Raw genomic sequence first — 72,089 nt, 5'->3', positions numbered from 1 at the left:
CTTTGGAGTATGACGTGTAGGAATGGGACATCCAGCTTTCACCACATTTTTGGAGGCAGGTCTCCCGTTTTCTCCTGTCTTCCTCTCAGTGGTCAGTGCTGTTGGAATTACAACATCTGAAGCTATTAGATCTGTGGGTGTTGATCAGCACAACACCAGCTGAAGGAAGTTAAATCAAAGTGTTTGGATCCTCAGAGACTAATGTAAAAGGTACACTGAAATAACAGCAGGTATGTATCAGAAGTCCAAGATTAAGGAAAACAAAAGAAATTTGTATCTCACTACATTTTGTGATTTGGTTTCTTGCTGAAGTTGGGGCTGGATTCTTTCTCATTCATTCAGCAAGATTTTCTCCATTGCTTAGGTGGTCCTGCTTATTTACTTTTCATCAGCTACCAGACCCTCATTCAGAGAAGAGTTACTTCCCTGATGCTGTGGCCTTACTGTCAAAGTGGTGTTCAGTTTCCAGAGTTACCAAAAGAAGACAGTCCATTAATTACCTTGCAGCCTTATTATAGCATTAAACAGGTTTTAGAACTTGGATGCTGGTTTTGGTCAGTTCAGTTAGTGAAGTTGAAGGTATATAATTTTTTTCTCTGAACTCTGCAGCCCCACATGAGAGTTGACCCAAATGTTCCAGTACCTTGCACATGTGGCACAGGGACTACCCATGGCATGAGAGAACGACAGGAACATTTTTAATACAAACCTAAAGTCTTAGCACCATTAGTCTGGGTGCTAATCAAGATGCATATATTGTGCTGCACAAGCCTAAGGCAAACCCTTTTTTTCCCCTTAAAAAGCATAGCTAATTTACTAGCAGTCTCAGTAAATGTCTGAAAAAAGATCAATTGATTACATCTGAGCACCTTTGAGAGGATTCTCAATAAACAAGGGCAGAAAAATGAAGTTAAAAGAAAGAAGGAAGTTGATTCCAGTTAAAATCATTAGCAAAACAAGAAACTTATTTTCTCTCCTAAACCTCACCTCCTTTTTGTATAACTTTTCTCATACAACTAGAAACAATGAACTCCAGCCGCTAACAAATTCCATATCTGCACTTGGCTATGACCAAGACCTGCAGAAATCTCTAGACTTCATTTGCAAATTCTGACTGGTTAACTTTTGTGTTGATTTTAATGCTCATATGATGAAGTTTACTTCTTGGAATTTGAACAGGTACTACCCTTCTCATCCCCTTTGACTATGGTGTTATTTGCCTAGATTAATTACTCGGTAATTAACTGGGTAATAGAGATTTTAACATGCCTCTGAAGAAAGATAGTAATAAATGTCCATCTAGGTCAAAGAGAATTCAACAGTACAACAGCATAACTATCTCTTATGCTCTAAAAAGTTTCCTTAAATAACGGAAATGTCAAGGGTTAATTCTGGCCTGAGAGGATTAATTTGCTAGCACACAAGACTAGTGGCACTCCACATAGTCTGCGTGGGTAAAAAATGCAACAAGTATTCAGTTCTACAGTAGGAGCTGGTAAACAACATTTCTCATGCTTTCCAGGGTAATGGATAGAGAGGAAACTGTTGGATGGACATGAAATTCATCTTCTGGAGCAGGTTCTCTGAGACCTCTCTTCACATAGGCTTCCTTCTCTTACAGTACCCTGTGGTTGCCATGGAAAAAGATACCAAAGCTTATTTTAAAAAAAAAAAACCCAAAGTGTGATGGTTCATCTGCATATCTTTCATTGATCAGAAGGGCTAAGAAGCCAGGCAGGTACTTAGAAATGTTTATAAATATTAGCTTATAGAAAGTATTAAAGCCCCAGTCTTGCAAACTTCTCCCAAGCACGTATATACGTACAGGAATTCTTGAAAGGTCAAGATCCACATGTGCTTTATTTCACTTTGTTCCCATTTCTACTTCTTATACATTCAGACATTTCTATGCCTAGTTTAGGAAATATCTTTCAAGGGGGCTTATTAAAACATCTGATGTTACAGAATATTCATAGAAGAAAAATTTTAACTCCTATGCACAGCGTGACACTGATTGTAAAGTTTGTGCCGTTTTAGTCAGAGAGCAAAACCAGTACCAAGTTACTCATGCAAACAACAAAATCCAGTAAGTATGTAATGTGTCGGAGAGAAAGACTTCACTGTCAGGTTCAAATTAACAATTTATTTGAACTTCACTCACAGGTCCAATATACCACTATTGCTGGTTTTTATGGATACAATGGAGGAATGCACTACTGCATTTAAATACACAATTCACAAGCACGCTAGATATTAATACCTTAAAAAGAGTGCACCAATCACGAAAAGCATGCCAAATACCATACGTATGTTTCTTAATCACTTACCCTCTCTCTCAGGTAAGGCCTCTCAATCCCTGGGAAGTTACCTTGTACAGAGTCCTGGACAAGGGGGAAAGAATCTCCTACAGGCCAGCTGTATCCTTGGAAAAAGACTCCCCCCTTTTCTGCCCAAACCTTAAGGTTTTTATTCCCTTTTTGATGGGTGGGGGCAGGACTATGCACTAATGTTTATCTCTGGTGCCTTGATGGCTCCTTAGTCTATATGGTAATTTAGTGATGTCTAGCACACAAAGTTACTGCATAGTGGCGGGATGGTACTCAGGGCATTTTGTCTGTTAAGGGATTATTCACGGCTCCATTTGGGTTTCGGCAGTGTTCAGGCAACCCCCGGGCTGAGCTGTTTGCGCAGCTCCCCCTAAGTCACCTCTGCATAGATAAGGATTTGTCAAGGTGAGACAAAGCTGAGTGGAATCACAACTCCCTGCATCTTGCCTTTGTGCTCTGAAACCTGTTTTGCTGGGTGATCCCATACAGTATGTCTCCCATTCCAGCGGAAGGCTGTTAGAAATTGAATTATGGGCCATGATTTACACAATGCATGAGCTGAATCTTTTTGAACAACTACCAACAATGAGAAAGAAAGTAAGTATAAATAAATCAAGAATTGCAGCATATTTTAGAACAGTGACAAATGTGCATAAATACAAGTTTCACCCAGTATTCAGAATATAGAATATAAAATATAGAATCCAGTCTCAGAAAGGAGACCCTTCCATCAACTCTTGTGTGACGCTGACCCTCTGCTTGTGAAATGTAGGTAACGGCATTTCCTCACCTCAGGGGTGTGAAAATACTTACGGTCAAGTTCGTTACCCTTCAGAACCCATAGTCATGGAGGTTGACCAGGTATCAAAGAGAGTTAGGTGGTGGGAAAAAAGTTTCAGTTTTAAAAATATGATAGTTTGGGTTGGTTTTTTTTAATGTCAGGTAATTAAAATAAAATGGGCAGAATCAGATGATCTACGAATTTGGATAAGAATGCTTTGCGTACAAGAAAGCACAGTAGTATATGAGTAGTTCCACCGAAGTCGACCAAGTGTTGAGTAGGACACAAGTTGACCTGTCAGATGTTAGGTCTTAACTGTGAGCGGTCCAGGAAGTCATTTCACCCTGTCCTTTCCACAAAGCATGAGTGCAGTTCAGGGGAAGAGGTATCAGAATTACCAACATAAATTCTTCTGAACTGCAGTTTCAAGTGATTTCGGAGAAGAGTCTGCAGCAGCTGGGAATACAGCAATACTGCAGGAGAGAAGTAATGATTTTCTGTGGGTTTTCCTGCATCATTTGCACAGCGTATTAGGGAGGGGGATCTTGAATCTGTCTTCCATTTCCCCTTTGCTGATCTTTTTTATTCTCTACAGTCAACAAAATGCAATTATCCGCTAAAGCTTAGGTGCGGATGTGAGCAAAGTTTAAAGGTGGGAAGAATATCCCATGTTATTGTTTTGTTTATGCAAAATTTTGCATAGAGGCATTCCCATGCTTTCAGAGGTTTTTACAAAACAACAGTGAGTTTTCTCTGTGTCAGGGTCTGATTAAAAACAATTCCGGAAGCTAAGATACTGTCTCAGAAAAAGTCACTGATACTGACCTGAGGTTCCCAGAAGTAATTTCCTTGTATGCTCCCTCTAACCATGCCATTTTAGAAGGAGCATATCAGAGTAAATGAATCATGTTACACTATGTGTCACTATTTATTTATCTTTCTGAAGTCAACCTGCACAGCCGAGATACCTGCTGTCATCTGTCATACGGTTACTATCTCTACCAGTATAGTCTACTTAGCAGAAGAGTGGGTGACAACTGGACTTTGTGTGGAAAATGCAGAGTAGGAAAGCATTTTATGTTGCTGCTTTTAATGATTTGAATTGGAAATCTATGTCTTTCTCACAATTTAAATGAGGAAAGAGCACAAGTCTTTCTAGAAGATGAGGGGTTTTTTAAATTGGTGAAATATATGGTGTCTAATATTCCTTTCATCGGTAACTTACATCCCTGCACAATCTCTTCGCTGTGTTAACTAATGGCTCTTGTATTATCACAGTAAGTAATTTATACATTTAAGTCATTTTATATTCTATTTACAATTTTTGTGCTTCATTTCTCTTACTGAAATTAGAACGTACCTTTCTCTTCTTGTTCAGTGTTAAATTTCACTTGCAGTATTAACATAATGCTGTTATGTTTGGATTGCAGTTTCCAACAGTGTGGGTGGAGGGGACTGTTTAAATGTCATCTTAAATTAAACCATTTCCATTGAAATGTGAGCAATTACATTTAAACTTTTCTATTACCACTGGTTTTCTTTGTTTGTTTGCTTGCTTTTAATCTTTCTTCCACATTTCAATAAAACTCACTCACATATTTAAAGCTACCTAACAAAAATTTTAAGCTATATGTAATTTCTCTTCCAAAAAATATCCTATTTTTCTCTCTTTTTTTTTTTTCTTTTTTTCCCCTCTTCTAATCTTATCCACAGCTATTAGTTTTTAAGTCAGATACTGGAAGATATAGAAACAGTAGTTGCTTTGCTTGCTAGTAAACTTGTACATCTGTTCTGGTACAGAAGATGAATTTTGTAACAGTTCTGTACACACAGTCCACTCAGGTACAGTGAAGCATTGCAAGCAAGGAGTCTAGCAACATGTAATTACATTTCCTCATCCCTTCAGAAGAAATATTCTTGAGAACACGCTGTTAGGATTTTGATGGGTCAGTTGTTTTAAATTAAGGCCCCTAATTGGTTTTTATTGTTTCAATGACAAATGAACAGGGCACAGAGGTTAACAGCTTCTTCAGTTCATGTTACTTTCTCTTAGCTGGTTTGCTGAGTGGAGGGAAGTCATGGTGGGGAGGGTATTGATATTGAGGGAGGCAATGTAAATGGGAGACCGTGCTCTTACTAGCAAAGTTTTGCATCTAGTTAGCCTTCAGTATGCATCCCACATTTCCACTACTGGAAGCGGGAAAAAGTTCAATAAGCTACCAAGGAAATTATATGTGCAGATGGTCACAAGCTAGCATATATGATGAGGCCCCTACTCAGCTCTTACTGGCTACATTGGATTAGTGGACCACAAGTATTTCACAGCCCACCTCATGATTTTGGCTTTCTTGTGTCGAGACTAGAAGACCTTACTGGACATCACTTCACCAGACCTCACTGCATTGAAGCCAGGCTAATGACTCCACAGGACTTGGGACACTAGTCCTTCAGGAGCCCATATGACGACCTGAGGTCATATCCACCCTGGAATAATGGTGCAAATCATGTCGCAGTTCTCACCACCCAGCAGGACTCCTGTTTGGTTGAAGACTTGCTCCCTGGTTCTGGGAAGCACTTGCTTTGGTTTCAGGAGGAGACCCTCAAAAATGGTGATGTCAGATACTCCCTGAAGTCCTCCTGACTCACCTGCTTCATACCATCTTGGCTGCAAGCAATCCTGAGTGCAGAGGGAGAGTTCCCCTGTGCCAGGCGAAAGGGGATTCATCCTTTTGCAAATGTAATTGAAGTCTTAACAACTGATGATCAAACTGTATGACATTCACTCATGGAGTACATTCAGGAACATTCCAACTATTCAACCAGCAAACTGTGTTAGCCATAGAGCAGGCTAAAGACCAAGAAAATAAATTAAAGCCAAATCCTTTATACACTGTTCCCTAGAAGCTGACATAACAGTCACATATAAATAAAGAATTGCAAAAGCATTTCCTCACTTAAAAGGAAGATTAAGCCTGTGTGATGCAAAGCATCAAAACTTCCATTTGTGCTGAAAATCATACCTTTGGGAGGAAAGAAGTGCAAGTCTTAATTACTCTGTGAAAAATAAAATCCATCACTCATGGGGTGAATGCAGAGAGAAAATGAAGTGATCAAGAGTTGCTTAATGGACTGATGAATAGAAACAGAAGAGTTAAATATTTGAGAGGTGGAAGTCAAAGTTGCGGGAGAGTTGGTAGTTTATGCATGCAGTTCTGGGGGGTTACTCTGCCTTACCTGTGTGTGGTGGGTTGACCCTGGCTGGATGCCAGGTGCCAACCAAAGCTGCTCTATCACTTCCTTTTCAGCTGGACAGGGGTGCGAAAATATAACGAAAGGCACATGGGTCGAGATAAGGACAGGGAGATCACTCATCAATTACTGTCACAGACAAAACAGACTCGACTTGGGGAAAAATTAGTTTAATTTATTTATCAACAGTCCTGGTTAACGGGGGAGGTCCCGGATGACTGGAGGATTGCCAATGTGACGCCCATCTACAAGAAGGGCTGGAAGGAGGATCCGGGGAACTACAGGCCTGTCAGCCTGACCTCGGTGCCGGGGAAGATTATGGAGAGGCTCATCTTGAGGGCACTCCCAGGACACGTACAGGACAACCAAGGGATCAGGCCCAGCCAGCACGGGTTCATGAAAGGCAGGTCCTGCTTGACCAACCTGATCTCCTTCTATGACCAGGTGACCCGCCTAGTGGGTGAGGGAAAGGCTGTTGTTGTTGTCTACCTGGACTTCAGCAAAGCCTTTGACACTGTCTCCCACAGCATTCTCCTGGAGAAACTGACTGCCTCTGGCTTGGACATGTGCACTCTTCACGGGTTAAAAAACTGGCTGGTTGGCCGGGCCCAAAGGGTTGTGATGAATGGAGTTAAATCCAGTTGGTGGCTGGTCACAAGTGGTGTTCCTCAGGGCTCAGTTTTGGGGCCGGTCTTGTTTAATATCTTCATCACTGATCTGGATGAGGGGATCTAGTGCTCCCTCAGTAAATTTGCACATGACACCAACCTGGGCGGGAGTGTTGATGTGCTTGAGGGTAGGAGGGCTCTGCAGAGGGATCTGGACAGGCTGGATCAATGGGCCGAGGCCAGTTGTATGAGGTTCAACAAGACCAAGTGCCAGGTCCTGCACTTGAGTCGCAACAACCCCATGCAACGCTACAGGCTTGGGAACGAGTGGCTGGAAAGCTGCCCCACAGAAAAGGACCTGGGGGTGTTGGTCGACAGCCGGCTGTATATGAGCCAGCAGTGTGCCCAGGTGGCCAAGAAGGCCAACGGCATCCTGGCCTGTATCAGAAATAGTGTGGCCATCAGGAGTAGGGAGGTGATCGTGCCCCTGTACTCGGCGCTGGTGAGGCTGCACCTCAAATGCTGTGTTCAGTTTTGGGCCCCTCACTACAGGAAAGACATTGAGGTGCTGGAGCGTGTCCAGAGAAGGGCGACGAAGCTGGTGAGGGGTCTGGAGCACAAGTCTGATGAGGAGCGGCTGAGGGAACTGGGGTTGTTCAGTCTGGAGAAGAGGAGGCTGAGGGGAGACCTCATCGCTCTCTACAATTACCTGAAAGGGGGTTGCAGAGAGGTGGGTGTTGGTCTCTTCTCCCATGTGACAAGGGACAGGACTAGAGGAAATGGCCTCAAGTTGCACCAGGGGAGGTTCAGGCTGGATATTAGGAAAAATTTCTTCACTGAGAGAGTGGTGAAACACTGGAACAGGCTGCCCAGGGAGGTAGTGGAGTCACCCTCCCTGGAAGTATTCAAGGAGTGTGTGGATATGGCATTGTGGGATGTGGCTTGATGGGCATGGTGCTGTGTGGTGTGGGTGAGTTGTTTTGGTGTGGTTTGTGGTGTGTTTTGTGGTTTGTGGGTGGTGGGTTTTGTTTTTTTTTTTTTAATGGTTGGACTTGATGATCTTACAGGTCTTTTTCAACCTTAGTGATTCTGTGATTCTGTGATTCTGTAATTTATTACCAAATCAGAGTAGGACAATGAGAAATAAAACCAAATCTTAAAACCACCTTTCCCTCACCCCTCCTTTCTTCCCGGGCTCAACTTCACTCCCCCCTTTTCTCTATCTCCTCCCCCAGTCTCCTCTGCAGACATTGGTGTCTGCAGAGTTGTTTCTCTCACATATTCTCACTCCTCTCTTCTCCAGCTGCTGTTGTGCAGTTGGTTTTGCCTTTCTTAAATATGTTATCACAGAGGTGCTACCACCGTCACTGATGGACTCGCCCTTGGCCAGTGGCAGGTCCATCTTGGAGCCGGCTGGCATTGGCTTTGTCAGACATAGGAGAAGCTTCTAGCAGCTTCCCACAGAAGCCACCCCTGTAGCCCCCCTGCTATCTTACCACGCAAACCCAATACACTGTGACAAGCCTAAGAAAAGAAAAATCAGCAAGTCTCACCTCATGGGGTTATTTTAAGAAAAGACCATTTGCATGAGAGAGTTCAAAGCTCAAGGAAATCTGAATGGCTATCACGTCTTGTAGGTATAGAAACCAAGGCACAATCAGGAAACGGACTGGCTTGCAGATGCCCAGCGGGACAAGACCAGTCCCGACCAGGACCACTGCAGCTCAGAGAGGAAGCAGTTTCAAAAGGGAAATACTGCTTTCTGGTTTTAGGCAGGTCTATGCTTCAGATACTGGAGCCAGGGGTGCAGAAGACTGGGAAAGATATGACTACTCTGGCTGCAAGCAGACCAGCTCTAGTGTGGTTGTAGGATCACTGGGTTCACACGGCAGTGCTCGGCACCCACACTGATGTGCCCTGCTAGATTGCTAGACTGGGGCAAAATGTCACCCCAAAAGAGTCTCCATGCAGATGTGCCACCAGCAATGATCTGATGGTGAATAATTCATGTCAATTGACTTGTTAGACAAATTGCATCATTTTCTGAATCTGCAAAGACAGCATAATTATCTCAAATGTTCCTATTATTCTAAATTGTTCAATGACTTTTTCTCCTTATGAGACATACTTTTCCTTATCATTTATAAATCCCTGCTAGGATTGTGATGCGGATGAGTAGCAGGTGCGATTGCTTGCAGTCCAGCCCTTGCTCTTTTTCTGGAGGTAAATTTAAACAGCCAGCATACAAGGTACCTAATATTCTTAATTATTTTTTCTCAACTAAGAGTATTTTCTCCCCGATACAGGCATTAGCACTGAAACTTTTTTCCCTGTTATTACAAGGTGTATTAATTATTCACTTTTTCTTAAATTTCATTTTAACATTTCTGTACTGTTGTAATGACAGACATCTCCAATGTTCATAAAAATACATTAACATCTACTTTTATGATAAAGTTTTGGAGGCTTAAGTAAATTTTTAGTCTTTCATGCTCTTACAACTCCTTCTCAAGTCTTATTTTGGCCCTTATGCATAAGAACAGCATACCTAAGGAGCAGGGAAAGGGGATGTTTTGCTCAGTGTAATAAGCTCAGTTCCAAAGGATTCCCTCAGCATAAAGACCTAATTTATTTCAGCAATTATAGGGCACCATCCAAAAAGAAAAGACATACTTTATTAAATCAGCTGTGAAATATATAATGTATGTATATTGAACAGATAATTAAACCCCTTCAATTCACATTTTATTTTTTGTTACACAAACTCTTTTTAAATTATTATTTTGGGCAAGTTTTGTCCATTTTGTGCATTGTCTCCATCACTCTGGAAGCAAATCCCTTTGTCAATGAATGTATGTCCCAGCTAATTCATGTCAGCCATGTATCTTGCATGTGTATCACTTAAGGTAAGGATTTGTTGATCTTGTTACACTGCCCAGTTCTTTATCCATATTGCTTCACGCCAACCAGCTGGACAGATCATAAAAAGGACAGGAGTCCTTTGGTCCCATAGCAAAACCCAAGAGGTGTAGTAATTTATTTTCTTTCTATGAGTACAGAACATTTCTTTTTTTCCTCTGGCTTGCTGCCAAAACTGATGATGGCAGCCGTGTTCAGCAGTGCAGGTTTGCCCCTTTCTCCCACTCTGAAAAGTCACATGGAGTATTTTTGTGATGACTAACAGGATCTCTGCTGTTCCCTGCTTTTTTTGATGGGCTTACTGCTGCTGCACTACTTGCTTTCATAGCTGTTATCCCAAACCTTCTTTCCACAAGGAGACCCCTGGATTTGCTTCTTGTGTGATCCTCCCAGATCCTGAAAATCTGTCCTGTGTTTGCCTCACACAGAGGCAGTCCAGCCAGAGGCAGCAGCCTCTAAACAACACCCCAGTGGTTTCTTTCTCCCATCTCCTGTCCTTACCTTCAGCAGGTCCCCCCTTTTCAGAATGGGTATTTCTATAGCATAGTACTGAACATAGGCAGCTCAGTCCCTTCCTTCAGATTAAAATATTAATCCGTTCAGCCCTGATACTCTGGGAGACTTACAGTGGACACAGTCATGCAAACATTTTCTTAGATTCCTCATACACAAAAGCAGCCCAAAGTGAGATTTCAGTGGATGTCAAGCCCCTAAATACAAAACTATGAACAAGATAATTGATATTCACATGCTGTTTCTCGCATTCAAGGTACTTAAATTCAGACAGCTGAAGATACTTGTCCTGTTTCACATATCTTAGGTGTGACATCTAACCATGACTCTATTTCTGAAAAATAAATTCCTGTACTGCTCTTCTTCTCTGTCCCTAAGTGTCCTCCTCAGAGCATTGGTTCCTTGGGTCCCAGTGTGGTCACTGCTCCCCCTGGGCTACGCAAGGAGTAGTCTAGTTGGGACCCATAAATCATGAGTTTATGTTCTAAGTCCCTATTTAGAAGTAGCATTAAAAATTTACTGAGGCAAACGACAGACCTTGAGCATTTATGAAAAATGGTATCACTTTATGTAAATAAAATGCCCTAAATGTCTTAATGTCACTGTCTTTCAAATTGCAGTAATAATCCTTTCCTCCCTTTCAGAAACACTGAGAAGCCTTTAAAGTCTACACCAGGGCTCTATTATTACACTAATATACACAGAAAAAAACTTTCTGAAATTGGAACCAAAATTACTCTTCTGATCTTAAGCCTAACAAATCCAGGAGTAACTTGAAATCAAATAAATGACCGTGATTTACCCAGCTGGTGATCCAAGCTGATATTTTCTTATCATGAGCATGTGCCCACATAGCTGGCTACCCAAAGTGAACTCTGATAGTTCTTAGTACACACTTGCTAGCTCTTTTTGCTGAATACACCAATATTATGGCAAGAAAAATTTCACTGAAAGAAGCTGCCTGGACATCTTCTCTGATCTTCTCATAATAACAGTGAAGCACTTTCAAATTTCTTCTAATGCTGTGCTTGAAAGGAACTGAAAAATAATCCTAGTAAGTAAATTCTCTGGGTCTTTAGTCCTAATAGGAGTTTCTTACACACTTAGAATTAAAAATACCCTAAGAGCACAGCTGGTTGGAAAATGTTTATGCCCCCCCCCAAAAAAAAAAAATTGTGCTTTAAAAGCCAAATTTGTTTCACTTGGCAGTGCACTGTCAAATGTGCTAAGCTAATTGTTGAACCATAAATTGTTTATACTGTTAGCACTGTCACTTGAATTGTTAGAGATGTTTTTATATGGAGGAGATAGTCTTCCAGTAATCACAGACCAAGTAATTCAGTCTTGCAGTCGTACAAATGGTGAGGGTTTGTCTAATTGTGAAAATAGGTCTTTTAACGGCATAGCACAGTGGCAACAAGTCAATGCTGCAGTTGCAATTTTTGTTTTTGAGAGAAAGCATTGAGTGTCAAAACAATTTCTTGGCTGTTATCAAACTGATTAAGCTGGGCGGTTGGGATAAGGCTGCTAATAAGGCATGGGTGATCTCAGGTGGAGGTAAAGGAGCAGAACAGACTTACAAGGGGCTCGCTCAGAAACCATTGAAAGTGCTGCAGAAAACCTTTTTATTCATTTCTCAGGCCTTATCTCTGGAATATGATGTGTTTCAACTCTGCTAAACACTGTACAGAAATTCTCAAAGGGAAAAATTTTTCCATCAGAGAATGAAGTTTCACAGAATCACAGAATCACAGAATCAGTACGGTTGGAAGAGACCTGTAAGATCATCGAGTCCAACCTGGGGAAAAAAAAAAAAAAAAAAAAAAAGAAAAAAAACACACAACATCAAAAAACCCACAAAAGAAAAAAAAAAAAACAAAACAAAACACAAAATCCACGCCACACAACAACAATAACAAGCCACAACCCACCCAACACCACACAGCACCATGTCCATCAAGCTACATCCCACAATGCCACATCCACACGCTCCTTGAATACCTCCAGGGAGGGTGACTCTACCACCTCCCTGGGCAGCCTATTCCAGTGTTTCACCACTCTCTCAGTGAAGAACTTTTTCCTAATGTCTAGCCTGAACCTCCCCTGTCGCAACTTGAGGCCATTTCCTCTAGTCCTGTCACTAGTCACTTGGGAGAAGAGACCAACACCCACCTCTCTGCAAACCCCCTTTCAGGTAATTGTAGAGAGCGATAAGGTCTCCCCTCAGCCTCCTCTTCTCCAGGCTAAACAACCCCAGCTCCCTCAGCCGCTCCTCATAAGACTTGTGTTCCAGACCCCTCACCAGCTTCGTCGCCCTTCTCTGGACACGCTCCAGCACCTCAATATCCTTCTTGTAGTGAGGGGCCCAAAACTGAACACAGTATTCGAGGTGCGGCCTCACCAGAGCCGAGTACAGAGGCACAATCACCTCCCTGCTCCTGCTGGCCACACCATTTCTGATACAAGCCAGGATGCCGTTGGCCTTCTTGGCCACCTGGGCACACTGCTGGCTCATATTCAGCCGGCTGTCGATCAACACCCCCAGGTCCTTTTCTGCAGGGGAACTTTCCAGCCACTCATCCCCAAGCCTGTAGCGTTGCCTGGGGTTGTTGTGGCCGAAGTGTAGAACCCGGCACTTGGCCTTATTGAACTTCATCCGGTTGGCCTCAGCCCATCGATCCAGCCTGTCCAGATCCCTCTGCAGAGCCTTCCTACCCTCCAGCAGATCAACACTCCCTCCCAGCTTGGTGTCGTCTGCAAACTTGCTGAGGGAGCACTCTATCCCCTCATCCAGATCATCAATGAAGACATTAAACAAGACCGGTCCCAAAACTGAGCCCTGGGGGACTCCGCTTGTGACCGGCCGCCAGCTGGATTTCACCCCATTCACCACAACCCTCTGGGCTCGGCCATCCAGCCAGTTTTTTACCCAGCGAAGAGTGTACCTGTCTAAACCACAGGCCGCCAGCTTCTCTAGGAGAATACTGTGGGGAACAGTGTCAAAGGCTTTGCTGAAGTCCAGGTAGACAACATCAACAGCCTTCCCCTCACCCACTAGACGGGTCACCTGGTCATAGAAGGAGATCAGGTTGGTCAAGCAGGACCTGCCTTTCCTGAACCCATGCTGGCTGGGCCTGATCCCTTGGGTAACCTGCACGTGTCCCGTGAGCGCCCTCAAGATGAGCCTCTCCATAACCTTCCCCGGCACCGAGGTCAGGCTGACAGGCCTGGAGTTCCCCGGATCCTCCTTCCGACCCTTCTTGTAGATGGGCGTCACGTTGGCAAGCCTCCAGTCATCCGGGACCTCCCCCGTTGACCAGGACTGTTGATAAATGATGGAGAGCGGCTTGGCAAGCTCCTCCGCCAGCTCCCTCAGCACCCTTGGGTGGATGCCATCAGGCCCCATAGACTTATGAGTGTCCAGGTGGCATAGCAGGTCGTTAACTGCTTCCTCCTGGATCATGGGGAGCCTATTTTGCCCTCCATCCCTGTCATCCAGCTCAGGGGGACGGATACCCTGAGGATACCCGGTGTGGCTGTTAAAGACTGAGGCGAAGAAGGCATTAAGTACCTCAGCCTTTTCCTCATCCTTCGTGACAATGTTCCCCGCCGCATCCAGTAGAGGATGGAGATCCTCCTTGGCCCTCTTTTTGCTGTTAATGTATTTATAGAAGCTTTTTTTGTTGTCCCTCACGACCGTGGCCAGGTTGACCTCTAGCTGGGCTTTCGCCTTCCTAATTCCCTCCCTGCATGACCGAACGAGGTCCTTGTACTCTTCTTCACTTGCCTGCCCCTTTTTCCAGAGGTGGTAAGTTCTTTTTTTTCCCCAAGCCTCAGCATAAGCTCCTTGTTGAGCCAGGCCGGCCGTCTTCCCCGCCGGCTCTTCTTACGGCACAGGGGCACTGCCTGCTCCTGCGCCTTCAGGATTTCCTTCTTGAAGAGGGTCCAGCCTTCCTGGGCCCCTTTGCCCTTCAGGACCGTCTCCCAAGGGACCCTCCCGACCAGTGTCCTGAACAGGGCAAAGTCTGCCCTCCGGAAGTCCATGGTAGCGGTATTGCTCACCCGCCTCCTTACTTGGCTAAAAATTGCAAACTCTATCATATCATGGTCGCTACGCCCAAGACGGCCTCCGACCTTCAGTTCTCCCACCAGACCCTCACTGTTCGTAAACAGTAGGTCAAGCAGGGCACCTTCCCTTGTAGGCTCGCTTACCAGCTGCGTCAGGAAGTTATCTTCGACACACTCGAGGAACCTCTGGGACTGTTTTCTCTTAGCTGTGTTGTACTTCCAGCAGACATCCGGTAAGTTGAAGTCCCCCACAAGAGCAAGGGCTTGCGACTGAGAGACTTCTGCCAGTCGCTTGAAGAACACTTCATCAGCTTCTACGCCCTGGTCGGGTGGTCTATAACAGACCCCCAGCAGGATATCCGGCTTGTTGGCCTTCCCCCTCATCCTTGTCCATAAGCATTCAACCCCGTCGTGACAATCATCCAGCTCTATACAATCAAAGCACTCCTTGACGTACAGAGCCACCCCACCGCCTCTCCTTCCTTGCCTGTCTCTCCTGAAGAGCTTATAGCCCTCCATCGCAGCACTCCAGCCATGCGAGTCATCCCACCATGTTTCTGTGATGGCGACCACGTCATAGCTGCCCCGCCGCACGATGGCTTCCAGCTCCTCCTGTTTGCCGCCCATGCTGCGTGCATTGGAGTAGATGCACTTGAGCTGGGCTATCGGTCTTGCCCCCGGCAATGGCATGCCACCCCTAGGCTCACCTCTGGGTAGCCTGGCTTCATCCCCTTCCCCCTTCGAGTCTAGTTTAAAGCCCTCCTGATGAGGTTTGCCAACTTACGGGCAAGGATTCTTTTCCCCCTTGGGGACAGCTGGACACCGCCTGCACTCAGCAGGCCCGGTGCCACGGAGACCACCCCATGGTCAAAGAATCCAAAATTCCTCTGGTGGCACCAGTCTCTGAGCCACGCATTGACCATGTTTGCTTTCTTATTCCTTTCAGTGTTCCTCCCCGCCACTGAAGGGATTGCAGAAAACACCACCTGCGCACCCGATCCATCAATCAGTCTCCCCAGCGCCTTAAAGTCCTTCTTCACCCCTTTCACGCTTCTTTGCTCTATCTCCTCGCTGCCAACCTGCAAAACTACCAGCGGGTAGTAATCGGTGGGCCGTACCAGACTGGGGAGTTTCCTCATGACCTCCCTCACCCGGGCCCCAGGGAGGCAGCAGACCTCCCTGTGGGTCGGGTCAGGCCGGCATATTGGGCCCTCCGTTCCCCTCAGGAGGGAATCACCTACAACAACCACCCTCCTTTTTGCCTTGGTAGAGGTGGTTGTGATGCGTGGGGCAGGCTGTCTCACCCTAGGCAGCCCCGCAGATGGACTTTCGTCCACGTCCTCGTTAGCCTGGCCCTCAAGTTCCAGAGCTCCATATCTGTTATGTAGGGGCAGCTGAGAAGGTGAGGGTGAGGGAGGCCGGGAGGGGATTCGCCTGCGCCCCGAGCAGGGACCTTTTTCCATTCCCCTTTGCCTCCTAGGTCCCCTCCTTCTGCCCGGCGGCAAGAGGGTAAGGGGGCCTCTGCTTCTCGTGGAGCCTCCGTCCTCTGCCTTTGCCTCAGGGACGGTAGGGCATGGCTCCACCAGTCTATCTCCCTCTCACACTCCCTGATGCTCCTCAGCCTCTCCACCTCCTCCTTCAGCTCTGCCACCAGGCTGAGCAGATCGTTCACCTGGTCGCACCGCACGCAGGCGTTGTCTCTCTGGTCCTCCGGCGCCAGCAACAGGCTCAGGCACTCCTGGCAGCCGGAGACCTGGACAGCCGCGTGCCTGGGCGGGAGCTCCGTCTGGGTCGCCACATTCCTTCTGGCGATGGCTTTCGGCCGAGTGGAGACCATGGCTGGGCCTCTTCTGGGGGGGCAGTGACCACTCGTCAAGAGAGCCTTCAGAGCCAGGAGGGCAGGACTGCACCCTGCCCGCACGCCTACCCTGCTCGCCCTGCCTGCGCGAACTGACGCGCCACGCCCTGTTCGCCGCGCTCCGGGTCGCTCGCGCTCCCTGGGGGCTGCTCTTGTACCCGAGGGCCTTGGAATGCCGCCTCTCTAGTCCCCGCCCACGCTGAGTCAGAGCTCCCGCTCGTCAGCAGCTCGTCAGCAGCTCGCGCTGCCGGCTCGGGGGGGCGGTGTGGGGGCGGGCTGGGGCACCCACTCTCTCCCTGAGCTTTCGCCTTCGCCGTTAGCCGCCCTAGGAAGGGTCCCCCGTCGCGATCCTCTGCTCCGGAGCCCTTCGCCTCGGTGGCTTTCGTCAAGTTTAAAATGTTTTCAGAGATATTTTGATTTCTGTGAGGGTGTGGTAGGCTAGGCAGGGTTTTGAAATGTGCCAACAACTCTTTCTAACATCTCTTTAGCTTACCTGCCTGCTGGCGATTAAATAGCTTTCAGACTCTTCAGTTCCTGGCTCAAATGGGAATTGTAGGTTTTTCGGGATTTTGAGGTTTCAATTATGACTGTAGCTGCCAGTCATAAGAAGGACCTGGGAGACAAGACCTGTAATCTAAAGGCTCAGAGCATGGAAACTAGCACTTCTAGGGTTTCCAGACTCCAGATGTTAATAAAGACCCAGTTTTCCCTCACACCACCAAGCTCCCCTAGAATCCTTTAAAAATCACATTTTGACATTTCCAAGAGTTAATTTTTACAGTGAAAATTCACAACTTCAAAATTATATCGAATTTCAGAATTCCTAAATCCTCTTCAGAATTAAATTATTTTATCTGCTCACTTATTTTAATCACTTTGCAGTTATTTTCAATATATTTAATTTATATTCTATTAGATTTTCTGATTAAATCTCCCAGTTCACCCTGCCCTTTTTTTTCTAGTCATTGTGTCTAACTGCTGATGTTAATACTTTTTTTTTTAAGTTGTGAAATTGGTATTTTTAAGTGCTTAGTTCTCCTGTTTTTTCTGGCCGTTGTTCCTTTTTTTCGTAATGAAACTTGGCCCTTAATACCCTCAGGGTAATCAACATGATACTGAGACTCAAGGAGAGATGTGCTTGGTGTTGCTTCTGCTTTTTGTTCATTATCTTATTCCTAGACTCCCTATAATTCAACAGGCTTGGGTTAGTGTACCTCCCTTTCCTTTCTAAATCCTCTTGCATCAGACTTCCAGAGCTATTTGCAGTCTTTGCAAGCTACAAAAATGTCTATCATTAGCCTTTGGTTTATCAGGCCGGTTTCATAGATTTGTTGTTTGTGAATATGAAAGTCTATATTTTCCGGTTCTGTTCCAGCTGCAGAAGATAGACTCTCTCTGCTCATACAGAATCAGTCAAGCACATTTCCAGCAAAACTGACATACCCATAGCAGATCATTGTATTGGAAAAGGTGGTTGTTTCCCATTGGCTGGGTAATTATCGATATTTGGGGAAATGTGGAGTGCATTCTTTTTGGATGAAAATCTATAGCATGCTATCTGGGCATTATCGTTACCATTATTTGCTCTTAGAAACCATACCCCACTGACTTCTCCCAGCAGTGCAGGGAAGGCTTTCATCTGCACTCTCCTTTGTCTGCCTCTGGCTTATTTCCCCTTCCTCTCTGGTTTCTCCTTCTGCCCTTCTTACCTTCTTTTCTATTCCCACCCCGTACATCCTTAAGAGAACTTCTGCAAAGCTCACTCTCTGCTAATTGTTCACATAACAGTTTTGACTCAACCCCTGATTTTGAAACGTAAGAAAACCCATTAACTGTAACCGCGCCCCACCGCCCCCCTGCACTAGTCTTGGTGTTCCTGCTAGATGACTCAAAGCATCAACCATCTGCTTTGTCTGGAGCTATTTTTAACTGCACAAAAGAACTTCTTGTGAATGCTTAACATATCTATTCACTCAAACAAATTCTATCTTTTTTTTTCTTTTTTTTTCATCAGGACTCTTAATGGTGGGCCATTAGTACCTCTTTCTTGATAGAAGCAAGGGCAAAAAATAGAAACTCTTTAAAACAAGTAGTCTGTGTAGTTATCTCTGTCCTGCAAACAGTAACTGAACTTTCCCAGCTCCTGTTTTCATGTCAGGTTCCTGTGTAACCTTTTGGGACTAGCAGGGGCTAAAATACAGCAGCCTTGGGATAGGCAGGACTCTGAAACGTCGTTTTACTTAGGACGGTGACAGGTACAAAACCAGGGTGACCCGGTTTACATTATAAAGATGGCAGCAGGGTACACAGTAACATGTTAATTGTCAGAACAGTGTCCTGCAGTTTGGAAGAGTCTGGGTTCACTTGCCCCATGGATTGCACAGATACAGTAAACTATAATTCTAACCAGCAAGAATTTAAAGTATGGAACACCAAATGGCTATTAGGTTATTTTACAAGGGTTTGTTCAGGAGGCATCAGTGAACTGTTTCCAGGCACCTGCTTGTATAGCTGGGAAGTGTGGTGATTTCTATTAACCGGTTCTTGGCAGACTAGAAAGTTGGAAAGAAATGTGAAACATCTCATAGGAATGTGTGAGAACTCATATACCCCGGGCTATGGCAAAGCCCATGTAGGGTCTACATGAGACTGCTCTCAACGCTTTATTCAGGATTCACTCTTTGCGTAGCTCTTGCCTAAGTTCATGCAACAAATACGAAGTCTAAAGTGAAACCCGGTGGTCCACGGGCAAGCAGAAGGCTACTCAGTCCTTGAGTGGCACAAATGGGGACAGAACACAGGCTGGAATGTCTTAACTCCCGTTTGGTGTCCTAACGCTGATCTGCGCTGCCTCTGTTTTTCTTCGCATCATTCACACCTGCTTGGGTTTTGTTTTCAGGATGAAGTGTTTGGCAGAAGATGGTGCTGTCGGTTGACTGTGTTTTGTGTACACTGATCTGACAGAGTGCCTCCGGCTTCAAGGTAAATTTCCTGGATTATAAAGTACTGTAGGATGAAATGCATATCTGTTAGTATTATTAGTTCGATTGTTCCCACCAGTGAAAAGGCACAGAATAGTAATTTTTGCTGTGGTATGAATTACATTTTTGAGTCTCTAAGGCTTTAAAAGTAAAATAAAATAAACAAAATCAGACAAAATAAAATCACAATACTGGCAAATGTAACATACCTACAGGACAGAAAAACTGTACCAACTTCTGTTTATACTGGTCACCTGTGTTTTTCTTAAAATACTTAAGAATCCATTAATGAGAAAACACATTAATGGTGTTAATATGTGTGTTCCAAACAGATTCCACAGCCAATAAATGAGAATTATTTGACATTCAACTGAAAGATGAAAGTGTTTTCTAAAATTAGAGGGTGAGTTATTCTGAGGCTAGAGAAACACCTCCAGGAGTGGAGAGACATCAAACTGCCCCAAATCTCTGTGAAAACCTGTAGAGGTTACAGATTACGTTCACCAATAGCACTATTCTTCAATACAATCCCATTTTCAGAGAATGACAGACAAAAGAGACTATTCTCTGCATGTTTCCTTTTCTTTTTTCCGTGTGTTTTAACCTCCAGGTTGTTTCCCCTTATGATATCTGACTTTCTGTAAGAATCTTGGTTTGGAAACAGTAGAGCAAATACAACTTTGGCTGAACATCCTCAAACTATTTCTTAAGGGCGCCTGTGTACAAATTCTTGTTTCTCTCACTCCACGTAATGTATTTTTGCTCCAGGTGATTTAATTTAAAAAAGGAAAATTGCTTCACTTCAATTATACCTCCTCAAACTGATTTCAGAGTCCCAAAACTAAGTTGACCAGATAAGGTAATTTGGAGTCCAGTCCTTGACTTGAGGTAAAACAATCATGGGGTTGTCAATGCATAGTAACATCTTGTTTTAGTGTAGATTATAATACTTTTCCACAAGTATGTATAGTGTACTCTGTTGTCACAATCAAGAAATATCGATTCCAGAGGAAAACCAGGTTACCAATACCTTTCTCACAAACTTATGGACTTTTTACCACAAATATTTTTTGACTATGAAGCATGTGTCTATGCACTGGACAATAACTGCCCAATGGTTAAACTGGGTTTAAGCAAGTACAGAGTATTCTACTTATTTTAGTGGCTTTGAAAACTTTCAAATTTTGCTTGAAGAAAATATGACAGTCCCTGTATTTTTTCTTTGAGCCTGCTGAAAATAACATCCCAACAAAGCTAAACACACCCACTTGGCTGCTTCACATAAGTTCTCCTTCCGGGTCATACATAGACATCAACTGAATTCTAATTCTATTGTTATTATTATTACTCCTATTTTTATTACTACTGTTATTGTTATTCATTCTCTTCTACATATTCAGGTTCCACCTTCTTTTCCCTTTGCTGCTGACTGTTAGTGGGGGAAGATGAAAATGCATGTGACTGAATAGTCTTCATATTCATGCCCTCAGGATAAGCTTCATTACTTACGGTTTACTGGAAAAGAGGATGCAGTTGACAACATTACCTTACGGAAGATGGTGCTCATGGAGACAGCCCTATTGAAAAGTAGGAAGGGGAACTTAACCTGTCCACTTGCTGCATAGACATCACCCTCCCCTTGAAGTCATGCCAGGTTGCTACTTGCATCTTCACCCCAGATCATGGACCCTGCTCACCGGATTTATGGAGGAGGAAAGGAAGGGTAGGTGTGTTACTGTGGCCATTGGATTTACACCAGGAACATAAGGATAGGTATGATACAAAAGAAGGAAAAAAATGTTTTCAACTCCTACCTTTTTGCAACCACTTGCTACCAATGAAGTCCAGCTCTTTGGTGTTGGTTAAGAGGGGCCTGAGAAAGACTAGGAGGTTGACACCACACTTGTTCTGCCCTTAATCCCAAAAGACCTAATTCAGCTCCAGTTTCCTTTATTCAGCTCCAGTTTCCTTTATTTTTCTTGTATCCTCTACCACCCAGTTGTCTTCCCTTAAACTGTAGCTCCACCCATATGCTCCCCCATGCATTTCTCTTGTTTCTTTTACTTCCTCAGCTAAGGGCTATCTTCTGTTAGTTTTCTCACCCCTTAACTAACAGATCCTCAAATTTCCTAGAGCACTGTTGCATAGACAGCTAAACAAGCCAGAGCCAACATCCCTGTCTTAAACAGATGTTCCAAGTAATCTACCCACTACTTCTGTGCCAGCTGTCTATAATATTCAAGGAGCAGAGGGCTGAGTGGGTTATATCTGTAGGACTTGGAGAAGAATAGCATTGCAAATAATCGCTTAAACTATTTGTGCTGACTGGCTCTGTACCCAAAATTATGTGAAATCCAATACTATTGTAAAGTCCTTCAGAGGCAAATATAAGCATCCATTTCAAAGATTTGTTCACTGTATGTCTGAGCACCCTGTTATAAAATGTACACAATGAAAGTGCGTGTAGTGTTTAGCTTCTTCATGGCCCCTATTAGAAATTAATCTTTATTTTTCTCCTAAAGGAAGAAGCTCTGAATGCATGCATAATAAAGAATTTAAAGGAAATACATTCAGATAAATGTAATGTTATTATCGGAGAAGTAGTCAATGTTCTGATGTTCAGTTGTTGAATGATGTTACAGTGACTCCTCCTTAGTCACATGATTTTTGTATTTTAATTTCCCTCAACTCACATACAGACTTTCTTTTCCTAGCAACACTCTAGCCTTTTGAAGGATCCTCATCTTGTTTATTATCATCGACCAGATCTACCCCTGGAATTACTTCAAGCAATTTCTTTATTGATTGGCCTTTTAAACCTTGTAACCATTGACTTTGCATTTATATTCTTACACTGGCAGTCATGCTGACTTTATGTACTTTTTCCATGGCTACTTTTCTTCTGTATCTGTCTTCTTGTTCTTCTGTTTCTTTTGTTTCAGTGTCATTATTCCTCCCTTAAATTATGACATTAAAATCAGTGATTAATGTTTGCCAAGTTGCTGCTTTTACGTTATTCCTTAAGATTTCCAATAACATTTCAGAAAAAGTTGAACAAGAATAAGAATCATACAGATCCTGGGTCAGCAAGAAATGTAATTGCATATGTAAATCTGTGCGCAACTGACACTATTTGCATGTTTAAAGGTACCCATGTACTTCCTTCCTCTTTGAATCTGGGTCATAGGGAGGGGAAGAATACACTCGTGATTATAGCTGTTTGAAAAGGCTTCACTAGCATTTATTTGAATAGAAACCATGAATCAGCTTCTATAGTGTTCAGAGCTCCTTTCATTTGCATTCTCCAAATGTTTGTGAAAGCAAATTTTTGTTCAGAAGAATGTTCAGTGCAAAGTAAAAAATCAGAAATAAGGGTGTGAATGTATGTTTGCATGAGTATTGACACTGGAAGCATTCACATGGCCATCTGGACAGCTCTGTGGGTTTGGGAGCTGTTCAAAAAATAGCATGGGATTTGGAAATTATAAACAGAGTGCAAATAGCAAGTAGCAAGATGGTGATAGTTTCAGCATTAGTACAGTGAGTCATTCAAGAGCAATCCATGGAATGAAGTTTCAGTAACTGCTACTCTTCCTAATTTACCATCAGCTGGGTTTTGTCAAGCTGGAAAAAAGTGGGTTTAAAAATTATGAAAATTTCTGTAGAATTCCCTAGTTAAGTAATCAGAGTATGAGTATATGTGTAAGAAACTCACCATTATTCAAAAACAGTTCCACTTTTTGCAAAACTATTCATCACTTCACTTTGAATAGCAAATAAATCAGTTAAATACCTATTTCTGAACTGAGTTACTGTGATATACCTCAGAAAGAACAATGTGAAAATTGGATCTTTTTCCTGCTTTCCTCATGACATGCCTAGCTGCAGAAAGAAAATTTTGTAGCAAAAACTAGATGTGGGCAGAGTACAACGGTGTGTAAACTTAGGCTTTAGAGAGTTCATCTTTAAGGGACCATTTTGCAGATGTCAGTAGCCAAAATGAACTATGCAATTTGGCTTTATTATAACCAAGATTTTAGTAAATGACATTGACTAACATAAACATTTGTAACCTCCAGAGTTGCTGGGTCCCAGGCTGTGATTGCCTGTTGCTAGCAAATAGTACCAGTGCTCTCTGGCACAAATTTGGCCTGTTACAACCAGCACGTCCCTCAAACAGCTCTTGGGCTTGGTTTGATACTAAGAACAGTCCAGAGTTCATTCCCAGTACACAATTCCCAAGCAGCAACCTTGTCCTGTAGACTTATTTGATTTATTACCATAGATGTAGGCTTTTTCCAGCCAGATTGCGATGGTCTTACTAGTACAGATGTAGCCTAAAAGCTCAGAATGCAGATTAGCACCGTATTCATTGTAAGTTAGGGCATTTTATTCTGTGGAGAACAAATCTATTAATTTTCACAAAATGTGCAGTAATGGAACTCAAGTACCCTATTAGAGCTAAGGAGGCTAAGCTGCAGCAATCTTCGTCATGAATGTCATAATGCAAATGCTACTCTACGTGGATTCCTTGCCTGACATTTCTTAGTAAGTACTCAATCTCAGCCAATACTACAGGAAGCAGTTAGTGTTGTCAAAGTGCATGCTGCTTTCCTCAAGGGGACAAGCTTTTAGCTAGTGCTTCTCTATGGGCAGAAAAGGTGACTCTTTAAAGTACAGTCATTTGAATGTTAAGCCATGATAAACTGATTCTTAAGTGGAAGCATATTAATCCATTACTAACAACAGAAGAAACTTTCAGCTGAGAAGAGGAAGGAAGTAACCAAAGAAAATGACTCATTCATAAGTTGTTTATGAAAATTTGTTATTATTTCTGCATATTTTTTAGAGATTTATGTAACTTTTTCTGTCTTCTACTTTTCTTCTCTCTTAAAAAAATATTTTCAGTGAACAAACACATAGAAGAAATCCCAAGAAAAAGCATTTGTAACTCCATTTAGACTTACCTTTTTTCATGGATAGATATAATGTTGTACTTTTTGCCATGGCCAGCCCTTTGAGTAAGAGTTAAAGGATATATGGTGTTTGTCTCCAACTGGAAATAACCACTTTTCTCAACACCTTTCCCATCTTGCATCTTATCCTTCAGTCTGCACCTCTTGAAGGTGCACATACATTAGTATTTTGCCAAAAACATACATTAGTATTTTGCCAAAACCTGGACCATTGATATGAAACTACTTTTGAACTAAAATTGTGTAGCAGTTCCACAGAGCAATGCAATCATGAAAAAATCTAACCCTTTTTTATTAAGTCATTTAGAGGATGCAACAGAATTACAGCAGCAAATATATTTGCAGATCTTCACAGAAAAGGAAGTGAAGGTGAAAGCAACAATACGTTCAATAGCTGTTACTTCGGTACCCATGGATGCATCATGTCTGAATGACAAAACTGACATAGACGTAGAGTCATCTTGGGCCCAGTGGTAGGATCCTCTTTCTATCAAAAAGTTCTCCGGGGAGTTCTCTTGGTATTTTAGTTACCCTTTTTAAGTATTTAAATTGCCTTTAATCTTCCAAGTAGTTCCAATTCCAGGAGTTTAAAGACAAGCTGTTCCTCAACAGATTTTTTTACTCAAAGATACAAAGCTCCAGGATCACTTCTGTTGGCTTAGTTGCATCTGAGTTGGGTGTAAAACATTACTTCATCGACATCGACTACTCACATGACACCTGCTCCCAAGATCACTCTGATCCACCACTGCAAACAGGTTCTTTAATTATCCCTTTACATGCTTCTTGGGAGCAACAACTGTGTTCACAAAAAGCCTATCATTAAAATTGTTTATGCTAAGGAGGAGCATTTTCACAGGTGAGTAGTGAGCTGCTTTTGCCAGCAAAACTGAGCAAAAGAGAGAGTGGAAAAAAACGTGGAGACAAAGCAAAGCTGGTGTGGTCCTTAAGACCCACAGGATTGACATCCTTAATGTCTGATAAGACAAAGTGTTCAGAGATGGTAATGGGAGAGAAGGGCCAGAAGCTGCAACTCAAATATGGAAATTAGGCTGATCCCAGGTGAAGACACTTATCCTGTGGATAAGATGTTCAAGCAGCAAAGAAACAGCCTGAAAAGAATGAGGGAAAGAGACAGGTGAATCAAAAGAGTATCCAAGCACTTTGCTCATTTCTGGCCAAAAAGCAAGTTGAAATTGCTAAAATTAACATTTGCTGTGACAACAGGGAATTCTTGTTAAGATGAGGCAGTGAGTCACAAGGAATGGAAACCTAAACTTGTTTATTTCCATGTTAAAAAATTCCTTTTAATTAGGTTTGGCTGAAAACTTCTGCACCTGACACTTTTTGGTATTTTCTAAATCAGCCAAAGAAGACAAGGGAGACAGAGAATGAAAAATAACAATTTCTGTGCCATTTACATAGATTTGAAGGCCATAGAAGAGGTAACCCCCTCTATATATTAGCACTCATGCAATAGGGAATATAATGAAAAAATATCTGTGATGCTCAATACGGGTCAGCCAAAACAAGTAAGGAAGAAAACTGGCTCAAAGGAGGGAAGCTATTACCTGAAGTGAACAGAAAAGAAACAGTGAAAAAGAAACAAAAAAAAATATTTTAAAGCTAACACATCTATTTTGTGCTGTATAGATAATATTCATCTTTTCTGAGAAAGATGACAAGTAGAGATGGAGGAAAAGGAAGGAGCATATTGCTGCAGAGCTGCATTACGCCCTATCTTCACAGAGGGAAAACTTCTGTAAGTTAATCAGAGTCATTCCTCTGCCCAGAAGCAGATGCTGAAGGCAGTGGTGTGAGAGGGAAAGAAAAGGAGAAGGACAGGAGGAGAATGCTGTGAGAATGAGCTTCCTGCAGAGAAGAACCGAGACTAGTGACTGATAAATCCTGCCATTTTGTCTGGTTGGAGTGATGCTGCTGGACTGGATCCTCAGCTGAAGTAAATCAGATGAATCTCATAGGTTTTGGTGGAATCATCCTAATTTATGATGTAATTTCTCAGTTTGCTTATAAAGTTCTAGTCACAAGTTGCTGGGAGAATGGGTCTTCGGATAAGAAAGGATGAGCTTCAAGTGCTGGGATTTCCTACTCTGAAGCAGTATTACACTCACACATTTAATATGTTTTAAACATTTTAGTGTGATTAAACAGATTTAAACATGTTTCAGTGTTTTAAATGTTAAAAAGCAGCCTCCTTCCTACCCTGCACCCTCTGTAATTTGTGACAGCACAGCTGTTTGGCAGCTATGCCATGATCTGTGTCAAGAAATTCATCTGGCAATAAAACGTCAAACTCTCTTGGTTTCGGTAAAGGTTTTTAGCACCTGATTCAGTTCCCCCAGTCTGCTTATTAGCATTTTCTCAAAGGCCTCAACTGGCAGCAGGGAGCTGAAGCGGTGGGGAGGGCTGGAGATAGGGTCAGCTCTATGCTGACGAAATGCCTGTGGAACCACAGCTTGAGACACTCTTTGAAGTACAGCTTTTTTGTCCACCCATCTCTCTAGCAGGATTTTGTATTAGAGTTTTTTGGGGTGCCAGAAAAATTTTCTTTAACTCAATGGCTATTAACCCTAAAAAAAATGATGAAAAGTGCTGATCAGCAAGTACTGCCTCCCCCTCCACTGCCTGCCATATGAAACTCATGAAGTAATCGTCTTTCTCCAAAACGCCTACCTAGAAAGCTAGTCTCTCACACCAGTATCCAGCTGGCTGACCTTGCCATCAGGTGATCCATCTCTGGTTTTGAATACAATGATTTCTCTCTCCTGTTTCATTTCAAAACATTTGTCTGCTGCCTTACATTTAGTAGCATCTTTCACTCTTGTGAGTTAGGTGTTGCAGGATGACTTGCAGATTCAGTGCCCATTTTTCACTTATTTTATTTGTCAGCAGTATATACAGAGTCTTAGAAAATCATGTTTTCATGCTGTCACCTTTTTTGGCTGTTTATACCCAGAAGTCCCATGGTCTGGCTCTTGCTGTATCCACTGACAGAAAAGCATCTGTGCTGCCCTTACCTCCTTCCCTCCCTTGGTCTCTCTTGACCAGGTGTCCCTAGAGCTCTTCCAGTGCAGCCCTCGTGGTTGTGCTGCATCAAGGAAACAACGTGGCTGAAAATAAAGCCTCTCATTTTGCAGATCAGCTCCTCTATCTGGTTCACCACGCAGCCTCACAAAAGCAGGTGCTGACACATTTCAGGGGTAGGTGGGCATGGAGGGGCAAGGGCTGATGAAGCTGTTCCTCCACAGAGGAAATCTCTGCAAGATTGTGCATGAGATTTCCACCCAGGGCACAGCCAGACTGAGAAATTACCATTTCCTTGTTATTGCTATGGGGGTGTCACTCAGTCGGATCACATCCCCAGACTGATTCTCCTCATAGCCACACAAAAGTCACCCTAGTCACTTTTTCTAAAGATGGTCCAATAATTTCACCTCCAAAAATCAGCCTGGTTCTACTTTGAGTCTCTTTCAGGTTGCACTTCAAAAGCACAAGGGACTTTATAGCACCTACTAGGTGTGTAGTTCTATCCTGAACTTTGAAAACGTGCCTTTTTGCACTTAAATGTAGAATTTGGGGAACATAGACAGCTCCAGTGAAAAATTTTTAATAGCATAGACATTTTCTTACACAAGACAATTACTCATTTTTGCTGAAAGCTCAAGTAATTTCCCCAAACCCAAAAGATATACACGCAATTTTTTTTCAAAAATAAAATAAGCTTCTTTTAATTCATGTTCTGTTGAGCATGGAAAATATATTTACCAGTCAACCTTTTCCTTAGGTCTCCTTAGGCTAATGTTTTTGTTATACATATGAAAAGTGAGGAAAATTCCATAACTGTGTAGCCTTGAGGGGTATTTTTAATATCTGAGAGTGGCAACTTTTCCAGACAGCACTAATAAAGATCATTACTGCCTATAGTATAATTCCTTTCAAGTGTCTCTCTCTGTTACTGCAGCTCTGAATGATTCCCTTCAGGGAAAAAAAAAAATAATCCTTTTTTACTCTGGTCCTTCACTACTATCTAAGCATTTGCTGCAGGTTTCTAATCTGAGGGTAATTAAAGGCAGACACTTATGAAAATCATGGGTGTGATTTGCAAGGAGCACAACAGTTTTGTGGGGATGTGAAAAATGAAATAAAGTAATGAAAACTGCCCATTACAGCTAAGGCTGCAAGGCAAATTTCTCTGTAGGTGTCACTCCACTGACTTTAGTGGGGTGATGCCGGAGGAGCCTCTGGCCATGAAGTGTAATTCTTAATGTCAGTGAGCAACCACACACGAACAGCAAGAGCAGAAGCATGGCAAAGTTTCACCTAAGGTGTGGCTGGTGCTCTGAGGGCTGCACTTGCCTGACTGCAGCCCATCACCTTGCAGGGGCTCCGAGGACCTCTGGGGATCCCACGGTGGGCTGTAATGCCTGGGGTGGGGAACAGCGCTGGTGGTGCATTTCATCATCTTCATTGCACTAGGTCCCTCTGCCTTGTTCATGTGGGTGCGCTGCTTCTCTGACTTTTGGAGCCAGGGAGGAGACTCCCTTCCCGCTGGCAGTGTGCATGCGTGCCCAAGTAACCCGCAAGTTGCTCCATTGTGGAGCAGGTGACTGCAAAATGCAGGCTTTTCTTCATTCAGCCCCTTGTCATTACAAGTGGAAATGGACAGCGTTGAGACGGATTAGTGTAAGCTACTGCAGATCTTCAGCTATGTAGCTGAACCAGTGGTAGCAGAGGACGAGGTGAGTATGTTTGTTTTCTCTGCCCTTATTGAGTTAATAGTTACCCTTGGTAAAATGTGTCCATTTTTTAAGCTAATGATTATCTTGTAACAAAATTACTACTAGTCACTTTAGCCCAGGAGAGAAATTAAATGAGAATACATTTTGAAAGTAATTTCATTTTCTGGCTGAAGAGGATCACAATTACGAGGTACTTGATTTGACTTCACTTCCTTATCTACTGCAGAGAACATCAGGGACAGAGAATAATCAAAAGAAAAGGTACTTAAAGGTCACAGCTAACTTACTGCTGGCGCTGGAGTCATCTTGCCTTGCCATGTGGATGGCAGGCGCTGTCACGATGTACAGAGATGGGCATATAAAGTGCTGGCTGTGAGAAGAGCATGGGCAGTGGAAACTGTTTACTGCAATACTGCACAAGGCGATGCCAAGTGGCTATGCAACTGACAACAGTCTCTATTCTTTTTTTTATTTTCTTTTTTTTTTCTTTTTTAGTTGTATGAGCTACACGGTTTCAAAATGCTTTTTCCAAAGTCAAGAGACAGCATTTGGAAAGGAGCCTGGGGAAGCATAATCCTATCTATTCCTACTCATACAACCTCACACATGTAAATGTAAATGCCTCTTCCAGGAGAGGGGGGAGATAGCCAAGTTTTCATTTTGTATTTTTCTGGTTGAGGACATGTACGATAATCAAGGTCAGCGATGATAGCAGATTATACAGTGTCTGAAAATTGTACCCACTGTTGTGCAAGTCAGGATGCCCACAATGAGCTTTAGTTTGTAATATTAATGCATGAAAAGGGTTAGCTGCCAGCATCAGCACCCTCAGTGACCTCTGGGGAGCTATTTTTTATGTACAATGAGCATGGGTGGGCAGGTGGGTTGGTGAGATGTTCAGACTGGAGGTGGGGATCTGCCTAAAGACCACAACCACAAGCTCAGGATGTGTCATCTGCCCTGCAGCTTGCATTTGCGGCACACGGCTGCTTTAAAGGAGCTTTCACAGGTTTTTTTTCCTTTTGCATCTTACTGTGCTTATACCCACATGGATGCAGCAATAACCTTTCCTGTATGTCTTTTTTCAGCAGCCTGCCCTTGTCCATTCCCTTCTTCTCTTGAGAGAGCTCCAGCTTATGTAACTAACCCCTTGATGCTAAACGTGTATGGATCCACACAAATAACTTGTAATGTTTAATTAAACTAAACTGTAATCAACAGACTTTATCTTTTGACTACTGTGTACCAGGGAAGCTTTATCTGTTGAAAATTAACAGTAAGATTGGCTTGACTTTTAAAGGTACCATGTGAGTTTCTCATTAGCCTTATTATAATTTCTGAATCATAAATATGTAAATTATGAGTTTCACATGGGAGATTTAATTCTGTGCTCTTATTTCTGATTAGCTGGAAATATACTCTGGCTCTGTCAGATAATTGGTAACACTGCACACCAATAAGGCATTTCCCTACACTTCATCAGAAGCAGATGAAATTAAAGAAGGCAGGAGCTGTTACATTTTTGACAGTTTTGTAACACCAACTTGTTGAAGTTTTAACTCAGCCATTAATATAACCTATGAATTATTAATTCTTTCTTATGTCAGGAATCAAAAAACACCCAAAACCTGAAGATTTGAGCCTGGAGTATAAATGCTCTGGGAACCAGATTTCTTCCCCCACCCCCCCCCCCCCCCTTTCTTTTCTGATCTACTTTCCAAATAAACCAAACCCATTTAGATTGAGTAAAGAGGTGGGAAAGTAGTATTTTCAGGAATTTGGACTTTAAATACACATCCCAAACGTATACTTAACTTGTGGGATTGTTTGGGGAGATTTTTTCTCTATCTCTCTCTCTTTTTTTTTTTTTTTTTTTTTGAGATGTTGGTATGTATGTGCCTGGCTACATGATAACTGATAAAGTGACACAGCAAATGGAAGTTTCCAAATAAATGTGAGTGTGGTAGGTTGTGCAAAACACTAATGCAAAACAAACTGATACTTGCATGAAATTTACTTTCGTTAACTGAATGCAATGGAAGAGGCAAGAACATATGGAGAAATAGTAGTCCATCAGTGATAAACCATCAAAACACAAATGCACCCCCCCCTCAGGAATCCTTAATTTTAATATGTTATCCTTCTGTAGACTTTATTGTTTTGCTTTAGTAATTGACTTATAGATTTTATATATATATATACACACATAATAAAAAGCAAAGCATAAACCCAAAAGTTCCCTACTGAGCTGAACAAAGCAAATACAAGCAGGGATCAACTATTATAGTTATTTCATGACAGTGTAATATTTGAGAGATTTGGTGAATCTCATATTCTCTTCCAGGTTTTAGAAAAGACTCTTTTTTAGGGACCATGTGGATATCTCCACACCATTTTGTTTGTCTTCGCCTCCTCACAAGGCTGATTTGAAGTTCCCCTTTTGGCAATTTGAGTTCCTATTTCTACCAAGCACCTACCACCTCTCCTCCACACAAGGAGTTTCCTTGGCTCGTGGAGGCTAATCCTCCCTTATCCTAAGGCATATTTTCCCCTCCACCAGAGGCAGCTCAGTTTTATGAACTTTCCTGTCCTGCCTTTACATTCTCCTTTTCTCTTGATGCTACCTATCCAGGTCTTTCTCAATGCAATAGTGAGTTCCGCTGCTCGTCTTCACCACATTGTATAAAGACATAGAAATAAAGTTTACTCAAACTGCTCAGACTAGAGGGTGCTCAGCCATTCATGAGAAGCCTTCTGACTTTGCGAAACCAGCAGAACAGAATCAGGAAAGGTTTTAAGTGTAAAGGTCTGGCAATTTTTCACAGAACGTATACAAACTCTGATTCTCAGGCTTGTCATATGCCCAGGTATCTGACTAATAATTATTTATTTACTCATTTTTAGTGAGGATTCAACAAGAAGTTCTTCTTTGTTCTAGTTTTCCAAAGTGCTTAAATCATTTTTCATGCATCAAATTTGTGCTTGCCTACTTGGAAAACCACCAGCTACAAACGGTTAAAACCTGTCACATGAAAACAGTCACATAAAGAAATATTAAAAAATTATGTTACCAACCCAGCCTCTAATAAGAAATTTTGATGGTATATGTCATTTTTTTGATGACTTTGTGCAATTCTCCTTTATTGCTTTATGGGTGAGCCCATGTAAAATTGAGGAGGGATTATTATTGTTGTGCTGCTAACATCAACCCTTATTTCATTACTATTATTGCAGTGATTATTCATCATCAGTATTATGATGATTTTAATAAGTTTAAAAAGACCATTCTTTCTCTGTTCCTCAGCTTTCTTCTATGGTTATGAGCCTCTTGACATTTGCAATTGCTAGACAGTCGATTTAAAGTCTAACAGAGATGGAAAAAATTCCTCAGTAAATCAGATGAATGCAAGCCTGCGTTTTCTGATTTATAGTCACTTTACAATGCAGTAAAATAAAGCCTTTGCTTTAATCTTTTTTTTTTTTTTTTCTTTTTGCATATGTTCTGAAAAGTGAACAAGGATGCAATCGCCTGAAAGTATTCTTTTTCCTTTCGGTATGGGCTGAAGAGCATGAGTGAGCCTTTTCATTTACAGGCTGTTGTCACAGTGTTTCTTAATTTGAGGAGCATTCTGCTCGGTGAGACACAACAAGTGTTCTTTAAATGCTTTTGAGAAAGCCTCCTGTGAGGACAGAGGTGGCAACCCACAAGTGCCAGCACCGTGGGTAAGGTAAATTTTAAGAGCAACTGCTGGGGTCCATCGCATGGGACGTATAGAGCCAGGCTTGGCCCTTGGCTTTGTGTAAGAGCACGGCAGTGGTTGGGATCACACACCTGCAAAGACGAAGTGCAAACACAGCAGCATGCACCATGGGTATGTCCTTGTTCAATATATTATGACCGCTTTTTGCAAGTGTACAAAAACGAGCACAGAGAAAAGCTAAGATCGTGGCACAAACCGCATGATCCACACTGAGCTGTCTGATACCAGAGTTACCACTGAAGAAACATTGTGCACAAATGCGCAAGCAGAAAGGTAAGAATTTTCCTCTCTTTCACAGGGAAAACACTATTAAGACTTTGCACTTCCAAGGAGAGCCAAAAATATTCCAGGAAAATGGGTTTTAAGACTTGAAATGGAAGAGCCATACACAATCTGCAGCTGGCACAGGCTCTTCCTTGGTATAGAGGGTAATTTAGGCATTGTTTAGATGTTGTTTTGACTCAGGATTGTTGGCCCTTGCTTTGACTTTTAGGCATCTAACTGCAGCTAAATGCAAAGCTAGTGGAGGAAAGAATGGTCATACAATTTACACATACTGGGGGCAGGTTTTAATTGTTGATTTTCAGAAAGGCATGTGAAGGATCACGTATCTTTACATCTGATCAGAAAATGGAAACAACAGGTAATCGAAAATTCAAAGGTTGACAGTTACTGTAGGGCCAGAGGTCTTTGTGCAGTGTGGAAGTGAGTGTCATCTTCAGAAATTCATTTGAAAGGTGCTGGAAAATTGGCCAGTTTTTGAGGGTCTGGTTTGGCTTTTGGGGCAGACATAGTCACATCATCAGGACCTGAAGACCACGTGCGTTAGTCAAATCAGTGCTTTCCTTGCTCTGTCCTTGTATGTTTTATAAAATACAAATATTTGCTGCAGGAAAGCAGCATACTCATAAATAATCTAGGAAATATTAAAAATACAGAAACGGCAGGGCTGGCCACAGTCAGCAAGTCTTTTCCCAAGCTACTGGAGGCAACTGCATTTTAATTCTTTACATAAAATGATCAGCCTTCTTAGAAACATTTCCCTTGTGCCCTCTCCTTCCTGCACTATCCTTCTGAGAAGGCAGTCCTAGACCTGCACTTCTTTACAGGTTAAAAATCTTCTTGTTTCAAGTTAAATTTGTTCACAACAGCATATACTGCCGTGGCAACTGTGTGTCCGGTAACGTTCTTCAGCTCGAACAGCTGTTTTCCTCCCTGGGTTTTGTTGGGAACATATATGATTGTTAGAAACCATCATATTGCATCTCAGGCTTGGTTTTGCTAGACTAAACACAACCTCCTTCTCACAGGACAGGTTTTCTGTGCCCTGCATACCCGTGAAGCCTGTTTCTGCTTCAATTCTGAGTGCTTCTTTCTTGAAATGACCAGGTGAGTACTTGGCTAATTGCTTTATTTAATTTTTTTATTCTCTGCTCTACTGGTCACCAGCTTCCCTGATCACTGACTGCATGGTATTTTAAGATTCTTGCTTAGGTTGTCTCTGCCCCACATTTAGGCCCAACAGATAATTGCTCATCTGCTGTGATAGAAGACAGAAAATAAGTCCCACACCTTTGGCAGCCAAGCCACTGACCTATATAAAACATGAAAACTGAAACAAACAACAGGAACCATTTCCAGAAAATAAGCCCTGCTAGACAGCAGCACAAGAGGCTCTGGCAAAAGCCTAGGTTGTTTTCTTTACTGTCCCTTCCTACCCTAACTCCATATAGGAGCCAAAAGAAAAGGCAAAACGTGCAGAAGGTAACTCCTGTGTTTATAGGCTACAATAGCAAAAATTATTGATACAATACATGGACATTTAGGATTCAGTATAAAGTGTAAAATGAGACTAAGGATTATGATTACTATTTCAAGCACAGACCATGTTTTCATGTGGTTATAATCCATCTTTTTTTCCATTTCTGGTCTTGCAGACTGTCTTTCTAGGACAAGGGGAACAAAGTCACATCAGCAGTCCACATGGACAATTAGTAGCAACTAAAGCATACCTTACATATTTTCCTAGCTTTTAATTCATCTTGCAACATGGGAAACTAGGCAAACTCTGACTGCAAGGCCGATGGTTTTCTGCAGCGTATCAAGACACTATGGAGGCCAGCAAGAAAGTCTGGAGATCATGACAGGAGATACATGCACTTTTTTCTTAGTGGTTTTCACATCTCACTCACTAACTAACTAATCACACCAAGTTTGTGATTTGCGCAACTACAGCAACACTGACACTACAGCTACCAGCTTTCAGTGTGCTGTTGCAGAGAAACAAAGAGGTATCTGTCTACGCTAGTTTGGTCTTTTAAGAAGGGTGAAATTTTGTAATTTGTAATTTTGAAGACAGGTTTTCAAATTTTGCCAGTTCAGGGCATGTTCTAAAAAAACAAAGCCTGTGGTTCTGTTAGGAAAAGCAAGAAGGAAATAAAGTCATTAAAAACTGCATGCACGTACCAAATGTCTACACAAACATATGGTCACTGAGATGTGTAGGCATGAGCTTTGCCTACATAACTGATTACTACATAAGTAAAAATAAAGACATAGATGCAGTTTTTTATAAATAGGAGCAGTTGACAAACTGGCCTTTCATGCTGTAGAGGTAAATACAAACAATTCAAAGATTTTTGAAATTAAAGCACCACCGATGTCTCTCTGCAAAAGGCTGGGGACAGGCACAGATATTTAAACATGGCTTCAAGACAGGAGGACCTGACTGACATCCCACCATGAGAGCTCGCTGCAGAGAAGACTGTCAGTTTTAGGCTCCACAGAGCTGCAGCAGATGTCTTGACCTCTCCTTGGAAGCCCTGTCAGTAGGGCTGACCTTGGTAAAATTACATTCTCTTGGCTCGTTTTACCTTTTTTTTAATGTTTACTTATCTTACCAGTGCTTCTCTGTAACACATTTTCTCTCTTCTCCTTCTAGCCTTGTTCTTTAATCTTTATTCAACAAATATGTGTGAGATCATTTCAGGGAGATAACAATCTAATTTTAGGGAACAGAGAGAGAGAGGCAGAGAGAGCTATACACTCACAAGTCAGGTTGAAATGGAAGGAGCTTGCTGATAATCAGGGTGACATCGAAGCCCTGGATCTAGTCTCAAAGTATTTTAATGTGGGCTGCCTGTGGTTGCAGGATAAAAGAAGACATTTGCTTTACGTCTGCAGAAATGAGTTCATGCTAGGATTATTTGCTGCACTACGTTTTTCATGCATCTTTCTTCTTTTTTTGTATATCTCAGGCATAATTACTAGAGGCGGCAAACAAAGCTAAACAAAGCAGTAATTCCATCTCTCATTACATTTGTTTTAGAATCACAGTCCATCAGGGGATGCTTTTTTCCTGACCTTCAGCACACTCACATCTTCCTCGCTTGTTATTCCAAGGAATTAATGTCTCTGTGCATGCTACATGGCTGTATGAGGTGGAGCAGCAGAAATAACCAAGCTACCACGAACTCAGACAATTCCTATGTTGCCTTCAATGCTAACAGAGAGTATTGCTTCAGGAAGAATTGCTTCAAACAGGAGAAGAGGCTGTAAATTTGTTCTCCTTTTTTTTCTGACATGCACTTTCTTTTGCTTACATTTTTGTGCTTCTTGCATAATAAGGTCACCTATTGTCATGTCTCATTTATGAAGAGGCAGGAACATCTTTCAGGCTAAGCCATTCTTTTTGCTTACCCTTTGTTGAATTTATCTATAAAATATTGGCGAGATCTAGAGACTTATCTTGTTCTTTTTTTTCCATGTTTCTTCGCTGATACCACGTGCACAAAAATCTTCAGATGAAGAGGAATTCTCTAAAATAATATTTCTTTTCATGACACACATAGAAGAACTGAGGTTTATATAAATCTACCCTAGGAGTCCTTTGTCAGGATTGCACTAGCTGGAATAAACTGGGGGTCTCTCCACACACAGTTACATGTTTTCTCCCAGACAAGGAAATGGCTTCTTTGAAATTGATGTTTCATCAATTGTTCTCAACAGTTTGCTGGGTTCTGAAGCTGTGCATTTCATGGAAACATATAAAGACCTACTCAGTGTCCCATACTTCTTCTAATAAATGTTAGCAGAGAAGGTCATATGAAATGTCTTGTCAGGAAAGAAAGTAAAGAAAATAAGTTGCAAAGCTCTTCTCCCATAGTAGGCAGGAATGCCTTTATCTACCTTTTGAATTCTTGTTTCTGACTTACCTTCATTTGTTCTCAGTTTTGGGAGTTTCACCTGTAATGGAGTCCTGGAGAAAATGGGCAGAATCTTTTCCATCACCCAGGAAGAAAGGTTGTTAAATATTCATGGATGCTAGTACACAATGCTAGAAATATTGAATTTGGTACTTACAAACCTTTATCAATCTAAAAGTATTTAACCTTCAGCCTTTCCTTCATCCAACTAATATTTGCAGAAACTGAGATTGTGTGAGTATTCCTGTTTTAATTGACCTATTCTAAGACATGAAAATTAACAAGGGAGCATAAGTGATCTTCAGGCACCAGTGGCACAGATAATGAAAGCCACAGCAAGGACTGTCTTCCATTCTGACTCTCATGCTGGTGAATGTTGGTGGTTGAGGTGTTTAGATTCCATTTTCAAAGGTAAAAACTGGGTGCAGATATTGGAAGATCCTAGACCCTAGGTATTTATCTTCCTTCCTACTTGACATCCTAGGTGTTTAGGTTCCCTGACTTTCTAAATGAACACCAGGTGCCTGAGTGCTTTCAAGGATTTAGGTATTACAGTGCTTTTGAAAACTGCATTTTACATCTGTTTCCGTAGCTCAAAAAGTTAACATGCATATAAATGCGGCTAGGATTGGATGGGGAAGGCAGTGAGTTGCTGTTGCATCTAGCATTGAAAGAACAGGGCCATTCTGCTCAGAAAGAACTGTGGTATTTTCACACTTAGTTTCATTCAGAATTGCAATGAAAACTGATTGTATTCAAATTATTTAGCAAATGGAACAGAATCGTATCCACAAATGTGACAAAATTCACCAAAAAAGATGCCACAGCTGGAATTTTCTGACTGAAAGACTCCTGGAGTGCAATGACTTCCTTATGCATGAGCAGCTGTGTGTAAGTCATATTAAAAGTTAGTGATGAAAGATGCCCCAAGATGACAACTTGGACTGGGAGCCCTGCATTCAAGTTTGGATTACTCCACAGTTTTCCTGTGTGGCTTCAGGCAGCCCAGGTAACTCTCTGTGTTAGACGGATAATAACATTTCTCTTTCTCACAGGGCATGTGCATTGAAGGTTGTAGGCTCTGAACACCGGAGTATGGAGGAGATGGATATGCTTTAGAGCTTTGCTGAGGAGGAAGTAGTTAAGAAAGTGTTTTGAGAATAGAGGCAATGCATAATCACTTTATGCTGTCTTTTTTCTCTGTCTAACATTACATAGAAAATTGCTTTGGTAGTATTTTGGGCACTTAGAGGTGGACTTGGAAAAATGTTATTTTATGTGGCTGTTTTTCACTTCTCCTTTTAAGGGATTATACTTAATTACCCTCAGTCCAGTGAAAACAAGCCATGGAAAGTCGGAGATTTCAAAGTTTTCAGAGTAACTTCAAGTAGCTTTTATGTATGTGGTAATATCTGTGTAACATAAGTATGACACATGTATATAACATAAAATTCCTGTTTCTCACTACTTGGAATACTGCCAGTGAATCAGACCTTATATCTGTTAGTTGTCCAAGAGTGAGGATTGCTCATTGCCTCCATCCCAGGCAGCTGTGAGGGGAGGGAGGGAAGGAAGGAAGAAAAGGAAGGCAGGAAAGAAAAGGTGACTGAAGCTAAGCAGGAGCACAGAAGGTAATTCTCACATTAGTCAAAAGGATGATGTGTAGTGCCTCGAGGCTGATATCTGTTTTTTAAAACTTGGCAGCTGATAGGAGCTGCTTAGAGATTTGCCTGTTAGAGACAGCCTTTGTGGAGGCAGAGCAGTGGGCAGAGTACAGGTGATGCACTTGAAGGGATGTAATTAATGAATCTTTTGCAGGGCACTGAAATCTCTAATATGCATAGCCCTAAGTACAGATGAACATACACACATAGGCATACACATAGGCACATTTATGAAATTTTTTTAGACCCTACACAAATCAGACACCCAAATTGCACTGGCATTTAAACATACAACCCAGATATACAAACCCATGTAATTTAACATGTTTTTTTTTCTATTGAAAATATTTCAATGCCAGTATTGTCCTTCTCACATAATCAGCTTTGTGGTTGTTATCTCCATGGGTCACTTTTGCTTGAATTCTCCTCTTGTCATGCAAATTATTAGCATGGCCCACAATTATGAAGAATCTCTGATTATATAATAAAGTAATAAAGACAAAAATCAGTAGAAGACTGACTGGAGTGAATTAATAATTCATCTAAAGTGCAAAACTCTCCATTTAACCCTTAACAATATTTGTTTTCTTCAGTGTGTAAACCTTGTCTGTAGTTAGAAAAGCTATGAATTTAAATAACCTTTAACAGTCTGAGAAATGAATAATTTGATAGGTATATCAGGCAAAAAGTTGAAATGACATACTCCTTTGCCTTCTTCTAGAAGAATTCACTGCAGGCTTTCTGCCAGCATTGCAATGGGAATGGGAGGCAGTGCTAAATAAATAAACAAACCCAAAAGGACTCAAACAATAAGCATTTCTTGATTTGCCAAATACCACCATTGAGGGGGATTCCGAAGTAGAGTCCCTGCTGTCCCCTTGTTTCCTCCCTCTATGGCTTGCTCTGGAAATTAAAGAAGTCTCAAAAAAGAGCTTTTCCAGATCTTATTGAAATGAATATTTAATCTGATTCAGATTAAATCAGTGGAGTTGTTAGCACCTCTCAAGCCAGGCTTTATTGTTTTGTAAAGCTTAATGCTTACTTCAATATTAATGCGGATACGGATAGCCTTGCTAACTCACTTTGATTGACAGTCCATGCAGGGGGGCTTGTGGGAGAGGAGGGGAGCAAATCCTTTCCCCCAGCTGCCACCTGGGAAGGTGGGGAAGCCTTGCCCCTGCGGTCCCAGAGGCAGCTGACCCTGGTGTGCCAGGCTCAGATGGACACAGCCTGCCCAGGTTTGCACCCCAGGCTCTCCAAAGGGCTTGCGGAGGTCTTGCAGCACAGCAGGAGTAAGACTGAAATATCTTAGTCGTCTGCTGAGGCTCTCCGTGATGTGGCACAGTCAGGATTTTTTGGAACGCGGAGAACAGAGTAACCGAACGCCTACGTGCAGGATACGTGGAAAAAAGCTCTGCAGGCAGATCTCTCCTTGAAACTTGATTTTCTCTATATCCCACAGACAGAAAGGCTTGCGTGCAAGTGAGCATGGTGGAGACAAGGTTCTTGATACAGAGCTGTGGGAGCATCACAGTAACCTGCTTTTCAGCCGGCAAATGGGAGAGAGAGGTCTGAGGAATCTGACGTGCCACAGGGTGAGCTGGCAGCACTGTCTGTGGGGCAATGGTGGTGGATACACACTCCCACTTTACAGGGTGTTAAGTTTTCCATAGCCTTCATAGGACAGTAATAAACCGTTAGTTCCTGTGTAGTCCACCTTCGTGTTGCTCTGACTGGATCTCTCAGCCTCCAATCTGGGTAAGGTAGCAATCATGCTGAGCAAAGGACCACTGTCTTGCTTTTGCTCCTTTTTTTTCCGGCTGAAACTTCAGTGTAAAAAATGTATCATATTTGTTCATGTTTTCAGACACATTTGCAGTTTTCAGTGAAAACCCCCAAACAAAAAGATAGTTGGTTGTCAAACACATTTTTGTCAGACTTGGGAGGTTGCCATGCATATACATCATACACTAAATACCTTCTGGTTTTGCCCATTGTCACACCAAAGAGGAGAAAATGAGAACATCAGATAATGTTATATAAAAAAATTGATTTTATGTGTAACTCAATTTCAGTGGAAGTTTTTAACTAGCTCTAGTTAGACTAGGCTAATCAGTTTTTGCTTGGATTACCCTGAAATTCTGTTTAGGTACTGGGATGGCTCAAGCTTGCTGATGGGAATTTAGTACTGTTTTTGGCTCAATATATTGAACAGTCCTTTGGGATGAGTGGTTCATGAACTGTCTGAAAGGAAAGGTCTGGTAGTTTGCAGGTCAAAGCTTTCAGGGGCTATTGACAGGTATGAAGGCAGAGGGATAACGCGGGGAAAGGTAGTGAGATTGAAATCAGAAAAAAACAAGGAAGGAATAACAAAAGCTGAAAAATCCCCCTGGATTTGTCCAACATTGCACAGTCTGTTGAAGCCTGCTTTCCTGCTGTTGAACACTATTTCTTGCTTTAATCAGAGTACCACCTTCTTTCCTCTAGTAGGTGTGGAAGATTTTTCACCTGGATTTGTGACTGAAACAGCTGCTTACAACAGCAGCAGCCAAATGCAATGGCATTTTATGTCATGCAAACTGTGTGAGTGCTCCTCAGTCTGTCCCGGTGCACAGCATAAGCTTTTGCCCAATTCTTGCTTTGTCAGTGCCAACATGTGGTACCTTCATTTCTTCCTTAACTCTTCCTGTTAGGGGCCTACCTCCTCACAAGTTGAGTATATGTGTGGTTTCAAGCCAGCATGACTTGCTGCTGCTAATGTTAATAATGTTCATGGTAAGGTTACTGTTAAGAAAGACACAGCAATTAATTATGCATTAGGGATGAATGGTGTGCACTTTTGGAAAAAGGTGAGAACAAGAGAAGCGGCTGGTTATAATCAGATCTAAAGGTCTCTAAAGGACCTCTAAAGGTCTTTTTTCTCCTCCTTCTCTCTTTGGGCCCAGCAATGTGGCACACCAAGCTGCCAAGAGGGAAGGGAGCTGGGCTGCTGGGTGCCCTCCCTCTCCCTACTCCAGCCCTGCTCCCAAAGGAAAACAGCACTCAAGTCAGACAACTGTAAATCCTTGCTCTTTCCCCAGCAGTCCTTGTGTTTGTTACCGAAAATCGTAACCAAGAAAACTCTCCAAACCAAATGGTAGTTTAGAAAGCCAACAGTGGTTTATTGCAGCGCTGGGTGTATGGGGGATTTCTCCTTCTAACATGCACACAGGGTTAAAATCATGACAGGTATTTAAAACAATTAACAAAGTCAGTTATGCCTACTGGTTCTACCCTTAATTAACTATTGGTTAATACTTTTCTTACTTCATCTTATAGTTCTCTTTTAATTCACCACGCATGCTCAGAGAGTAGGGGACTTAATTGGGTTGGGGGCTTTTCTAGCTAGGAGGTGTGTTCTTTAGCATTATAATGAGATTATAATGAGACAGGTTGACTCTAGGGCACTGTTTTGGCAGTCCATTCTATTTTTCTAAGATTCATCCTTGTGTTAATCCTTATTGCTAGCTAGTAGAGAGTTAGTGAAGACAGTCTTTATCTTTAATGTGTCTAAGTGCCGGGTGCATTTGTTACGAAGTATCTTCTTTACATTCTTCTCATTCTTCTTACTTGTTTTTGAAACTTGTTGTTCAAGATGTAACACAGTCATCACTCATACAATCATCTCCATTCCTGTTTCTAAGAGTTCCTGTTGATTATAAGTGTTAATACAACCAATATTGCTTCTTGCAGAAGACAACATAAAGCTTCTACATAAACATAAATCTTTATTTAACATCTCATAAAATCTGTTTTAAGCCAGGGAGGGAGGGTTCCTTCTCATGCTAATGCGTGCCTTTCTCATGTGTTAACACTCACTCAAAGGCTTTTTGTAGCAACCAGAAGGTGCCCATTGACCTTTGTGGTCTTTGAACCTGAGCTGCTGGGCTGGGGGATGAAAGGGAAGACGCTGATCCTACATCCAGTCCTCTCTCTCCTGCACCACAATTACAAGGAAATTAAATTTAAATGCTATGAAAAGTACCGTAAGATTATATTCTCTTTCTGTGATAAATACGTAATGGACAGTACTTTGTAGACACTCTCTATTTCCTGGTTCTCATAACTTTCAACAGATCTATTGAATTGACACTAGGAGTCATTTTAGTTCCCAAAACAAACTTTTAAGTGCTATATTTAATGTACGTAGATCAAAAAATTCAGATTTCTAGGTGCACAAAAAGCCTTATGGACAAATGCATGGACTTCATTCAACCACACAGGCAGCAACAGGAATTAAGTCAAGTGTTGGAGTGCAGAATTTGCTTCTCCCCTAAACATATTTCACATGATTTGTTGGCTAAAGTTATCCTGAAGATTGATGGAGATCTAGTTGTTTGGTTGAAAGCTTGTTGTGAACCTTGAAAAATGTTTTAAAAAATTACTTTGACTTATACAGAAGGGAATTCCAGGGGATATGTTCAGCGTAGCTTGTGGCCATTTGTGTAAGGAAAGATTTACTCAGAGCCCATAAAGCAATCTTTCTGCAAGCAGTGTCTCTTGTCCTGTCATGAGATCCATATGTAGGCAATTGGATATATAGGTCATCTCATACAGGGTATTGCTCACACTGTGTATGGAGACTGGATTGCCAGCCTAAGAAAGTTTAAAGTGTTTCCCTTACCTAAGCAAAAAGAGAGTAGGACAGACTTTGGCACAGGTTGGCAACCAGAGCACGTTCCCAGGCACCCCAGGTTTGTGTGGCCCAGCTTTGAAGTTCATATTCTTTCCTGTTAGTGTTACCTGGTTCAGGTAGATTAGCAAAACTTCTTTGCAGCTTCCAGTTGTGCTTCCCAGACCCACAATGCCAGTTTAAGTCTTATTCATGTAGGTGAGCAGATGTCACAAAAAAATATGCTCTGTAAACCAGCTAGACAGAATAAAAATGCCCTCTGTTTTAGTTTTATGATTTTAACCTGACCAGAGGTAAGACCTGCAGAAATATTTCAGATAAGTAAAATAGGGTAAAAAAAAAAAAAATCTATAGAGCTTCTTTCACTCCTTCTCATAGCTGAAAACTGAGCTGTGATTAAAACCTTGCTGTAAGACTGGAAATAGCATGATGTTTTCAGTCCTAGCTTGCGCATGGATCAAGCTTATATTAAAATTAAGACAAAACCGATGTGCATTCTGCACAGTGTAACAGCCAATATTTGAAATGAAGTTAGAGAGCGAATAATGAGAACAGGCTGACACTTTCCACAAGAACCTTTGAAGTTAAAGAAATACAACACAAGGAAAGGAATCTTTATCAGAAACTGCTTGACACAGTCATAAAACTACTGGAAAGACATATTCTTTAACAAGTCTCTTTACAACGCTTTTTAAGAAAAGTGTGCAGTCAAAGGGCATTTTTCCGTTATTTGAACCCAACAGCTGAAGTGAGTTAGGTGTTACGGGTTTTCAGAAGAAACTGCAGCATACGCATTATGCTAGATCCTACTTAAGTACAGTGATAAGTATGAATCTTTGATCTTTCAAATATTGTGGGATCAAAGTATTCACTGTTTTGGATATAAATCTGTGATAAAATCAACTGATCATAGCTATGACCACAGAAAAGAACCTGGTACAAATGACTTTGAACTCATGTCACTCCAGGTAGTTTGTGCACTTTTGAGTTAATTAGCATCTCTTTGAACTTAATTTCTTTCCTGTTGCATGGTCTGGAATAAATATCAGTTACTAATAATCTATTTAAACCTAATTTTAGTGCTAGAATGTACAGGCAGAGGGAGAGACATGAGCAGAAATGTGTTGGTGCGTGGAGTTGCTCTCCTTATCACTCAATATATATAAAAAAATCACATCTAGCACCCTGGTTCCCAATTATTCTTAATTGGCAATGCTTCCTCCTAAATCAAGCACTCACAGCAGCATGAATTAATTAATGATAGTAATGAAAGCACAAGAAAATCCTGTAGCGGGTCATTCTTGTTATCAGTGCTTATTTGATCACATAAAAAAGACAGTTTGAAGTTTTAGAAGGAGGGAGGAGGAATTGCTTGCATGTCTTTAAAGGGCAATTCCCATGAAAAATTCAGCCCAAAGTTATACAGCAAAAAGCTCTGGCTAAAGCATTTGAGGTTAGGGTACTTACCAGGCTTCTGGACCCTGTGAAAATTTTGATCATCACCAGACAATGAACAGAAATGCTATACTTCACAAATTTGTTTTTCTAAATCCAAGTAGTAGAATACTAAAAATAAGTAATACAGAACAGCTGTATTGACCCCTTGTCACAAGTTTTTCCCCCTGTTTTTCAGGCTGCCCTATTTCTCTAAGGAACACTGGCCCCAAAACCCTATTCCCTCGCCCTGCTTTCCACATGACTCAGGACTTCCAGGTCCATACATGCCTCCTGCTGAGTAACACTATAGACACTTTCCACAGCTGGGCTGGTCTCCTCCTGCAACACAGGGGTAGTGAGCAAAGTTTTTGGAGCATTGACCCTTTTCTGATTGGTATAGTCCTTGCCAGCACTGCTAGCTTCATCTTTCAGACTGCCCTTGGTGTGGTCAGAGCCTCGGCATTTTCCTGCCCATGCATGAGAAAAAATAGATAGCATTTTTCTCAGCGGACAGTCCCAACAGGTCCTCTTTGCACCATGTTTTGATTAAGCTTATATAGGAATGTTCCTGCTGGTGTACCTGCTATATCCATAACGTTTTGAAGGTTTACAGGTCTCTCTCTGCATCGTATCTGAGTCCTTGTGAATGTGATTATGTGCATCCTAAAACCTAAGCTAAAGGATACCTATTCAGTCATGGATGCAGAAAACAAAAGATTACAGTCAGAGAGGCTGGTAGCACACAGACTCTGTTTCTTAAGAAATTGTGTCCAGCAATCCTTTCCTCTTACCCAGATGCTTCTTATTACCCTCCCAAGTGAAAAACAAGGAAAAAAATGAAGTGCTCTTAGTGAGAGCCAATCAATCAGTAAAAGAAATACACAAATGTCACAAAAAGCTACAGGTCATTATAAAATCAAAGATAATAGAAATAAATCTTGTTTTGAAAAATGCCCATGAATTACCAATGGTAACTTACATTTGAGGCTAACAGTGATTTGATACTGCAGGAATGTACAGACTTTAAGAAAAAAGAAGAATTGACCTAGAAACTTAAAAGGGTTTCCTTTCAAACATTTACAGAAATGAAACTGTCTTTTTCAATGAACCAGGTAGACTTTGTTAGAAGTGACAATGAATATTTTTTTATTTCTCCCTAAAATGCACATAGGGCATTGGACTGAATTTGTACATCAGCTCAGCACTGGAATTTCATAACTATTGAATGCTACCTGGATATGGACTTGTCTTTTGGGAGTTTATCTCCAGTATTTCCCATTTCAGAGCTTCTGTTTCTAATTTCACGGTTCCTCATGATTTCTTCAAAACAACATTCAATGAATAGAACAAGAACTAATCTGCTGGATTGAGCTGAAGTATATGACTTTGAGAAGCATGCGATCCAGCATACTCTGGGACTAGAAATACATTCACTGAACAGGCATGTAAGACAAGACTTGTGTCTGAGCTGCTTCATGTATTCAACATGTCTTTTCTAAAGAAGAATATTGCACTCAAAAGAGGAGGCTTGCAGTGACTCTCAGAATAAGTCAGTCCATGAGTTTGAGGAAAGAGCAAAAGAAGATGAGTTTTCTCTGGCAAAATATTTACTGCTTGAACCTTATGCTGCTGAGATCTTCCCATGTATAAAAGATTGACTGAGCTTTGCCCTAAGTTTTTCTACAGAAAATTAATCACTGTGAAGGTAGCATATTCCATTTCATCTTGCACATCTGTCTGTGGTTCCTTAAAGATATGCAAAAATAAAGGAAGACTGAAGTGCCTATTTGCCCGGAACAAAAGATACTTCAGCTCTGTCAGCTCTGTCAACAAAGTAAGGGGAGAGTAATTAAGCAGTCAGGGAAAGAAAAAAAAAAGTCATGAAATATTTCAGACTAGAGCTTCGTAAACAAACTCTTAAATATGTGATTCATGTAACTCATTCATCTACGACTGTTCACGCTATGCTGATACACTTCTGTAACACTAAATAAATTAGTAGTGCATTTGGCATTTGTAAGTTTCCTTCCTCACGCTGTCTCTAGCATATCCCCTCAATAGACAACTTCTTTCCAGATTCTCCGCCCAAACGCTTAGCTTATTGCATTTTATTGCCTGTCAGGAGATTTCATAAATTAAAGGGAAAAAAAAAAAGATATTTAGACAGAATTTAAACTAACTGAATTATTTAATAAACAGATGTCAAGAGGAAGTGCATAATTTATTTTAAGCGTTTGTAATGGAGCTTTAAGGCTACACTGCTCTTAAGTCAAAAAGCTTTTCTTCCTTACATCTTTTAAGTTACCAAGCTACTGCCATCCAACCTAGTAGCAAAGTGGGAATAATACATATTCTTCTTTGAAGACCCATAATGCCAAATCCAAGCCTCCTCAGGTCCTACTGGCTTGTCTTTCAGTTAAACTGGTTGACTAGAAAGTGAACTAGTTGAACTTGAGTTAGCTGCTGAAGGTGCACAACCTCTTATTACCAACACCAAGTAGTAAAAGGTTCAATGGATCAAAAGTGTGAGAGTGTGTGTGTGTGTATGAGGGAGAAATGCAGGCAGGTGAACTGATTAATGCCTTTAAGAGCTTAATGGAAATTTTCAATGGGGTCATAAAGGGAGCAAAAGAGAAGCAGTAAGCAAGTTTTTGAAACCTCTGTATGGCCACTCTCTAGAGCTAGGGAGAAAACAGAAGAGCTACAAATCACATACAGTCAAAACTGTGGCATGGTCAACATTGCAGAGACTCAATGGGATATGTCACAGGGCTTGAATAGTGGCCTAACTCTTATATTTGCATGCTTTTAAACAATGGGATATGATTTTTGCATTATGTGTCAATAAAGTACATGCTCTCTGCAGTCCAGAAAATGTGAGAACATGTGCTGAATGTCTCTGGGTAGTGGAGAGTGAAACAATGGGTGGCAGCATTGCGGTATGGGCTACAGTAAGAAAAAGATGATGGTTTATTGAATAACCAACAAAGTGAATAAATAATGTACCACACAGAGAAGTATGAAATGTTCAATGAGTTTTTTCCTTCAGTTGTAACAAAATGATTAATTATGATCAGATTTTTTTAGTATTAATTAATGTTAATAGTGTGGAGTAGGAACCTGAGCCAGAAAAGAGGGGAAAATCATTAAAAAATATTAAGCTAAATTAGGTTGCTTGAGTTATTAGAGCCTGACAAAATTGACCTTAGAACACTAAGAGAGGCAGCTGAAGTATTAATCTTCAAGAACTCATGGAAAAAAAGAAAAAGTCAAACATAACGAGTATATAAGTGAGGGGAAACAGAGATTAGAGGATGCAGACTAGCCTAAATTCATTACATGAACAGCCACTGGAATAAATATTTGACTTGTATATGCATAGAGCATGGTACCTGGCCAAATTACTGTTGATGTGAGACAATCTACCAATGAAGTAGAGTTTATACTATCATGAGCTACCAAATCAGATACGGACATGAAAATAAGAAAAAATTGGATAGGCAGAAGACATGTCAAAAAAGTTTGCATTATCTTAAGTGGATGTCAAACTGAAATTTAGCTAGTATTCTGTTACTGTTGCAAGAAAGACAAATCTTGATGTAGTATGATGCAGTTGAACCCCAGATAAATGCAAGTTTGAACCTTCTTCCTTTAGTAAGCTTCTCCAAAATGTCATTAGCCTTTTATACTCCAAAGAGTCACAATTTCTTACAATGACCAGAATATTTAGCTTTTTTGGATGAAGGAACAACTAAAAGTGATTAGATTAGATTAGATGTCTCAGAAAAAGAAATAGTTTAAACCCAGCTTCCCACACCCCCCCATGGATTAGATTCTTGCTGTGTTGGTTCTAGCTAAATCAGGGAATTTCTGAGGGTCAACAGGTCAGTTCCAGTCCCCTGGTCCATGGGAAGTCTCTTTTTATATACTCTCTGAGGCCTGGTGGTCCTTCCTTGCTCCTCTCAACATTCTTGTCATGCCTCAGGAGCTGCTGTTTCCAAACTCCATCCATGCTCCCTCCAATCTGCAGTAGCAGGAAGGTCTTCCCAGATCCAGCTGCTCTCCAATTGCAGTAGCAGTCTCTCACTCTTTTCCACAGAGTCTCCAACTGGCTGAGACTTCTGCAAGGAGCATAAGGCAATTATGAACAAAAATGAACGAAGTCACTGTCCAGTACCTTAACAGAAGTACCATAGGTAACACAAGAGCTAATTTTTCTGCTTTGCTCAGCCTTGGCAATGCATCAGCTGGAGTATGCACTCCACTTTTGGCACTGACATTTAAGGAAGTTCTAGGCAAACTAGAGAAGGTTAAGAGCACAATAAAAAGTGAAGAGGTTTAGAAAATGTGATCTATAAGTAAGCAGTGAAAAGATTTCTTTATGCAGAACAGAACTGAAAAGGAGATATTATAAGAGTTGCCAAACATTTCAAAAGTTCATGAGTTCTTCTCCATGTTTATAGAGGAAAGGTTAAGATGCAAAATCATTACAGAAATATTTGGCTGGAAAAATAAAAAAAAAAACTTTATATTGAGAAGTAAAGTACCAAACAGTTTACCTATGAGTGTTTCAGAGTCTCTAACTGACACTTTTTTATATAGAAACTGGATGAACACCTGTCTTGGATGATCTAGTTATATATAAGCCTTGCCTAAAGCAGTGTGCAGATTACATGAGCTCTTCTCTTTTCAGCTCCATACTTTAATGGTTGCATGAAAACCATACAAGTCCAGTAATCAAAGCAGGAAAACTCACCTAATATAAATTTCCACCTACGTGGGCATTAGCTAGAGGCCTTCATCTTTCTTCTGCTTGCACTTGAACAGGGTCACTATTTTCTGTCTGTTAGAAGAAACTGCTTTCTTCAAAGACATCTAGTGGGACATTAATTCTTCTCTGAAGCACAGTTGTCATTTCTTACAAATCAATTGTCACAAATGAGAGATTAGCTTAAATTGGCTGTTGCTCTGAACCAAGCAGGAATTCTCTGCGTGGGTTTACAATGAGCTTCTCTGATGCTAGGTAAGTGGTAAGAGGTAAGTATGGGACTTGTACCTATTCACCCAAGTTCGTCACCATTTTTTCTGCTGTGCACTGTCTCTGATGAGTGGATCAAGCTATGTGTCAGAATTACACCTGGGCACGTTTTGCTTACACAACAGTTTCATTTTGGCCTGCTTTATCAGTTTGACAGTGGCACAAATTACATGTGAGGAGACTTGCACCTCTCTGTGCAACAAGTGAAACAACCAGCGAAATGCAGTGCTGCTCAGTGGCCACATCTCCTATTAGATGACCCCTGAGGAACACAGCAGGAGAGTGCCTGCACATGTCCATTCTCAAAGGTGTTAAGGAAAATCCCCATTTGCCTCAGACACATCCACCTCCACGACACTGGCTGTGGCACTCCTGGGAGCTCTACCATTTCCACAGACCGTGACTGCACCTACTGCCATTTGCCTTTCTCCTGAGATGCAACACCATGTGCTACAGCACCACCCTGTTGTTCTGCTGAAGAGACACCACCCTGACTCTGCAGAGAGCAGCAGGCAGAGCCAAAAAAACCTAGGATGGGATGAGACACACTTGCAGCCTGAGGGCTGTCACTTTCCAATGCCCCTGAAAGAGCAGCCTTCCCTTCTGCCTACCAGTACACACAGTGAATGCCTGTTGACCTCATCCTACCTAAAAGCAAGAGTCTGTACCTGGATCTATCCCCAGGTCTCCAAGTTCATAATATCGCTCTGGTAACCACCCTCCCACTGGTACATGATGTTGGGCCCAGACAACAATATGTGACACCGGTACATTTCTCTGTGGAGAAATTGTAAAGATCTGCTGCACAATCACAAGCACTCATCAACTGTGTTGTCATAGGGAAAAGCTATCAGGTGGGGTAAATTTCCTCCTGCCAAGTCAGAAGACAAAAACAGTCAAAGTGCTCCACCTTATTTCTAACAAGACTCTAGCACAAAAGATCTTTTCTTCCCACCACAGAGACGATGGACAAATCAAAAGCTTTCATAGGAAGTCCTTGAAGAATAGCACTTTAAAAAAAATTTTTTTAAAGGTATGATCCAAAATTTTATCAAGTATTATTTTTGTATGCTCTAATTTGATCAAGCTGCAGTCCTTCACAGACAACAACTACCAGTGGCATCCCAAAGACAAGGCACAGCTGCAAGAACTGATTCTAAAAGAAAGCGCCACACTTTCAGCAATAACTGGTGACATGACCTCTAAAAATAGCAATAATTTCCACGATTCATACCATAGCTTATGCAGACCCCCTTTTTCATTCATCATGGCAACCCAACAGACAGGGAGTCTGAGTTCTTGGCTGCAGAGACCAGTCCTGGCTGTCACAAGCCCTGGGGTTATACCCCATTTGTACTCTTCAGGAGAGAGAAGGTTCTGGGGGAGGCCAGACCAGCTTTGTGTAAGCACTTTAGTTCCTCACACAGGTCTGTTCCCTGTTATGAAAAGCACAGAGTTCCCTCATCTGTTGTTTTCAGCACTCCTGCCCAGCAGGTCTGTCCTGATGGAGTCACCACATTTACTGTCTGGTTCTCCCAGGAAAGCCAGACTGTTTGGAGACATGTCCACATGAAAAGTGGGCAAGTGGTGGTGGGCATTGCCTGTGGGGGTTGGAAGGGACTGGGAGACAACTGAAAGCACGAAGAGGGAATTAAGGGTATGCCTCCCTGTATGGCTTGAAAAAACAGCATCCTAGGCTGCTCTGAGTAGTGTTTTCAATGTGCGCTCAGACACCTGATCTGTCTGGCGTTGTATCCTAGGCAGCAGCTCTGTGCCACTCACGTGGAGCTGTAAGTGCTCTTTCCTCTGCAGCACATGGGACTACTATGCAGGAAACGAGTGAGAGGAGGGCAAACAGAGACACATGGGCCAGGGGTAGTGGGACCTGTGCAGCCTGGGAGGTGTCCTGAAAACAAGTAACAGACCTTCCCTCTTGGCTTTTCTCAGTGTCTGTGGGAAAGGCTGTAGGACAGAGGCAATGGTCACTCAGAAATGAAACAGCAAGCCAGGCTGCGCTGGCTGGGGGGTAAGGGGAGCAGAGTAGGTGTGCAGGACCTACAAAGGCGTGAAACAGCAGCAGATGTCCACATCCATGTGACCCTGGCAGCAAGGCATACTATGCTGTCCACTTGCATTGCAGGCAGTAGTTGCTATGTAAATTTGTGTTGCCTGGCAGCCCTCAGCCACAAATTCATCCAGTTTCCTCAGAGTAGGGGCAACAGGCAAGCAGGATCGGTTCTGGAGTACATCAGGGCTGTTTCGGTCCCTCAAGGCAAACACATCTTACACCCCAGGAGGGAGGCAGGTGCCCTGCGCTGAGCAAGACAAGCACCATCCCAGAGGATTCATCCCTCCCAGCCAATGCGGTGCTGCTAGCAGCACAGCTCTCCACATGCCATGGGGTTCCTGAAGTGGGGTGATGGCCAGCACAGCGTCGTCGTGCAGGTGGGCACGTTGCTGCAGTGGGATGCGTGCTAGCAGACACCAACATCAGCAAGGATGACTGCTCTCCCTCTGGGACATCCACATCACCTGAAGGCAGGTGAGGGGGTCATGAAAAGCCCAGGCAACCTCCTAGTTTGAGCTGCTTCTCCAAGTGGTCCACTGTAAAGACATTGAGGGTGGTCAGGAAACCTTGTCTTGAGGATGTTTAGGCAGGGATGCTTTTACAAGACAGCATAGATACAGCCTGTGAGTACTTCTCCTGCTTCACTCCCTCTACAGCTATGGTCTTTAAGCAGCACCATAAGATGGAAACTCCTGAGCTCTTACTCCCACTTCATCATTCATGCAGGCACAATTCAGAATTTGCCTCTTTACATGCATCCACACAAGTCTATAGCAATAAATTATTCATAAAATTAACAAGTACTAAAAAAAAAAAAAAAAGGAAAAAAGACGAAAAACTGATAATGATCACGTTATCTCTCTTACAGTCTTCTAGGAATGCTCTCAGGTACAATATCACACCTTTTCTTCCTGAACTATCACTTCTTCATTAACTTCCTTTCTCTTCTTTGCCAGACTTAAGCACATCTCCCATGTGTTGCAGCCTAAAATCTAAATATTTCTAGTGCCTCATGTGCTTTTTCCAACTTCAAGTGAAACAAGAAGCTATCTTAAGAAAGAGATGAAACTTTTATTCAATGCAGATTTTGACAATTTTTTTCTATTTGTTTCTTAGTATAGCAATAAATGAAAGATAACCAAGAGCAGCAGCCAAACCTATGAAAATCACTCAAATCTTTCTGCTTAGACATCACCCTTGCAGTTAAGTTGCTGCACAATATTATTCTCACCTTCCCACACAGAGGGCAAGATTTGCCAAAGTATAGAAGACAATCCAATGAAAACTTGTGGGATTGCTGATGTCTTAGAATGCTCTTTGGAGCCAGCACCATGTACTTTTGATTTGTGGAAGAATGAGTTTAAGTGAAGGGCAGCAGGGAGCTCTGAGGAGCTATTTAAATGAAAATAAAATTATAATGAGCCAAATTGTGTGGCCTTCTTAGGCTTTGATCATGACAAATATAATCCGATGATCTTTAGTGGTATTTTAGACTGAGCACTGTAAGATTTGGCCTCAATAACAATAGCAATGAGAAATATTATGACAAGATAAATAATCTTCTTACTTTTGCCTACCCCCAGTACATTCAGTCCCCCTGACAGTGATCAGATTACTCATGTGCCTATCTGCTCGCTATTTCATAAGACTGATATTCCAGCTCATAATATGGAAAAGTTTTAATTCTATTCACTCTGTCTAATAATACTGCTCAAGAAATGGGAGCTAAAGTCACCAGGGTATAAAACTGAGAGCTCTTATTTTAATTAAGGAACAATCTTTGATAAGCAGGAAAGCCACTAGCCTATGACATTTCACTTTAAATTGTGTCTTTAAAAGGAAGCCTGAAGCCTTTAAATTGTGGGAATTAAAATTATCTATTTTCTTTATATTGTATTAGTGCTTTCTGCATATAATATCTGTAGTCCAAATTTTGACACCTCCCTTTTCCCAAAGATAGTGTTGGGAATGGGGAAAGCTGAGAAGAAACATCATCTGTATGCTAGTCAGTCCTGGGTAGAGACTCCCCTGCCAAGTTTTGTTCACAACTTTCCCATTTCTCTTGGCCGTCACATTTGGAATTAGGTGAAACATTTCCAGTAAGTTTTTTGCAGAGGTGTATTGACTTTGGTCACTTTTTCAAGAAGAAGGTTTCCAAAGTCCAGGGGGATACTTTCAGCTCTTCTCCAGCTAGGGAAGAAAAGACTCTTGCGATCTGAAAAAGGCATAGTTACCTCCCATGTAACTGTTTGAAATAGTCAGTTTTCTTCCCCAAGGCAGATGAGGTGGCAGAAGGAGAGTGTGCATGTGAGAAAGAGTTTTGCATTGTTCCAAATTAGAATGTAAGTTGTTGAGGCATGGACTTTTTTTACTTAATATTACAATGGTTGGTTGTGGCCTGGACCAAGATTTTGAAAAGCCTCTGGGCCACCAACGTGAGAAAGAATTATGTGACAGTTATAATCAAATCAAAAGATCTTTTGCTTTCCTTCTGTCATTAAACACAGATCACAGTTCCCAGACCCCTTCATTTTCAGACATCTAGGATTCCTGTGTTCAAGTAAGAAGGGAAGTCTGGCAACCTTTCTTGAGGATCTTGCTATAGACCGGCTGTTGGTTTCAGTGTCTTCTTCTGAGAAGTCCAAAACAGGAGCTGTCCACTAAACCCTGGTGAAAACAGAGGAGGAAGTGAATTTGAGACATTATGTCACAGGGGTCTAGCATTTTTCTTAGGGAATCAGAACACCTATCTTTTTCACCATCTAACAGCTACAGGCTCAGTCAAAATCATGTTCCTCTGGAATCTACCATCCAGCAAAGGACAAAGTGAAGAGTTCACATGATGTTTTTTAGCCCCATTCATTGCTACATAATATAGAACATGAAATGGCTCTTACCACAACCCACAACTGAGGAGAGGAGAAAAATGTCTTCTTTTTCCTGTCACCCTGTTTGGGGAACGCACAGTAGATATGTCCTTCCTCTGCTCATAAGGAAGCCTCAGTTCTCCCAGACCCCTTTAAACCCACACAATCCTTCTCACTATATCCTCTTAAGGTCTGGGACCTTCCCCTTCTGCAGGACCATAGAATGTCACTTGCTGAACCACGGGCTGTCTCTGAGATGGATAAGACTTTTCTAAATAGTTCCGGAGAAGGAACAAGAGTATATTTATATCCATTAGTGAAAATGCTCTCTGGAAAGAAATGTGCCAGTTCTTCTGCCTTCTTTTAGATTTCAAACCGTAATCAAAACTGCAAAACCAGAGATGTTCCCCCACATATACTGGATAAACAAACCCTGACATTTACAGAAGTTTTTTGGAGGGAGTGAAATTGATGCTAACAACAGAGTACCTGCTGGATAAGGCTAGATGGAAAGACAGTTGTTTCTCACTAACAATTGTTTAAAAAGAATCTTACCAAGAAATAAATTCTTCAAAGACAGGCTGCAAACATTTTAACCATGTAAAAAATAGTATAGCTATATATCATCATTCTCTGCTTCTGTTAAAGTGGAAACCAGGTCTTGACATTGATTGACATGCATGTAAGTCATATTTTTACAGGAATTTTAGATAGTGACTCAAAATTGTCACCTGACCATTTCCATTTTCTGATGTAATTTTTCATTTCATTATCACTCTATGTGTTTTCCCTTTACACACTGCGTTCACTTCATTTCTTCCTTTCATTTTGTTTCCTTTGATACCCTGACAGCTGGGTTTAAGAAAGTGTTGCTTTTATTTTTTGTCACTAGAGGCAAGGAAATTAGCACCTTGACAGAAGGTATGCTCCATACTACATGGAGCATATAGGCATTACAGAGCTCTTAAACACATTTCACTTCACTGTGATTAGAAAAATTTAAAACAGGCATCACAATTTTCAGCCATTTTACTTCCTTTTCTCCCCACACTGCCTTTGCAGAATGACAGCTGTAGAAACGTACGTTATGAAAAGCAGCTCAAGCCTCACCCTTGCCATTGTTGTCAGAGGACAGCAGCAATAATGAACTTTCTCTTCTGCATATGATTTCAGACCATGGTACAGAGGGCTAATGCACTAGTTAACCTACTGTCTTTGTAGTCAATTCCCCACTGCAGCTACAGCTGTTACCTCTGAAATATCACGGAGTTAACTGCAGTTAGATTTTACAAGGTGGCTCATGAGCAATGTCAGGAGCTGGAGGGGCAAGAAAGAAGCCTGTGTTTGTTCCTACCTTCAGGGAACAGCAATCTGTACAGAGAAGCATCTAGGAGCTGTTGGAGTGGGATTAACTTGCTGGGAGACTCATGGAGAAGACATCCAGGACTAGCCAGGCACGTCCAGTACCCTGCACAGAAAAGGAAACTGGCTTTTCCTCATAGGACTCCTGGAGAAATGTAGTTACCCTTCCAGGGAACAAACCCACGCCCCATTCTATATACTACCTTTGTAAATTTCATGCCCCATTTGTAGCAAGATGGACTTTTAGGGACTTTTTAGAACTACTCCCCAAAGGTGCAACGGGAATTTTTCTTTCTGGTCAGAATCCCATGACCCCTGAAAATCCACAGTCCATTTTTCCAGCTATGCAGAGAAACTTACTCAGCGATGAAAAGTTGCTAACCGGGAACTGATAGGGGCACTCACACTACTTACTTTTAGGCATCTAAGTAGGTGTTTGCGTTCATAGACTTGTCTCTGTGGTTCCTTATGTAGTCAAAGAAAAATGCTCCCCCAGAAAATGATCCAGGGCACAAATCTTCTCCAGGTGCCCTGAATCTCCTTAACTAAACCTCTCTCCACAGACCACAGAAAGAGCTTAAGGAAACTAGCCTCCTAATGAAGGCATTAAGGATACACCCTGGAAAATTAATCCTTTATCTAATATGCATACTCCACGGAGGAATTAGACAGAAAATGGCATGCATGGTATCTGATAATAGGTATCCCCTATTATCTGAAATAAATAGGAGAATACTGGGAAAATATACGAGGACCCTGTATCAAGGGTCAAAAAACCTCAAATCTCGCATTCTGTGTGGCCCCTCATAATTTCTAAAGGGAGTATAAGACGCTGAAGGGCTCATGGTCAGGGATGCTCCATAATTAGGGGTCGGGACCGGTTATTTTATCTATCCTTCATTTTGCACCTGGACCTTGATTTTCCAGGGCTACTGTTGGCATCACTTTTAACAAATGCATGCAGTTGTGCTTTGAAGATTTGGGGTGCCTCAAGTGCAAAAAATGCTCATGTTTTGCTTTTCACAAACAAAAATAAATTAAAAAATGAAAAAGGTTCCTCAGACTGTCCTTATTATACCTATAGTCTATACTGTGATGTATGCGGACAAGTACATCAATGAGTCCTTCTGCAAAAGATTAGTCTAAACCAGGCCTTCTGAAGATATAGCCCCACTCCTATAAAACATATATTAAATCATCTAAATAGCCCCAGAAACATCACACAAGTCACATGCTTAAAATTAAGCACATCTTTAAATCTACTCGGCCTAACTGGGGTCTTCTGCTCTCTTCTACTGGTTCATCCAACTGCAACTTACATCTGGCATTGCTCACTCTTTGTTACTCACCCGTATGGCCTTTTTACTAGGTCTTGAGATGAGCAGTCATGCTTTATGTGGAGACCTGTATTAACACCAGGAAGGATTTGGGCATGCAGTGGTGAAGAGGAGGTGTTTAAAAACAGTATAAAAAGGCTGCATGTCAAACTGTAGCATTTAGGTATAAACGTAAAGAAGGAACTTCCTAGGGCTACCTAAGGACTGCCAGGAGAAGACATCTAGAAGCCAGAAATTACTTGACACTGTAGGCTGTTAAAACTGAAAAATCAGTAGATCATTTCCTCTCCATTTTCTACTCACAGTAGAGTCTGAATCACTATTCCCGTGTGACTTTCTCATGTCTTACTTTCTGTAACAGTACAGTAAGAAAAACTCTTGCAGTCTTTGGGCCTCTTGACCAAAGACAGAAAGGACCTCTCCTTTTCAGAAATTTTTGCTATGTTTTCACAACTTTGGAGGATTCTGTCAGCAATTTCGAATCATTTTGGCGTATTACAAGTGCACATACTGTACTTCATTAACAGGGACACTGTGAAATTATGAAACATTTTAGAGAAAACGGCAGGATATTTAGAGTAATTTCTTCCTGAATATACACAAAGCCCTTTGGGAAAAAAGTAAGCATATGGTGTGAGAAGATTTCATTGTTTTCTTATGTAATGATAAACAAATACTTTAAATTAAGAATCATAACCAATATTTAGGAAATCTCATCCCGAATTATACACCAAAACAAAAGACCCTCAAAATCCAGTGTACCTTTAGATCCTCAGTGTTTTCCTTCAGTCTTTTCTATTTCTAAAACCATCCTCATGGGAATCCTACTGGCTTGGAGGGAGAGATTTTGGGACAGGTGCTCAGGTGGGTAATCACTCAGGAAGATATTTAAGCAAACAAACAGAGCTGTTGCAAACAACAGAGGCAGCAAACCTGTTCTTGTAACTTATAAAGGCAAAGGCAGATGAGGGCAATAGTGTTCCTAATGCTCCAGTGACAGGCTCTAAGCCTTTCTAGCTGTTTATGATGTCTGCATTTTATTCACTATTTTGTATGGCCTTCTAAATTATTGCTGCTGCATGCCTCAGTTTACCTGACTATAAAATGCATTATTTAAAAACACATCCTAAGTTATTTGGGTCAAAGGCCATAGTGTTTGTAATAACAAACACCAATTAACCTCATTGACCATAGTATCATCCTGATAGACCTGAAGAGCTATCACTGTTATTGTTCACTGACTGGACTGTTTTCTGCCTGGTGAGAGGGAACAGCATCTTTCTAAATTTGAAGATCATGGCGTGACAACTTTGTATTTGCATATTGCCAGGCACTGCTTTCATGCCCGGTGTGGCAATCAGAGCATGAAAAAGAAGAGGAACCCTTTTCACAGTGGAAAAAAAATAGAAAAGTGAAGGTACATTTGAAAATGTTTTGTGTAATGAATCTTACTGTTCCCTTAGTAAAGTGTATTTTTCACAGCAGTAAGAGTGATACTGAAGTCTAAGAAAACTGTGTTAAAACTAAAAAAACTCATGGTGTTAAATTTTCCTCTGAATGACTGTGATGTGAATTTGATGCAATCCTATTAACTTCAATAACAATGATTTAATGAGTTAATCTATATCTACACCAGTGTAACTGAGAACACAGATTAATTCACAACACAACAAAGCTCTTACTGGTATACAATACACTGGTACAGGTGTTGAGTGGGAATATTCCACCCTGTGGAAACAGCACAGGCAGTGAGCTGAGTTCTGGTGAAGGACAGAAGAAAAAGGAAAGCCTGCCTGACAATGATGGTCCTGGACTGGGGTTTTGCAGGTGGATTTTGCCTCGTGCTTTCTTCAGAAATATGTTCTCTGTCTCTACCTCACTTCTCCATATGTGTTGCAACACTGGCAGTTCCTTTCTCTTATTCTGTTTGTATCTGGGGCTAGATTTTGAGACCCAGTCCTGATCAATACTGATTCACAAGACAGACAAAGGTTTGCTGGAAGGAAAACTCAGGGAATATCACAGTATCCAGCACAAAGGAGACTTGAACTCACCTGAGATACTCAGTGCCATGTGAACATGAATAATAAGTTGTCAGAGGAGAAGGTTAAAGGAGAATACAGAAACAGAAGGATTCTGAGCAGAGATGAAAATAAGCAAATCAGATATCGAAACGCAAGTATGGAAGAACTGGAATCTTCAGCTGCTCAGGTTAGGACCCTGCATTGAGCTGTTACCTTGCTGTGAATAGTCATGTCAACAAAGTGACGAGGAATGATGTATAATGTAAGGTATTCTAAGGAGTACATTTAATTCTCCCTTGAAAGGAAGAGGGTTATAGACTTCAGGAGCTTAAAAAAATGCCAGCAAGACCCTGAGGTCAACCTGCAGCTCACTCAGCAAATAACATAATTCACAAGTCACAAACACCTCTAGAGATCATCTTGTCTTACACCCTGCTTAGAGGATGATCAAGGTTGCCCAAAGCGATGTCCAGTCGGGTTTTGAATTTCTCCAAGGATGAAGAATACACAACCTCTCTGAGCAATATGCTCCAGTGCTCAATCAACATCACAGTAAAAAAGTAGATTTTCTTCATTTAAATGGAATTTCCTGCACATCAGTTTGTGTTTCTTGGCCTTAAATATGAGTTAAGTAAATAACTAAGTAAATAATTGAGTGAGGCATGACAGTCCTGCAGATTTTGGAAAACAAAGTAAGTGGCGTGCATCTGAATAAGCTAATGTATGTGGATATTGAAAAGCAGGACCCCAGTATGCAAGCTAACAGTAATTGGTTTTCTTAATTTTCCTGTACATTTCCAACTCTCTAACTCCCATATGAGTTGGTGAGCTATTATGTAGAGGCTGCCTATTAGACAAAAAGCTTTACAAGCTCATTGTTGATAATGTCAACGTCATGAAGAAAATTCAGGCCAGTTACAATATGTGGTACAAAGATATCTAAAATTGTAAGTGTGGGTGTTTCAAGCGTGGGTCTTATCTCATTTGAAATTGAAATATGTTTGCAGTGCTTGAATGTGGGAAGATTAATTAGCACCTCTGTTTCAAAATAAGAAGGAGTAGAAACCCATCACAAGGAAAAGGGGAATTCACACTGTCGACAGCTAGGAAGAGAGGGTTTTTCAGCTGGAAAACAGTGCAGATAAGAAACAAATGCATCCATTTCTCTAATGTGAAGGCAAGGAAAATGGTACTTGATATTAACCGAGTTTTTCAAAACAATCCCATGGCCACATTTTTCTTAATTGCCAAGTAGCAGCAGGCTAAGCTATTGAGTTCATTATCAGGAAACTACTGATTTAATCATATTTCAAGGTATCTGCTTTCCCAGATTCCAGCTCTGATTCCTCCAAGCAGGTAAAATAAATTAAATTAGAAGGCAAACAAACAAACAGGTCCCCATAGATATCATGGCACATTTCACTCTGGTGTATTACAGTGAAAGACTGGGATGCATTAAGCAGACCTAGGTGTCATTTGAAAGTAGTTCTCTGTTGTAGTTTAGGAAATAGAAGCTACCATTTCCCTATTTCATCTTTTTCCTATGATCCTCCACTGGTTGGGAACAGTTCCCTTTGATATTTCATATAGGATCACTCACAGATGCTTCTTTTCTTCTTTATAAAAGCAATCTCAAGACACTGATAGTTGGTACCCCCCTCATTTACTATCAAAGGTTCTTATTATAATTTACTAAAATGACATTGAAAAGCATCCTTCTATTAGTGGGATGACTTTGCTAATGGGGTCTGGAGACAGCAAGGTAGGTACCTATATCATGTCTTACAGTAACGATGAAAGAAACATATTCAAACCCTCGAAACTGCTGCTATTCAGGCAATTCTCTGTCTTGCTTCAAGTAGCTCAATAACACTGAAGCATTGTATTTCGATCAATATCTGCACTGGTTAACCCAGAGTGACAAGATAAATCTTCTAAACTGTAATTTATCACAGGAAGTGAGCAATTTATGTAAAAAAAAACCATTGGAATTGTGATTGTGCAAGAAGTAAATAAATTCTTGTTACAAGAATTTTCCACGCAGGAACATCTGCATAACACACTTTCCCATTTCATTTTCCCTCCTAGCTGGATTCCTACCTTCTCCTTCCTATGAATCTGCAGGAAAAGTGCCCCAACGTGTCCATTTTGCATATGCATCTTAACAGTAGGAAAATCTGCCTTTGAAAAAGAGCTAGCTTCCCCTACAATCAAATTCCTTTTAAAAGAACGTTCATGTAAACCTTAGTGATATTTGCTACACAAATAAGTAACTCTGAATTTTGCATAGCATATTAAAAATCTGGAGTCTCAAATTATTTTGCAGCAAATATTCCATATTTCACTTTAATCTGTTGAGAAGAAAAGTTAGTGAAATGACATACTGTGTATGTACTGTGCACAGAGCCTCTCTGAATTCACTGTTATGTTTTTTTCAGCTAATATAAGCCCTATAGGGGCAATTTAACTTAGTCAAAGTCAAGCTGCCTTCTATTAGCCTCTCACATCTTCAACAACCATAATAATGTCTGAAATTTAACATGTTTTCTAGTATCTTGATTGTGCTGGTGTTGAACAAAGCAAATAAAGTCAGTTTGATTCTCCTAAATTCAGATTAATCTGCAAAGCACAAAGTAATAAAAACGTTATTTTGACTATCAAACCGAGCAGATATGACAGCAGTTGTCAGGGGAAAGCATGTGTCATGCACATATATAAACTTACCACAGCAACAAGCTGTAACATTTTGTACCAGCTCTGCTTTCTTTGCAGGAGTGCCTTTCTTTAAGATTGCTTTGGGAAGGGGAAAGGGTGGAAGAAATCAAAAATTAAAAGGCTTGAATTGCTTAGAAGGAAGAAATACTGAAATGGCAGCTTAGGAAGACAAATAATGAAAAGAAGCCCTAGGCTGAGTTCCCTTAGTGGAAGTTACGAGTCTACTACGAAGGGCTGTCCCATTAAAGTTGTATGCATTGAAAGTTAGTTATCCACAGGACAAAATTTAAGAATACCTATACAACTTTCTCTAAGATTTAGCTGGAAGACAACATCTATCTGAAAACAGGTATCTAGCAAAACCTGTGGAACAGTCAGCTCAAGTTCCCCAATTCCCCATGGCTCGTGGCAATACGTTTTCCAATGACCAGGTAAATACTTAAATTTCACAGGTTTGGGGACTAAAAAGTCCTGTCAAAAGAAACTATCAAACCTAGTTTCTAGGAACATAAAGACCCATATAATTTGAGGTGAGATTTGAGCTTAGGATGCCAATATTTGTCAGGGAGAGGCATATAACCACCACACAAGATCATTGCATTTCACCAGATGCAGGCACAGTCTTACAGGTGGGAGTGTACCGGTGTTGAGTAATGTTCTTAATCAAGACTAACTGGGAAAAAAAAATATCAAAAAACACCCAAACAGAGAGAGAGAAAAAAGAGGTAATACTTCTGGTATCCAAGATATTAAATTAGGTCATACATTTTTTTCATCCAATACTTTTTATTCTACAGAAATCTAAAGAAATTGTTAAGAAGAGAAGGCTGACAAGATTCTGAGCAGCAGAAGGAATGTCATGCTATACAGAAAGACAGAAGACAAAGTAGCCTCATTTTTAGAGGATTATGATCATGAGCTGTGATTATGTGATTGATTTCTTATTTGGGTGGGCTCTTTAAAGCATTATAAGGCCTTTTTGTTCCTGTTCTTTTTTGTGGGAGAATGGTAATTCTGTTTATGTGACGAAGAGGAAGAGAAATTCTGTAAATATATGTGTAATATTTATACACATATATACGTTATATAGTAGCTGTAGCAGCACAGGATAATACTCCTCACAGAATATACTTTTAAACTGTAAATGTTTCAAGACATAATCTTTTTTTTTGAAAAAAAATATAAGAACCTTCTAAAAAGCTGATAACTTATTTTGTAGATCATAATAAAGTCTTTATTTCCCTTTTTTTTGAAAAAAAAAAAAAAATTATAAGGACCTTCTAAAAAGCTGATAACTTACTTTGTAGACCAAAACAAAGTTTATAGTGGCATGATGGCTGAATTTGTGAATGTAAGTGGAGATGATTTTTTAAACATTTGTTACTTACCACATAGAATGAATGTAAAAAAAAAATCTTATAGTTCATCTCAGAAAACATCATTTACCTCTTTTAATCGGTTAGAGAACTGCAGCACTACCCTAGACAGGGTCACACAGGACTTGTTCATTCACATGGAGCCTTTTGTACTGCTGAGATTTCCTTTGTCTATGAGGAAGAGGAAGGAGCATTTCCGCCGCATTATTTGGCTTTTCTGCTGGGTAGCTTTATCTCCTGACAAGGGGCCTGTAAAATCTGAAGTATCAGTGACTGCCATAAGGTACTACAAATTATTTAGAGAGGAGAAAGAAGTGAAGTGGGTCTAAAGAAAATAATGCACCACAGTCACCAACATAAATAGCAGTCGGTACACTTCCTCACACATATTTTTATTCTCAATGTTTTACATTCATTGTCTTGTTTTATCTGTCTTAGTGGATGTAAGTTTGAAACTGCATTACAGAGGTGAAAAAATATCCCTATTATTAGCTTTTTATTGTAAGTTAATGAATTGTTTATGGGCTGCTGGTTGGAGGACAAAAAAGACAAAGCATTTTTTTTAACTAATGGCAGGCATAAAATAGTAGCACTCTTCTCCACCCAGCCTTTCCCAAAGAAAGCACACTGAGTGAGAAGACACACGCTAGCAGAGTTTGCTAATCAAGTAACAAAGATATTGAATTGGAAGGTTATAAAGGAAGAGACATCATATTTACTTTTTTCAGCAATTCTATTTCAAAAGAATGTTACATATTCCAGTCAAAAAGGACAGAAAACCTTGGGAAAAAAGCAAAAATAGTGTGTGGAAGTGAAACAAAGACTTATTAACCTGGAGACAATGGGCATATTAAATCACAAAGGAATGAAATTCTGGCCCTGTGTAAGCCATGGAAGTTTACCCCAATTTTCAATGGTTCCAGGACTTTGTCTGGTATATTAATGACAGACAAATTGTAATAAAAAATGAAAGTAACACATTGCTTAGTGATAAACTGTAATCCGAACCAGAGTCCCTTTTTTCCCTCCAGATAAAAATGAAGATTTGCCATATAAAGGAAACACTATCAGAACTATAATTATTGTTTTGAAGACACTGACTTTGCAGTCATATCTGTACATTTGAAGAATATTCACTGCAAGATAGTCTATAAGCCACTGGCTACAGACCATTATTGGAGGGAACAATGGTCCTTGAAAATGCACAGTAAAAACTTGATTTTGCAAAGATTTCATCCCATGGATTAAGGAACCTTGCACTGTGAAACAACAGTGCACATGTACCAGCACCACACATTGCAGGGATCTATTCATATGCAGCCCCATCCCTTTGGAGGCAAGACACATTGTGGCTGTTCATGACTTTAACCCAACAGTTGCTATTTCTGAGAATGCTCCTAGAGGGATGTCTTTTGAAGGTTTGGAAAACAGGGTAGAATTAAGATCTGACTGGAGAAACAATCCACTGCCAAATAACACAGTGCCTGGAGCAATTCAAATAAAACTTCTTTCAGATGTCACTTACATTGTTGCAGACTCCCATAACGATAAAGCCTGACCTATTTTTCTTTTGTTTCAAAACTTGTTCCCTTTGACATTTTGTTGCTGTTGTAATTGCTGCCTCTCTCTCATTCCTTCCCTGCTCTGGCATTCATTATTTCATCGTGTTTATGCTGTGCTTTCACCTCCTCGTTTCTGCTGCCCGAAAGGGGTCTGGAAGAACCTTCCAGGAGTCTGAAATGGCCAGGAGCATTACAGTGCTCCTGCTTTGCTGGAGGTGGCAGGGTGTATGGATGCAAGCTTTCCTTTAGCCAGGAGCAATCACCACCTCCATCAACAAAACAAGGCAAAGGGCTTGTCATTGCGTACTTACGTCCACACTTGGCTTTAATACCTTGAAACTGGAAGGCTGTTCCTTGGCTTAGCAAGTCATGGACATGTTAGTTCAAGACACACCATGCACACAGCTCTGTGTGCATGTTGCTGTGTGTGATGCTGTAACAGCTACACAAAATATTTAAACAAGACAAAGCTGCATTCAGAGAATAGACTGGTAATGGAAAATAAGCTTTCTGGCAGCACCTCTCTGGATTAATTCGCAACCCCTGCATAGTGTTTCCCTTTCCCTTCCCTGCTTGCCCAAGGGGCTACCACTGTCTGCTGTTCCTCACTCTTTTCCCCATTGCATCTGTGCAGTAGCAAGACATGCTACCACATTTGAGAATTTTTTCAGACACATAGTAATACATATATATATATTTAGAAAAAATATTTTAAGCTTTGCTTAAAAGCATTGCTTAGACAGCTGAACAACAGCAAACAGACAAGGTGGAGGAAATGGGGTTTTGAAGAAAATACATTTTCCTCTTGAGCGTGTCTGTGGTCAGAAAGTGGTACTTATCAGCTCCATAAATAATGACTTTGTATAATCTTACTGGTGGGAAAAGGTCTTACTTGACAGCTTTGAGGAAAGTGGCAGGAAACTCAGCTTTTCAGAAGGATTCTTTTCGTTATTTTGGTTTGCTGCACTGCATACTCTTAAGTGACAATGAATCATATATATTGCTGTCACTGTTGGTAGGAGATTGTTGGCACAGAGATGCATTTAGATGACATTTTTGTCTGGCCAGGCACAAGAGAAAAGAGTTGCTTTGTGCATAAAACCTTAGAAGGGAGTTTCTTCCATTTTCTTCCCACTCTTTCCTTGCTGTTGTGACACAAGAGAGGATCGGTACTCTTTTCTTGCATTGCTGGCATGGTGGGCAGGTTTCTCTTCTATTGAACAGATCACTGTCATTGTACCTGATCCCAGGCCAATCTTTGCCTCTCTTAGGAGAGAGGTTCGGTTTGGTGGGGGAAATTCCCTATCAGGAGTGGGCAGTGGATATGGAGAGTTGGCACTTTCCCTTTGCCAGCTACCCAGTTTCGTACACGTGCCTGCACTGTCATACATGGAAGCCCAGATTTGACGGAAGTCCAGCCTGGAGAGGGAAACATTCACTCTCCTCTCTTTTCCCCTTTCTTTCAGAAGGCTGTTCCCTACAACATGGTGACCTCTGAGGAGGGGGGAAAAGGGAAGGTCAGCATTTCGACCTCTTTGGGAGGTTGTGCTCTGCACCCTTGATACTCCTATGGAAGCTGGCACTATCTGGCATAGTTCACGATGTGCTGCAGAAGACATCTAGAGGCACCACTGTTCCCTCATTTCCACTGGTCACACCATTATAGTGCAAATAATTCACAACAGAATAACAGTAGAGGGATCAGCCTCACTGTATCTGCATCACCATGGTGATGGCTGTACTAGTAGAAATGAAGAAAAGTTACCATACAGAAATCCAAAAAGGATAAAAAAAAATCCTTCTCCAATATGTCTTTACTACCTTCACTGTCCCATTACAGCCTCTGTGTTGATAAATTTTCCTGCCAGAAAGAGGAGCAGAGTCTCCATAAACCCCATCTGAATACCTTCCTTACCTGTGGGAAGCTAAAACATTCTAATGCAGCTCTCTTCAGTACGTGATTTCCAACCTAAAACATCCATTCGTACCTCTGAAAACCTCCACCTGAATATGTCTCTGACTCACGTGTGAGTCAGTATGTAGTTCCATGTCCAGGGATCTGTCAAAATGGGTTCTAGCTTTCATTAAGTATTATCTCATTACCATGGAGAATAATGTAATAGTGAGACTAATTTTATGTGCAGGAGAAAGTACCAAATATTCACATGCCAAATCCAAACAGAGGTAAAATAATTTAAAAAGTAGCTAACAGGGGGAGAGGACAATGAAATTTTGACCAGATCAAGAAGTTCTACTTTACTCACAGCTCTTCATCTGAGAAGCAAACAAATTCAATATTAAGATTCAGAAAATCACCCCATCCCTACTCCTAAATAATGTGCTCACCCTTCTTTACACAGCAGCTATAGTTTCTAGTTGCACCTGAAAGGACGTGTAAAAACTATCAACAGAATATTTCACAAGGCTGGAGGCATCTTCTTATGTTGACCAGTGAAAGAACAAGTGAGAATCCTTCTCTCAAGAGTCCTATCTATGGCAAAAGCTTCAGATTCGACCTTCCAGTGGACTATAATTGCCTAACACCTAATTTGAGAGTAACACACTTAAGAGAAATATGGGGCATTTCACAGTGACAAGAAAAGCTACTAATCACCACTGTGAGGCTGAAAATGTTGGTGTCTTTGTCTTCATCTGCAGCAAAATAATATCCAAAGCAAGGATTCCAAAACCAGTGAAGAACTAACGGAACACATTATTTATCATGCAAGATTTTGTGTTCATTAAAAAAGCAAATGTTTAAATTTGCTTTACAGAGAACCCCCCTGCCATGAATGGAGAACACCTGCTTAAGTGATTTGCTAAGCCATGAATATAGGGGCAAAGCAGGACTCTGACATGAAAAGCTGAAAATATGTATGGATAGTATAAAAGGTCCAGTGGAGGAGTAAAAATAATGAGAACCTATTATAATCTTTGAGAGTACCATTTACAGCATATGTAATATCTTTTTTCTAACTCCCTGTGTGGAAGACAGCACATTTGAGTACATTAAGTTGTAATAATTAAGGCCAGAGCCAAGTTTCTGTAATGTTGTGTATGTTTGGAAAACAAAACAAAACAAGACAAGACAAAACCAAACCAAACCAAACCAAACCAAACCAAACCAAACCAAACCAAACCAAACCAAACCAAACCACTTTGTAACTAATCCTGTTGGGAGCTCACTAAAAACTTGAAAAGCAACAGCAAAAGGATGAATAAAAGATCTGTCTTCTGCATGAGCCCCAGGTCAATTAGGAGCACTCCTGAGAAATTCTGTATTTGACCATAAAAAAAAAAAAGACCCCAAACCCTGACATCGGAGGATTCAATGAACCCGATACATTAAGGTAAATTTTTAAAGCTGTGACTAGTATGGACTGAAGACCCCAATGACTGGCGCAGATTTCTGCAAGGCAAAATGGCCATGATGAATTAAAATGTACCACAGTGAGAAAGACAGAATGTCAATATTTGCTGATGAGGATATACCTGGCAGTTGTTTGTTTAATTACTCAGATTACCAAACTGTGTGTTAAGACATCTGTTAGAGATTTGGTTACCTCCTTGCGTCCCCACATGAAGGAAAAGCTTTATTAGACAAGGGTAGACTTTGGATATCTGCAAGTACATCAGATGATGGAGTTGAGCCCAAGCTTTGTAGTTTGCCGGGGCCACTTGTCACCGTCACTCCTCCTCTTAAAAAGAGATTTTCAACACAGTCCTGGGAATTCAAACACTAAATTTCCTTTGAAATTCTGGGGCTATACCATTTTGAAAATCTCATTCTGAAAGATTAAGTAGTTACGGGCATTAACCACTTTGCCTAATCTAAGGCTTGGGCGGTACTGAAGACTTCTCTCTAACATTGACACCATATGCACAAACACGAAGCATTTAGAAGAGAAAAATCTCCCAGTTTAGTAAATTGATAATGTTGCTGTAACATGTGTTGATCCTGGGACTGAAATCAAACTTCAAAGACAGGAAACAAGCCCCAAACTTGCTAAATAGTATGTCAAGTTGATTCCTCTTACAATTCAGACAGAATTATACTGTACAGACCACCTCCAGCTACTGTGTCTAGCCTAAACATGATGAACCCCAGTTCTCCAGTTATTCTCCTGCTCTCCAGAAACTATTTCGTGTTCCAATTGACCACAGTTACACATTTTGTCTGGTTTTCATCCTCCGTTCTTCTTTCACTGATTTTTATCCCATTACTTCTTGTTATTTTTCCCTAAACTGCTCTAAGCAATTCTTCCACCTATTTTACCATGGAGAAAAAGAATTTTACTGTTCAAACATTAAACATTTTGTTTAAATATTAAACAGTACTGGTTTTCTCTTGGCTGTTAAAAGTCAGTTCGAAAGCAGGATTTAAGTTGGTTTACAAATCTCTGACACTGAACTCCTGTACTACTAGTGTCAGAAATCATACCATTTTCCCTTCAGCAGCAAGCTAACTGTGCTATCACTTTCATGTGGGATGGTTCTTTATTGTTAGGGCTAGGGTATGGTACACTCAAATAGAAAACGATTTTGCAGTGCTGCATTAACACTTTCAGAAGTATTGTTCTTTTTTTTTTTTTTTCAAACAAAACAGCATTACATATAACTTTCTAATCATAATCAGTCACCTGGTGACTTCACAATCTCATTATGATACAGAGATGAGATTGTGAAGCATTGGAATATGAATATAAGTGTTCTATTAAATTTTTCATGCAGACTGTGAGAACACCCACTGAGACAACTTCCTCAGCTTCTTTTAAAAACATTCATAAACATTGAAATATGGGTTAAAGATAAAATTTTCTTTCTTAACCCTTTCATACTGCAGAAGGAATGTTTCATTTGAAATTTCAAATCAAAACAAAAATTGCCAAAGAGCAACCTTAAAATTCCATTGAGTTCTTAATTTTTATTGACATGTTTACATCCAAAAAGAAGGGACATCAGTATGCATGCTTTTTTCAACATGGTAGAAATCTTTCCACTCTTCTTGTCTTGTTCTTAGAAGTTGGGGTCAAGGTCTCAAGACTTCTTCATCTAATCAGAAGGAAAAAAGCCCCCGATTTAATCTTATATGCAAACCCTGCAGAAACTGAATTTTAATTCAAGACATGGCTTCTGGAAGACTTTATTCTGCTCTGGTTCAGCCCAGTGGAAACACTTAAATTGATTTAAAATGGCAGTGCAGTAGATCCCAGGTTCACTGGCCTGATGCTAGTAGAAAAAGAGCTGGTGAATATTTTTCACATAATGGAGCCTTAATACCACTTAATCATATTTACTCTCTGGGATTGTTAACTCAGAAAACTTTGAAACTGGTTGGCACTCATATGTATGTATTTTGATTTAAATATAATATACACCAAATAAAGAATGCATGACTTTAAGGATAAGTATTCTTCAGTCCAATAGTCTGGACAGAAAATTTCAAAACCACTCAGTACAATTTCTGCAGTGATAATGGGAACCCTACAAATAACTGCATAATTATCTCCTCTTCTTTTGTTAATTACTTGAAAAGTTCTGCTGCATTGGTTTGAGTGGGAAATACTAGCTTTAGGGACTATGCTGCTAAAGGCAGGTATTATGGATACTTCGTTCATTATTTGAACTCCTAAACATTAACATAATACAAATAAAAGTACTAAAACCCCCTCAAAATTAAGTTCATTTGGTTTTGAGTTTTGCTATTTTATTCAGATGATTCAACAGCTCAGCACAAAACTTCTGATTTGAAGCCTGGATAAATCAAGAGATGGTAAACACTGTGCTTTCAGTTGGTAATTCCAATCCAGCCAAGGTCAGTAATGAAAGAAAGCCATAAATAAATGGCAGAGCTCCAGTATGCCAGAATGTGTTACATAATTTCGTTTAAATTACTTCAAATATCATCAGCTCTGTAGTTTGGCAGGCAGAGGAGAAAGACTAGAGCACTATGAATAATGTATTTTTTTCGTATTTTAGCTGAACCAAAAAATTGAAACAAAAAATTTGATTTGTGTCAACACAAAATATTTTGTTGACTCAAGACAAAGTGTTTTGTTCCATTTCAGGCCAAATGAAATGTTTCATTTGACCAGACAGGAAACATCTTCTTTTTTTTTCAAGTCACTGTACTAGATCACATCTCTTAAGGTCCCCACCACTTAAAAAAACCCCATCAAAATGGAGCATTCACTTTAAAAAAAAAAAAAGTTTCTTTAAAGCAACATCAGCATGCCAGGATAACTATTTGATGGGCACCCATAGGTGTCCCTCCCTATCCTTCCCCTGAACTGCTATGAAAACCCTGGCATGGAGGTGCCTGGTGTCTAGGGCCACCCCTGGTCCCCCCCCACCTGCCCTGCTCCCTGGATGGGAGTGGGATGGTTCTGGTGTCCAGGTTGTGCCCTGCCACTCCAGGGGGAGATGCCAACACCCCTGGCACCCAGCAGCCCCTGACCCCAGTAATGCCCTGGCACTGACATTTTCTAATTCTCCTCTCTCATAGTTTTGTGTTTTGGAAAACCACGGCGCTGATTTCCCGATGAGTATAGGGATTGCTGCTTCCTTTTGAAGCAGCTTTGGTGATTTGTATTTGATAAGACAACAATAACAAAAAAGCATGCTCAGGCCTAGAAAAGATGAAGCTCAGGGTTATATTCTCAGTGAATCATTGACTCAAAACACTCAAGTTTTCCACTTTGTAAAATGTACGTAAGCCTCATCTCCATATCCACCCCATACAATGAATTTTCTAAAGCTTTATTAAATAATTGCAGAGTGCACTGAGCTCCTTGACTAAAAGTTGGAAAGAGTGACCAGCAATACCTATGATCCAGAGGTACATTTTTACTGCAAACAGAATGGAGTTGTAGGAAAAAGGCCCTCAAACATATCATATGTGAATTTGATCTTTTGTCTGGGAACCCTGCTGGTGTCTTGGCGACTCCCTTTCCCTGTGGAT

Source organism: Gavia stellata, chromosome Z (genome assembly GCF_030936135.1).
Source record: "Gavia stellata isolate bGavSte3 chromosome Z, bGavSte3.hap2, whole genome shotgun sequence".
NCBI lineage: Eukaryota > Metazoa > Chordata > Aves > Gaviiformes > Gaviidae > Gavia > Gavia stellata.
This window is presented reverse-complemented; position numbering follows the sequence as displayed.